This window comes from Arachis stenosperma, chromosome 5 (assembly GCF_014773155.1).
Source record: "Arachis stenosperma cultivar V10309 chromosome 5, arast.V10309.gnm1.PFL2, whole genome shotgun sequence".
Classification (NCBI taxonomy): domain Eukaryota; kingdom Viridiplantae; phylum Streptophyta; class Magnoliopsida; order Fabales; family Fabaceae; genus Arachis; species Arachis stenosperma.
In genome coordinates this window covers 115,629,399-115,700,972 of record NC_080381.1, presented here as the reverse complement: position 1 = coordinate 115,700,972, position 71,574 = coordinate 115,629,399, and the positions used below count along the sequence as shown (strand labels likewise).

The window sequence follows — 71,574 nt, the reverse complement described above, 5'->3', positions numbered from 1 at the left end:
ATGGTTTCATTTTTGGGGCAGCATCTTCTTCTTACCAGGTATTCTCTCTTCCCATAAATAATTGTATCATGTTGCCGTGAAATATGATTTAAGCTGTCTTTTTATGCAAATTTTCAGGTGGAAGGTGCAGCAGATGAAGGTGGCAGAGAACCAAGTATATGGGATACTTTCACTCATAAATATCCAGGTTTCTAAGTTTTAATGCCATTGCTAGTGTGCCTGAGTTCAGTCTTCTAAGTTCAGGTCTTTTTGGATACGGCAATACTAAGGGGACAAAAATGATTGTTTTGTTTAGAGGAGGGCCGGAAGCGAGCCAAATTGAGTCGAACAAGTTTAAACTCGGCTCACGAAAATTAAGATTGGCTTACGACTTGACTTATTAACAATCGAACCTATTTTTTAAGTTCAAACTCGCCTCACCGAAAGCTTACGAGCTGACTCAAATAATAGAAATATAATCTATAGTTTTATATCAATAAATTATAACTTATATATTTTAAAAAATATTTAAAAAGATCAATTTTATATATTATCTATCTATTAATAAGTTATAAATTTTTTATTTATGTCCTACATTAAAATTATATATAAAAAATAAATATAAAATTTTAAATAATTAAGATAATTAATATATATAATTATACATTACTATTTCATATGTATAGATATAATATTAAAAATCTAGATTAAATGCATATAAAATATGTACATTAATATATATAATCGAGTCACCTCATGAACTAATGAGTTGAGCTCATTCAAGTTTAAATTTGGCTCATTTTATTTATGAGCTCAATTCTAGGCTTCCGCTCACTAGCTTATGAGTTCAGTTTATCGAGCTATTAATACGAGTCGAGCTCGAATTAACTCATGAGTTGACTTGCCTCACTTCCAACTCTAATTTATAGTGAAGAGACTATAGTTTTTGTTTTGAAAAATAAATATTAGAAAAATTATTTTTCTTTTTTTTTGTTAAAATGTTATTTATACGAATAGTCCAAATTTAATATTTACAATAATATTTAAATTTTTAAATTATTTAAAATATGTAAAAATATTTATAATTAAATTTACTAAATTTAAAGTTTTAATAAACTTCTATTACGAACAATATATTTCTATATTTATTTATAACTTAATATATTTAGACAGGTTTGATAAGCTAGCTAGTTTGATACATTTGTAAACTTAAGTATGATTTATTAACAAATTTAAACTTTTAAAATAGGTTGTTGAATCTATTAACAAATTTGTAATCTATTTTAGATATACTACACATTTAAATATTATTGCCATTTAAGTTTAATCAAATAGACTCAACACCAACAAAAATCACTCATTAAAAGAGTGTGATTATACGTGCGAACTTTACGTTATCGTCATCGTCTTCTTCTTTTTTTTCGCGTTTCTCCTTCTCCTTCTTTTCCTCCTCCTTCTTCTTTACGTTTTTTCTTCTTTGCGTGTTTTCTCCTCATCGTCATTTTTTTATTGTTACTGTTGTTGCTGCATTTGTTTTTCTTTCCTCCCCCTTTCTTTGGAAATTTTGCAGCATTATGAGTTTCTTCTTTTTTTTGTTTAATTTTTCTTTTCGTTTTTTGGTTTTATTCCTCTCAAGAGAAGAGAGTGTAAGAAGAATAATTATAACAAAATGATATAAGAAGAAAATGAAGAAGTAGTAAAAGACGAGGAGAAAGAGTTTCGAATTTTGCAAAACAACGAGACGAAATGCACTTTAATTCACTCAAAAATGAACCGAAATTACATCCAGAATAAACTGAAAATTAAATTTCAAATGAATCAAACTTGCTTAACGATGACGATACACAAACAAATTCATTTTAAAACAAGTACAGACCAAGTGCACCTTATTTAAATTCAGAATAAACTGAAATTACTTAATGATTGTGTTCGAAAACAAGCACACAAACAAAATTGAATGATCAGAAATTCACTAAAAATAAACCAAAATTACATCCAGAATGAATTGAAAATTAAATTCTGGATGAACCGAAATTACTTAATGATGATGATATATAAACAAACTCATTTCAAAATAAGTACAGATCAAGTGTACCTTATTTAAATTCATAATGAACTGGAATTACTTAATGATTGCGTTCGAAAACGAGCACATAAATAAAATTGAATCATGAACAAAAATACATCCAAATTCATCAAGTGATTTTACAGCAGTATGTATTTCTTCTTTTTTGTTTGATTTTTTCATGTTTTTATTATTGTTAAGAGGATAAAACAAGAAGAATTATGAGAAGAAAAAACAAAAGGAGAAGATGAATAAGACAAAAAGAAGAAGAATATGATGAGAAATTTTTTATTCTTGTTTCTTCTTTTTTGTTTGATTATTTTTTTTCTTGGTTTTATTTCTCTCAAAAAAGGATGTGAAGAGGAAGAGTTTTGAATTATGTATAACAACGAGACCAAATACACCTTAATTTATTCAGAAATGAACCAAAATTACATTAAGAATAAACTGAAAATTAAATTTCAAATGAATCAAAATTACTTAATGATGACAATACATAAACAAATTTATTTCAAAACAAATTCAGACCAAATACACCTTATTTAAATCTAGAATGAACCGAAATTCCTTAATGATTGCGTTAAAAAACAAGTGCACAAACAAAATTGAATGATCATAAACTCACTCAGAAATGAACCAAAATTACATCCAGAATGAACCAAAAATTAAATTCCCAATGAACCGAAATTTCTTAATAATGGCGATACACAAACAAACTCGTTTCAAAACAAGCACGGACACAAGTCAATTTTGAACAAAAACACATTCAACTCAATTTCAGATTAGACAATGTCATCAATATTGGCAAAAATTGGATGATAACGATAATAATAACGACGATAACAATGACTATACATATTAGAAGAAGACAATGATGATGATGATGATGATGATGATGATGAAGAAAAGGCAGGAGGAGAAGAAATTCTAATAAAAGAAAGGAGAAAAAGGAGGAGGGGGATGAGGTGCTGTTGGTGATGATGGTAACAAAAAAGACAGAGAAGAAGAAGACCTAGCATCAAGGTGAAGAAGAATGTGTGTGCATGAATTTAAAAGAAGAAGGAGGTATGAAAAAGAAATGGGTGAATCTAAAAAACTTGGTTGGACTTGGTTGGTTAAATGACTTAGATGTAGCATTTTATTGAATCTATTTTTATCCGTAATTTTGCTGTTATGATTTGCTCGAGATCGAGACAACTTGGGAGGGAAGTAACTTATCTACCACTTGATAACAGTGGTGTCGGTTGAGTTCCATTTTCTACTTTAAAAGTTCAAAAGGAAAAATTGTTTTCTAAAAATTGTGGACAAATTTAATTAAAAAAGTGTTTTGTTTTTCCTTTATATGAAAATGTCCATTAAAATTGGGGTGTTATGAATTCCATTTTTCATATGGTAAGTTATAAATTACTACATTATGCTTTATTCATGACAGGTAAGATACAAGACGGAAGTAATGGAGATGTAGCTGCTGATGAATATCATCATTATAAGGTGCTGTAACACAAACATGATTACACTGTAATAACTTAACAGAGATATTAAGCCAGCATAATTGTGATTCTTCTGAAGAAAGTATTGATTATGCAGGAAGATGTTGAGGCCTTGAAGGATATGAACATGGATGCTTATAGATTCTCAATCTCTTGGTCCAGAATACTCCCAAGTAAGAAACATGACACTAGAGAAACTTCCAATTTTGCACTCTTTTAAAGCATTTCAATAAAATTTGTTATCAAAGCTAACTAAAAGTGATGCATTGGCTAATTTGAGTAATTTCAGAGGGAAGACTTAATGGAGGTGTTAACAAGGAAGGAGTAAATTATTATAATAACCTCATCAATGAACTGCTAGCCAAAGGTCATCATCATTAATCAAATATGTTGCAAAGCTAAGATATTAGTAATTAGTTTCTGTTTCTCTTATGAGTAATTTAAGCATAACGTCTTTCTTTCATTGTAACTCAATGCAGATATTCAACCCTTTGTGACAATTTTTCATTGGGACCTTCCTCAGGCTTTAGAAGATGAATATGGAGGCTTTTTAAGCCCTGAGATAGTGTAATTTACATCTCCTAATTCCTAATTAGTCAAAGTATTAGTCAACATGTCTTGAACATTAAGTGTGTTTGGTTTGTGTTTTCGTTTTCTGTTTTTAGGCTTGTTTCATCTCATGTTTTCTGTTTTTTCTTTACAAAATTTTGGAAACAAAAAATACCGAAAATGAAAACAGAAAGCGAAAATACAAACCAAACGCACCAGTCTCACTCTTTCCTATAGGAATGATTTCCAGGACTATGCTGAGGTTTGCTTTAAGCAGTTTGGTGATAGAGTGAAGCATTGGATTACGATGAATGAGCCGTGGTCCTTCAGCTATCGAGCCTATGCAACAGGAAAGTTTGCACCAGGAAGATGTTCAGCCTGGCAGAACCTTAGCTGCACCGGTGGAGATTCAGGCACTGAGCCCTATATGGTGACACACCATCTACTACTAGCTCATGCAGCTGCTGTTAACATCTACAAGACTAAGTATCAGGTTTTGTTACACATTTTTATAAGAAACTTTCAATTGACAAAATGAATGGATCTCTATGAACTAGTTTAGAGTAATATTGGAAGCAAAACCTTACTTTCCTTTGTGTACATAGGCATCTCAGAAGGGCTTAATAGGAATAGCACTGTTTTGTTTCTGGATGGTGCCATTACATGATACAGAATTGGATCATCATGCTGCACAGAGAGCCCTTGATTTCATGCTTGGATGGTATAAATTCTTAACGAGGAAAAAAAAAAAAGACTCATTTGTGAATTTTACTACAGGATCTTGCTACTGAGAAATTCTTATGTTTCTTGCTCTAATCTATTGGTTAAACGTCCGATGAACTTCATGGTTAAAAAAAATAAAGATGTAATATAAAATTAGGTGATGAAGAAAATGAAGACTAACATGACATATAGTTAGTTAATTAGAATAAAAGCAAGAACACAAGAATTTTTGTCATTTGAATTCACTGTCAATTATATGCTGCTGTAGCTTATTTTGTCATATGAATTCACTGTCACATGAGAGCTGATTCAAATAATGAAATTTCAGGTTTATGGAGCCAATAACAAAAGGAGACTACCCAAGTTCCATGCAGCTTCTGGTGGGAAATAGGTTGCCAAAGTTCTCTTCATATCAATCAGGGATTTTAAGAGGGTCCTTTGATTTTATTGGATTAAACTACTACACCTCCTTTTATGCTGCTGATGCACCAGAACTAAGTAAAGCGAAGCCTAGCTATCTTACAGATTCTCTAGTTACTCTTACAAGTAAGAACATGTTTGCGTGGATAGTACTAATGGGATATATTTTACTACATAATGAAGAATTATCATATCTTAGGTTAATGATACTACCCAAGAATGATTCTGTTGTTCTCTCTAGCACATACTACCCAAGATATTTTATTTTCTAGTTTATTGATGCAAGATGCTTTAATGTGACAGATGAGTGTGATGGAATACCTATTGGTCCAAAGGTAATGTATGGATTTGCAGCAGCATATCAATTCTTGAAATTCAGTTACCTTAGCCTCTATATTTGCAGGGTGCCTCAGACTGGTTGTCAGTTTATCCAAAAGGAATTCGCGACCTTTTGTTCTATTTCAAATCAAATTACGACAATCCGTTGATCTACATCACTGAAAATGGTACTATACATACAAAATAAAAGATTCTTTATTGGTTCACATTTAGTTTTAACACAGTATTTGTTTCCTTATGTTTATGGAAAACAATGTGTTAATTATGTAGGCATAGATGAACTCAATGATCCAACACTTACACTTGAGGAAGCCCTTGCAGACGAAACAAGAATTGATTACTATTATAGTCACCTACAATATATTCAAACTGCAATCAAGTATGTGCTATCATATCAGATAAACTATTTTTGCTGACTAAATTGTCAACATGTTTAGTGTATTCCTAATTTTGTTGGTTTTGCATATTTCAGGGAAGGTGTAAATGTAAAAGGATATTTTGCATGGTCATTTATTGACGACTTTGAATGGGATGCTGGCTACACTGTGAGGTTTGGAATCTACTTTACTGATTTCAAAAATGGCCTGAAAAGACATCCAAAACAATCAGCTCTTTGGTTTAAGAATTTACTACAACGTGAAGTACCTACATATGGTGATTCGCGCTAAGAACTTGAACAATTCATTTATAATGTGTCTTAGATAAATATCAACTCGATTATGCTACGTGTATACCAAAGTCAAGCACAGTATGAAATATATGTTGGAATATAAATACACAAAAAAATAAATTAAACCACACATGTATTTATATACAAATACATTGGTAGTTGATTTTAATGGTTGATTTGGTGTATGAATAGCATTTTTTATATCCACTATGATTATTGTGAGTAATGATTATCATGCCAATATTGTAAGCAGGGTTAATACCAAATGTTGTGTTGCTTCTTTTGGTTGTGTTTTGATTTCTATGTATTTCTAAGAAAGAAACCTGTTGAAAAAAGAACTAGAGAATCTTGTTATGCATTTGTCCATATCACCATTTAGAAAATTTCACACTCAGAAGTCAGAACACAATTCACAGATCACAAATCACGATTCACAACCCAACTATAACTAAGGCCTTTTTCTGACCCTCATTTTCCTAGTCAACTTTTTCTATAGCTGACCCTTCTTCCACATCTTTTTTCCTTTTGTTGCACAATGCATATTCCTGAGAAGCACATACACAACATCATCATTTGTTTCAAGTTCAATTTTGCCTTACTGCGCTGAAATTTCCAGGAACTGAGCCAGCATTTAGTAATGACTTCCGATCCATATAGCAGCAGCAAGGTTTTTCCTTCTGCTTCTTCAAAGTAATATAATACTAGGAACTTTGTTAACTCTGAATTGGAGATCTAGGCATCTAGCATTGTCTTGTTTAAAATTAATATATGATCTATGTATTTATGTGTAAGATTTGGTCAATATATCAATAAATATTACATTGATGTGTATGAACATAATTTAACAATTATCAATAGTTAATATAGAATTCAATAATTTCTCCAGAAATTTTGTAATTTCATTGAACAATTGAGAATGATACATCTGAATAGTACATTGTTCCACCGAGATTGGTATAGACTATATGGATACTCGGCCTATGCAGGTTATGCCTCCTTAAAAAACCCCTATGGACCAAACCCCTGGAGCTTAGGAAAAAATCCAATAGAGGAAAAAGAGTACATCAACCATGCATAATTTAAGGAATAATAAAAAAGAGCTCAACAACTTTTATAACCTCATAAAACTAAACTCTAGAATAAAGAACACCCTTGGAGTCGGCAAGAAGAAGGACAGTGAGTTCCGGCGGAGGGTTGATCATAAGAGAAAACGTAGAATTTGAACAAGAACCCATCTTTGCCAAAAAATCAGCACACGAATTTCCTTCCCTCATGATATGATAGATAGTGACGTCCCACTCAAGAAGCATGAACTGATGAATTTCTTCAACAATGTGTGCGAATTCTGGAAAGTCTTCGGCATTCTCATGAATAATCTTGAGAGCCACCATGCAATCACTTTCACATTCCACCTTTCTGTAACCAGATTGCCATGCCAACCACAAACCATGCCGGATGGCTATTAGTTCCGCTTCGACACTGCCAGCAAAGCCAATATAGCTGAGAAATCCGGCGATACAGTTGCCATCTTGATCTCTAAGCAAGCCTCCACATCCTGCTCTTCCTGGATTTCCTCTTGAACTTCCATCCACATTGAGTTTGATGGCCCCTTCGGATGGTGGAACCCAACGAACCAGCATGTTTTGCCTACAAACACAGTACAACGTCAAATTAAACATTAACTAAAAAGAAAATTTCAAAAATAATTCACTGATAATTTTATAAAAGAACATAGTTTTCCAACATACTCAATACTTAAATTTAAAATCACAGATTAAGAGGATAAATATATCGAATATTCAAAGATGGTATTATAATTTTGGAATGAAGGACAACCTTATTGTGTGTAAATTGAGGTGATAGAACTTGATCAAGAATGTGAACCAGAGAGAAGAAGAGAAAGGTTGAATTAGTGAATAACAGTGAGTTTTTCTGATGGCCTGGGAGAGTATGTAGTACTGTATGAGTAATGGTTGAATAGGTTTTGTTTGAATCGAAGCGCAAGGAAGGAAAGAGCAAGGGCCGAGAAGATACAAGGTCTTCAAATTGTGGAACTGTATTGTATTGACAGAACAAAATCACTCTTTTAACAGTCTATTCGTGGAAGTCAATTATCCAAAAAGTCTCCCCTAACATCCTCTCATCGTTTTCAGATACAAGGAAGTTGGGCTAGCTATTATACCGGGTTTTCACTCTGTGGGGCGATTCATCTTTCACCTATTTTGCTTGGAACTTATTCAATTCGGAGTGTATTCTCTCTTCTGTAAATAGCCGTTCTTGTAAATAAAGTTACAAAACAAATATATTAATACGTATTGTATAAAGCAACAAAGTAATTTTACAGATTTAAATTAAATATTTTGAAAAGAAGTTATTATTATTATTATTATTATTATTATTATTATTATGCTATAGTTAAAATCTAGGGGAGCCAATTATTCAAAAAATATGAGCCTCCCTTCGTTTCATTATTTCTGTGATACAATATGGTAAATAGCTATGAAAAGACTAGTTACGAAAAAAAGTGACAAAGAATAAAATTTAATATATAATTGCCAAATTCTGCATTAATCTTAAGGTGAGTAGGTGACATTACAAGAAAAAAGTTATTTAATTCTTAAGATTCCACTAAAATAATGTAAATTTCATTTTAAAGTCCCATCAAAATTATCAAACATTACAAGGAATAAAATTCAATATACAATTATTAGTAATATATTAAAAGAGAACTATTTTAGTCCTAATTACTAATATATTATACAGACTACCCTGCATCTAAAATAAATTAAATAATAGAAATACATAATATGTATTTGGAAACTAAAGTCTTACTTTTCTAACTTATTTATAGTTGTTTGTTATATTTGTGAAGATAAATTTATTAGTTTTTTTAATTAATAACAAAAAACACGGGAGAGTATATTTTAAATGAGTCCAACTATTTTATTCGCATTAAATATCATTTTTATTAATTATTAGATTAAAACTTGTGCAATACGTGAAGAACTAAATTAATTACACTATATAATATAAATTAAAAAAATGTTATAATATTTAGGAACTATTTGATTGCTTGATACTTTTTAGAAAATAGTGTTTTATGGTGTAATTTTGAGGGATTTTTAAATTTTTTTAGTTGCCTATGCTTAAAGATAATTGAAAAAAATAGTTTGAGAAAATTGAGAATCAAAACATGATACATTAAAATTTAAATCGAATAAACAGATGTTATTATGCAAAGCTGAACGTAATTATAGATGTTTTGTACAATTCGTTTGAGTCTGATAGATTACGAGATAAAATAACAATATTAAGAATGTCAGTACTTACTAAACATGTTTAAGTAGATAAAACATATTTGTAACTAGAAACTATTATTATTATTATAGTTTTAATGTAGATATTAATTATATTTAAGTATTATTTTTTAATTTAATTAAATAATGATAGGTATTAAATTTAATTGATTAGGACTATTAAGGTTTTATATATTTATTATGTAGATATTTATTACTTTTATATTACAAAAATGATAAATTATCATCTATGCAAATTATTTACATGACACAATTATAACAAATAATATAACATAAACTCATTTTATAATAAGTTTTTATCAATATTTATATAAAATAAATAAATAGATAAATAGATAGATAGATTTATTTTTATTAAAAGAAAATCAAATGATACAATAAAAAAATGTATTGATAGATTTTAATAATATAAATTATATTAATACATAAATACAAAACATTTTAATACAAACATATTTTAATATATTTTTATAAAAATATTAAAAAAAAAATAGAAAATAAAAACATAAATCCAACGCTACAAAATCTAACAATTGGATTGAGTGGTCCCTTAAGAACTGGATAAAAAGACAAATTTGACAAAGACTTACCAAATTGTCACATAAGGCCTTATCCTATTGATAATGAGGTCTACTTTGTAGGAAGTGCACTTTGAGTTCGAACTAACAAGAGGGTGGTAGTGATTATTGGTTAATTAGAACTCCTCTCCTCCCAGCCTCTACTAAAGATGGTAATGGGTCTTTTTAGGGATAGGGATTCTTCTCCCTTTCTTTGTTTTCCATCCCTATTTAATAAAGAAAGAAACAAAAAGGTATTAGTAAAAAATCACCCAAATATTTTTGGGTGAATCTAAAATTTCTACGAATTAATATATATGAATGTTTTTTTTGCTAAGTATTAGAATGTTTCTTTTTCATACTAAATAGATGTTTTTTTATATATTTTTCGAATTCTTTTGTATTACAAATATAAATGTCTCTATTTTTTTAAGAATTTCATAATTTTATTTTTAAATTTTATATATATTTAATTAGTTTTGCTAAAATATAACTGGATATTTCTTTTATTAAATATTAGGATATTTTTTTCATATTAAATGAATATTTTTTTATATTTTTGTAATTATTCAAAAACTCCTTTTGACTAAGATCAAGTGTGTAGTTTGCAATCTCTTTAATCATCAATTACAAACGTAAAACGTGGCTGTTATCCCTTTAATGAATGTGATAAAGGCAATGTTTAATATTGTTGCTGGTGTAGTGGTGTACGCCTAGTATAACTTTTGTGTGCCAGCTGACACTTGGAGAACCTGGGATCGCTCACCTTCTTGCACTCCTCCTCCATTTCAATTTTGATGAGATCGACTCCAAGCCAGGAATCCTCTGCTGGACTTGGTCGATCCAGGCCTTGTCCTCCTCTAAGAATACGGTGCGCCCACCATAGTTGAAGGACGTCCACATGAGGTTGTCGTGGCCCAGGCCGAACAAGTTCAACTCTAACTGCAACTGTGACTCCGGTAACACATTTGGTTCATAAAAGGGAAACGATTCTTGTCGACGGTGGCGAATACGACGAGTCAGATGTCGGTGATAGAAGAGGAGTGAGTTGCGGTGGGGAGACGGAAAGGGCCTGAGGGTGAGAGAGAGAAGTGTATGTGTGTGATTGTTGGAGGTGGGTAGATTAATGTAAGAGAAAAGAGAAAGATTTTTATAGGTTTTAATTAGGTTTACTTAATTAATTTTAAATTTTTTAAATTTTGAATTTAAAAGATTTAAAATTAATATGATTTTGTTTAGTTTTTGGCTGGTAACCTTTTGGTTCTATATATTTTTTCTAAAATGTCTCTTATTTCTTTAACTGATACTTTTAAATTTTCATAAATAATTAGAGATTATTAAATTTTATATAATTTAATTAAATATATTAAATTAAATATAATTCAAACATAAATTTAATATATAATATATATAAAATTTTTAATATATAAATTAAAATAAAATAAATTAAAATTACTTACCCAACATATAAAAATATTTAAGTAAATTTTTTTTATAAAAATTTTATAAATTTCTATAAAATAAGTATCTTAATTTCCGTCTTTCGTCTCTATTTATTGATAGAGGCAGATCCGTCCCTGTAAAAGTTTTACGATCACAGATAATTTTTTCGGATTTTCAGATTTTTTTACCATTCCCAGGCTCTTTCCCTACTAATTTAGTAATGTGTGTGGCTGTGTAATTAAAAAAAAAAAAGAAAGTAAAAACTCAGGTGAAATTATCTTTACCTGAAGTTGATACTTGAGAACTGTTAAATAATTTGACTGATTTGACTAAATTTTCATCAAATAGTTCTCAAATATAACTTCACCTGAATTTTCATAAAAAAAAAATTGAAAATGACACGTCACCAAATTAGACCCTTATCTCAATCAACATTAAAATATCTGACACTGTAACAAAAGTAGTTGAGTAGTCAGTCATTTTGAGTTTTTGACAAGCGGATTGGAATTAGAGCACGTGCGTCTCACTCACTTTTATATAATAACGGCCTCAAGCTACGTGTGTCAAAACAGACCAATCAGTCACTATGGCATTCTTCTGCGTTCATCATTTCCTATGTGTTACACTGCTTCTTACTTCAACGGCCATTCAAGCTGCAGCCATATTCAACGCCGATATTACTACTCAGTTTGAATATCTCAACCGTTCAGCTTTCCCACACGGTTTCATTTTTGGGACGGCATCTTCTTCTTACCAGGTATTCTATACCGGATCATGAATTTTTCATATGAACTATGAATTAAGCTGTTTTTTATGCACATTTTCAGGTGGAAGGTGCAGCAAATGAAGGTGGCAGAGAACCAAGTATATGGGATACTTTCACTCATAAATATCCAGGTTTTTTAAGTTATAAGTTATTTCTTTGTGCCATAGCTTTCTTGATTTTAGGACTTTTGGGATCTTATTAACGGTAATTTGACTAATCTGACCCGAAAATCTGTAACTTTTGTTCTATTAGAATATGCTCCAAATTATGAACCACTTGGGAGGGAGGTAACTTGTTTACCACTAAATAACAGTGGTGTCGGTTATGAGTTCCATTTTCTGCTTTAAAAGTTCAAAACTTGGAAACTTGTTTTTCAAAAATTGCGGACAAATTTAATTAATATAGTGTTCTTTTTTTATTTTTCATTTATATAAAAAGGTCAATTAAAATTGGCGTGTTATGAATTCCATTTTTCTTTTGCTAAGTTATAAATTACTAAATTATGTTTAATACATGATAGGTAAGATATATGACGGAAGTAACGGAGATGTAGCCGTTGATGAATATCATCATTATAAGGTGCTGTAACACACAAACATTATTAGAGTGTAATAATTGAAGAACAGAGATATTAAACAAGCATAATTGTGATTCTTCTGAAGAAAGTATTAATTATGCAGGAAGATGTTGAGGCCATGAAGGATATGAACATGGATGCTTATAGATTCTCAATCTCTTGGTCCAGAATACTACCAAGTAAGAAACATGACCCTAAAATAACTTCCAATTTTGCAAGCTGTTAGATCATTTCAATAGAATTTGTTATCAAATCTTACTAAAAGTGAGATCATCCATTGGCTAATTTCAGAGGGAAGACTTAGTGGAGGTGTGAACAAGGAAGGAATAAATTATTATAATAACCTCATCAATGAGCTGCTAGCCAAAGGTAACCATCATCAATCAGATATGTTGCAAAGCTAGATATTTAATTTCTAGTGTAATATATTTTTGTTTCTCTGATTTAGGGGCTAATTTAATGTCTTCTTTGTTGGTAACTCGATGCAGATATTCAACCTTTTGTCACAATTTTTCATTGGGACCTTCCTCAGGCCTTAGAAGATGAATATGGTGGCTTTTTAAGCCCTAAGATAGTGTAATTTACATCCCTTAATTCCTAATAGACAAAGTATTAGTCAACATTTATTGACATTAATCTCCCTCTTTACTGTAGGAATGATTTTCAGGACTATGCTGAGGTTTGCTTTAAGGAGTTTGGTGATAGAGTGAAGCACTGGATTACATTCAATGAGCCATGGTCCTACAGCAATCATGGCTACGCAAAAGGAAGTTATGCGCCAGGAAGATGTTCGGCCTGGCAGAACCTTAGCTGCACCGGTGGAGATTCAGGCACTGAACCCTATATTGTGACACACCATCAGTTACTAGCTCATGCAGTTGCTGTAAACGTCTACAAGACTAAGTATCAGGTTTTGTTATATATTTTTATATGAAAATTTCAATATATAAAATGAATGGATCAACCTGAACTAATTAAGAGTAATATTAGGATCAAAACCTTATTTTCCTTTGTGTACATAGGCATCTCAGAAGGGCTTGATAGGCATAGCGCTGAATTGTTACTGGATGGTGCCATTACATGATACAGAATTGGATAAACTTGCTGCACAGAGAGCCCTTGATTTCATGCTTGGATGGTATAAATTCTTTATGAACATAAACTCATCGGTGAAATTTAACTAGAGGATCTAGCCACTGACACATTCTTATCTGCAATGAGAATAAGTCGTCGTTCTTTCTCTAATCTGTTGGTTCCACACTTCCATGTCACATGGACTTATATTGGTCCAAAATAAAAGAATATAAAGATGACCTACAAAATTAGGTGGAGAGAATAAAGACTAATATGACATACAATTAGTGAATCACAGTAATGCAACAGCACAGGAATTTTCGTCATTTAAATTCACTTTCAATTATATACTGGTGTAGCCTATTTTGTCATATGAAATCAGTGTCACATGAAAACTGATTCAAAGAATGAAATTGCAGGTTTATGGAGCCAATGACAAAAGGAGACTACCCAAGCTCCATGCGGTATCTGGTGGGAAGTAGGTTGCCAAAGTTCTCTTCATATCAATCATGGCTTTTAAGAGGGTCCTTTGATTTTATTGGATTAAACTACTACACCTCGTACTATGCTGCTGATGCACCAGAACTAAGTAAAGCGAAGCCTAGCTTTCTCACGGATTCTCTAGTTGCTCTTACAAGTAAGAACATGTTTGTAGATATTAAACATGGGATAGGTTTTAATAGACGATGAAGAGATTATAATAACTTAGAGTAATGATACTAAAATTCAATATGCTATTGCTCTCTCTAGCAGATTTATTAATTCTAATCCGTTTGATTTTAAGGAAAAATAAAACTTCCCACTTGTTGAATCCAAGATATTTTATTATACTAGTTAATTGATGCAATATGCATTTTATTGCAACAGATGAGTATAATGGAATACCTATTGGTCCAAAGGTAATATATGGATTTGCAACAGCATATCAATTCTTCAAATTCAGTTAGCTTAGCTTTCTGGCTTAATGAAGAAAAGAAAACATCTACACTTGCAGGGTGCTTCAGATTGGTTGTCTGTTTATCCAGAAGGAATTCGCAACCTTTTGTTCTATTTCAAATCAAATTATAATAACCCTTTGATCTACATCACTGAAAATGGTAATATACGTGAATTGAATACATCGAGCCTTTATCAGTACACATTTAGTTCTAATATAGTATTTGTTTCCTTATGTTTCTGGGAAATAATGTATTTATTTTATATAGGCATAGATGAACTCAATGATCCAACACTAGCACTTGAGGAAGCCCTTGCAGACAAAACAAGAATTGATTACTATTCTATTCATCTACAATATATTCAAACTGCAATCAAGTAAGTGCTGTCATATCAAGTTTTGATCTGGAACTGGAAGTGCCATCAGATCAAATGAACTAGTTTTTACTAACTAAATTGTCAACATGTTTGGTGTATTCCTAATTTTGTTGGTTTTAAATATTTCAGGGGTGGCGTGAATGTAAAAGGATATTTTGCATGGTCATTGATTGACAACTTTGAATGGGATCATGGCTACACTGTGAGGTTTGGAATCTACTTTGTAGATTACGAAAATGGTCTGAAAAGACTTCCAAAAAAGTCAGCTATTTGGTTTAAGAATTTACTACAACGTGAAGTACCTACATATAGTGATTTGCGCTAGGAATTTGAACAATTCGTTTATAATGTGTGTCTTACATAAGTATCAAGTATGTTTACTGTGAGAAATATGGTTCAATGGTTATCATGCTTATTCTCTTCGCTAAATATCTAGTGTTAGAGTACAATTAGGAACAATTAGATCAATTAATATTATTTAGTATATCTGAATATTTATTATAAGATATTACGTCTTTATTATTTCATTTCTCTTAGCACCTATAAATACCCTTCTATATTGTATCATTCTATACAATTTGAATACACACAAACCTTTTCTCTACTGCTCTCTCTTATCTTTTCTATCATTTAGAAACACTAATGTAACCAGGGTTTGTAATGCCAAATGTTATACTGCTTCTTCTTCTTCTTCTTCTTGAGTTTTGATTTTTCACAAAAACAACATCATTTGGTTCAAGTTCAATTACCTTCTCTCCTGCTATTCGAGCTGCGCTGAAATTTCCTTGAACTGAGCTAGCATTCAGTAATGAACTCTGATCCATATAGCAGCATCAAGGTTTTCCCTTTGCTTTCTCAAAGTAACCTGTTCTGTCAAAAGATTCAAGCCATCCATAATGCTCAATCTTTGGCTTTAAACCACAAACTACCTAGTACCAACCTAACTACAAGTAGTTAAAACTGACAGTAGTATCACCACATTCGGGGTAATCACTGATTCGAACTTGCGAGAAGAAACCTCCAAATTAAGGAAAGCACGGCGTCCTTCACTTCACAATGGGAGGCATACCCTGATATCATTGTTGTCCATGAAAGCAGGTCCCTACTCAAGATGTCATCAATTATCCTTTCAGACTAAGTCTATTTTGGGTACATATCCATCACAGCTTTATTTATTGTGATCACCATAATTAAATCTGCAGCATAAGGATGACTTTTCCCATCAGCATAGATTAGTCCAAGAAAACAGATCTCTGATTCCCATTTCTGCAGTGCATGTCAATCAGAGAATTGCTCATTGACTGGTTGAAGATCTTTGTTTGTTCTGATTTTCCAACATCCTTCTAACTTTAAAGAAACTTGCTTGCCAAAAGTTGTTGGATGTTGTGTTTGTGTAGTTCATCAAAAAGTGGATGATGATTCCTCTTGTTTATATGGAAAATTTTACACTGGACTGGGTATAAGATATCAGTAAAACATTCAAGTTTTTTTCCCCTCATATTTATACATATTAATTTTCAATAATTCTTCCCTCTTTTATGTCCTATCTGTTTCTAAATCCAACGAGTGAATTGTTCACTTTCCTTACATTCACTTTTTCAGTATAACTCTTAGAAATTGATAATTAAAACAAATAATGAAAAAAACAGAATAGCATTGAAGAAAAAATCATTTTCTTTCACTTGTAGAAGGTTGGTAAATTCAGAAACACAAGCCACAAGGACTTCTTATATGCCATGTGAACCAAGAAAAGAAAAATTTTCTAAGACAGACTACACAATGCAGTTTTTCTGGCTTATTATATGTTTCATCACACTAAAGGGTTAATTGCCAAACTTTGAGAAATTATTCATATACTCATTCTCTCCCAAAAGATGAATATATCTATCACTCCTCAATTTACAAAATGCTAAAAGCTGGATTCTTCTCCTGGGCATAAGTAAAAACCTTCTGGAACCTAACATAGTATGTTTCAATGTTGTCACCAATGGCCATAACTTTGGTTCCATCAGCATCCACAAAGGTCCCCACAGGAGCACAGATAACACCAGGCTGTGAAGGACAGAACTTGAAGCTGTAAATCTCATATGCATGGTCCCCTGCAAGCCTCTCAATCTTGAACTTACTAACAAGTGACTGAGAATCGCCACCGGTGCTCAAGAACCAGAAACCAGAACCTTCCTTTAAAAGTCTCCATATTGTAGGCTCATTGCAAGTGGTCTTCACGGCAAAATCGATTGTTAGATCGGTTTCTGTAGGGATATAGTCGAGTCCCGGCGCCCTGAAGGTCACTGGTGAGCCTATGAATGAAGGGTCACGGATAACATCTAGAGGGCATGTCTTGTTCCTTGTGTGGCCTAGTGTTAAGCCACCATTATCTTCCCAAAGTGGCCATACATAGTAACCTACTCCTGGCTGCAATGGCTCTCCTTGCTTGTCTACAACTGGTTCTGGCTCTGCTGCTAGCAAAGTTTGTGTGTTTATTAAGAGGAAGATGCATAGTGAAAGGAACTGAATCATTGCAACCTTCATTGTTTTCTTGAACTGATGAGGGTTATGATGTTTTATGTCTCTATGACGTTTTCCGATTTATAGTGCTGAATCAAGGATACTTCAAGCAACATTTTTGTGCACGTGTTTATTCGAGGATTATGGTGGTTGTAGCACGAGTTTATTAGTTTAAAGTTAAACATAATTTATTGTTTTTATTTGATATTGATGAAGGTAGGTGATAATAGTCTAATAGAAGAACACTGTATTACTTGTTTCTTGTTTATATAAAAAAATTGCCATGAGCTGCACGCTTTGTTATTTTTTAAAACAAAAAATTAAAGGGGTCGTGGAACGCATGTTATTGTATGTTTCATTTTATTCAGAAACCATATTAAAGAGAAATGGTGAAGTTCTCTGTAGTCTGTACATATATTGCTTTAAATATGTTTTTTATTTCCGATAAATATGAATTATATTGATTTTACAATTTTTGTTTTGGTTTTCGCGTCAAAATGGGCTAAACCCATCGGGCCAGTCCATTTATCTATTTAAATGGGCGGATTTTGTTTCTAAAATTAAGTCCATTTAAATTTCGGGTTAAACGGGCTAAATCCGATTAACTCGAAAAAAATGACGGGTTAAACAGGTTAGACCACAGGCTAAATGGGTGATTCGTTTAAATTTTTTTTACATTTTTAAAAAAAGTACTTTTAGCCCATATTTCTTTTCGATCCGATTCGAAGTCCGACCCATCAACTAAAAAATTTTTATTTTTTAAAGGTTTATAACTTAAAAATAATATTTTTTGTCAAAATATTTTTTAAAAAATAAAATAAAAGGATAAACGGACTACCCGTTTAATCCATCAGGCTGACCATAAACAATTTAGACTGAAAAATTATGGTCCGCGAATAAAACAGACTTAAATGATTCAACCCATTTAACCTACAAATTTAACGAATTAGACCTAAATGGGCTGGATTAATCCGTTTGACAGGCTAAGTTTCAGTTCCATACTTTTTCTTTTCATTATCATCAAATTTTAGTTGCGTATCGTTTAGAGATAAAGACAAAGACCAAAAACGAATAAAATTTTGTTTAGGCATTTCGGGCTAAACAAAGGCGAGGTGCATCCATATCCAAATAATTGGGCTTAATCCAATTATCTAAATAATTGTTTTTGCATTTTTCGTTCTTAATTAATGTAAAATTTTACTACTTACACGCAAAAATTCAACATTTTTCGGAGGTTAAATAAGATAAAGGAAGAAAAACAACTTTAAGAAATAAGAACTAAGAATTATAATATTGATTCAACTTCTAAATTCGTTTACGTTAAACATTTGAATTTTTTGAGTAAATATCCTTTTTGGCCCCTATCTATTTTGAAAATTAACTACATGCCCCCTAACCTTTATAAATTATCAAATCGGTCCTTATCCATGAACTCTGTGATACCAATTAGCCTTTGAGTTGGTTTTTCCGTTCAAAGTTGACGGAAAACGCTGAGGTGTAACGTGCAGCCAGTGACGTGGCGTTGGATCACCAAACGTGGATTGCTCTGTAGGCATGTGGATAAATAAGCCCCTACATACTTAGCAAAGCGACGTCATTTTGTTTGGCATCATTTTGCACGTTTGGGGTAAAATCCCATTCTCCCCCTTGTGCACAACTCAACCACCATACATCACCCTCGTTCTCTCCCCAAAATTACGAAGAAACCCTAAGAGACCGAACGTTTCCCTCCAAGCAAGTTGACAGAGACTTCCAACAGGGAGGTGTTGACGGTGCTGCAGACGGAGGAACTGACGGCGTTACTAAGGTTAGTGTCGCTATCTGATCTTGAAGCTTCGTTAGGTTGTGTTGCTCCATTTTTTTTTACTGAACTTGGTAACTGGTTATTAATGATTTGGATTAGTGATCACCCCATGCATGTTCTAAAATGTTAAAATGAGGTGTGATGGAAGTAGTTAATTAATTTCTAATTATTGCACATTGTTGTTCTAATAGATGTCATATGAAGTAGTCCCTGTTTTTCATCATGGGAGTTAGTTTGAATGGGATGAAGATGGTGCATTGTTATACCGCGACGGAAGTGTTGAGACATTTCTTCCGTTAGACATCGATTATGTTAATTTCAAGGATTTGGAGGAAATGTTCAAGGGTTTAGGGTATACAAGTTACAAACAGATGTATTGGTATGATGGCAGTGCCCTTGATTTAGAGTCTGGGTTGCATGTTCTCAAAGGGGATAAGGAAATTAATGAAATGTGTGATAAGAAGATGGAGAATGTGGAGTCGGATTCGCTGGTTATTTACTTTGAGCATGATATTAGTCAACCAGTATATGGGCCTGATGTTGTTGAGGTAGATTCACCTTCTTCTGATGACGGATATGAAACAACTGAAGACGAACCCTACAAGCCCCCTCCAACTGGATTAGAATCTGATAGTAGTAGTAGTGATGAGGAAGTAAATGTACAGAGAAAGAGTGTGAGAAAGAAGCAGCCTAGTGTGAGGATGAAAGAGGCAATGGATGCTGGACAAAAGGGTGCTAGGAAGAAGAGTCGTGTTAGACAACAGGCACCTAAAAAGAAGAAGAATGTGCCACCTGGTAGTTTTGGTGATAAGGACATGTCTCCTAGGACTAAGAAGAAGAAGGCAAAGAGGTATGTTGGAAGAAAAAGAAAACATGTTCTATCCCAACAAGAAGCAGACACTGAGCCAAACAGTGGGCCTAGTGGAGATCAAGGTAATGGGCCAGGTGATGTTGACCCAAATGATGAGGCAAGGGATAAGCCCAATTCAGATCCAGTGGCTGAGGAATTGGACTCAGACTTGGATAAGCCATATGAATATGAGTCTGAGGCATTTAACTCCCCAATTTCTGACTCATATGAGGAGCATAAGGCAAGATATCATGACTTCAATGAGGATGCAGAGTATGGTGAAGTTCAGTTTCAGGTTGGACAACACTTTGAGACCATGGCAATGTTCAAGCAAGCACTTAAGGACTACTTTGTATATGAGGGAAAAGAGCTTATGTATTTGAAGAATGAGCCAAAGAGGATTAGAGTAAGGTGTGCTGAGGAGGGTTATCCATGGCTGGTGTTTTGCTCTCATAATAGTCAGAGTCTAAGTTTTCAAATCAAGACGTTCATTGGAGAGCATAACTGTGGTAGGAATTTGAGCAATAACATGGCTGATAGAGCTTGGGTGACAAGTAAGTTGGTAAAAAGGTTGGTAACTCAACCTCTAATGACTCCGAAAGTGGCACTAGAGCACATGAAGCAGGACTATAATGTCCATATAAACTATAGGATGATATACAGAGCCTTGAAAGCTGCTAGAGAGCAAACAATTGGAAAGGAGCGAGAACAATATGGAAAGCTACATGACTACTTAAATGAAATCCACAGAAGCAATCCTGGATCCACTGGTATGATTGATGTAATTCCTCAACCGGAGGGTCGTCCACTCTTCAATAGGTTGTACATTTCATGGATGCTTGCAAGAAAGGATTCAAGGCGGGCTGTCGCCCTCTGATCGGCTTGGATGGATGCTTCTTAAAAGGGTACTTTGGTCGTCATCTGTTGTCAGCTGTTTGTTATAGCATTTGCTGTAGTTGAAGCTGAGAACACTGATTCCTGAAAATGGTTTCTTTCAATCCTGCACGATGATCTTGGTTCTGTGGCTGCCAATGGGTGGAACTTCATGTCTGACCAGCAGAAGGTTACATTACAAAATTTGTGTTTCCTTTTTATTATATGGTTTTAATTCTGTGTTTACTTGTTAATTCAACTGTTGGCTGAATTGTTATTGCAGGGTTTGGCTAAGGCATTGCACGAGGTAATGCCACAAGCCCATCATATGAATTGTGTCTTACATATATGGAAAAACTTCATCAAGCACTTTAAGGACAAGCACACAAAAGGACTAGTTTGGAAGGCTGCTAAGAGCACAACAATGAGAGAATTCAAAGACTCAATGGAACTTGTGAAGAAGGTGAACAAGGCTGCTTGGGAGTATCTACGGAAGTTTGATCCTGGTGCATGGACGAAGGCTTACTTTAGCCATGGCCCGAAGTGTGAATAGAGAGAAACCGATTTTAACTATGTGCGAGGAGCTTCGAAGTTACATTATGTGAAAGATGGCAGGGCACAAGCACAGAATAAGCAAATGCAAGGGTAAATTGGCTCCAGTTCAACAACTAAGGCTGGATGAGTACATCATTCCTGAGAGCAATAAGTGGACAGCAGAGTGGGCTGGGGATGAGGCAAGGGTATTGTTTAAAGTCCAGAGGTTACAGACCAGAGTGACTGTTAATTTGCAAAGACAAACATGTGCTTGCAACGTTTGGCAACTAACAGGTTTATTCATCAACTCATTTCTTGGAAATGCTTTAAGTAAATATTGAAATAGATATAAATCATTCATGTATTTATCCTACCAGGGCTGCCATGCAAGCATGCGGTGGCTGCTATCTCAAGGTTAAGGAAACAAGGGCTGAGGCCAGAGGATTTTGCACATAAATGGCTCACAATGGAAGCTGTTTGGGCTACTTATGGGGACTCTATTAAACTTGTGAATTCTGAGGAGTTTTGGGAAGAAACAAACAGGCTACGTCCAGAGGCACCAATCATTAGGAGACCCCCTGGGAGACCAACCAAAAAAAGGGCTGTTGATGTGGTGGCTGAGTCACAAATGCAGCAGCAAGGTCACAAGGTGAGGAAGTCATTCCAAGTCACGTGCAGTAAATGTGGGCAAAAGGGACACTACCACATGACTTGCAAAGGCCCTCCTTCAAATCCGAATTGGCAACCAAAATGAAAGAAGGCAAAGCAACAACAAACTGAAAAATAATCATCATAGCCACCTCCAGATCAGCAGGAAGCACAGGTTAAAGTAGTTCTACATATTTTTCTTCTCCATTGTAGTAGTTGTAATTTTCTCTATTCAATTGAGCAGTATAGTAGCTGAGATATTATTTTTTGATTTCCACAGGCCGAGGAAGGAGTTGGAAGCAATATTCCCCAAAATGTTACTGCAACCTCTATTGATCCAGTGGTAGTTTTTTGTCTGAGACCCTAAATTTAAAATTTTTTTTCTATCATGGCTGTGCTAACTTTGCTTCTTATGTGTCTTTCACAGGGTAAAGCAAAAAGGCAAAAGAAAAAAGTCCCAAAGACCTCTAACACTCATTCAGTCCAACAAGAGATAAGGGTTGACACTCAATCTTCACACTCTGCACAACCACCAGTAGAGGTAATGTTATTTTACATATTCATGCCCTGTAACTATAAAATTAATTGGCCCAAGAGTATATACAATCATATGAATTGTTTTCATGTGGTTTAGAGTGTGGACTACAACACTGAGCCCTCAAATCCTGCTATCCCAACTACACTTAACCACAGGCCAAATTTCAGACCCAAGCAAGCTATAACTAGACCTCTAGCACCTACAGTGCACCACCCTCAACAGCAGGGCACAGCCCCAACAGTTCAGCCAGTGCACCACTCTCAACAGCAGGCCACAGCCCCAACAGTTCAGCCACCTCTACAGCAAGCAACAACCCCAATCTCACATCCATCAACTCAGCAACAACTGCCAACTGAAGGAGCAACTGACTCAGGGACTGCCACAACTCCCCTCATGTTTATCCCCACTCCAGGCCTAACTGCACCCCACAACTTCAAGCCAACATATGGGTTTAGGCCACCAAGACTTTAGAAATGACATAATCGTAGTTATAGTTATGAATATTTTGGTGTAAAGTTTTTTGGATTTCAAGCTTTAAGGAGTATTACACTTTAGACTACTGGAACATGTTTTTTGTTTTGTGAATTCAGACTTGTGCTGATGATTTTGGCTAAATATGTAAATGTCTTTGTGCTTAACAGTATGAATATAAATATTATGCTTTTAGTTTATACAGCATTGTGCAGATTATCTTGGGTTCAGCCTTTACATTATTACAAAGCAAAATTCACATTCAATTCATTTAGAATCTACAATTACAGAGAAAATTAACCCAAATTTAACCTTGTCCATGCATCACTTAAAGCAACACAATATACCCTAAAACACTACAAACACAATTGCTGTTAACACAATTAACATTGCCAGCATAACAAACACAACATGGCTATTACTACATTTTTTTTATTTTCCTTCATATTCATCTTCAATCTTGAATTCCAGTTGCTCCAACCTTTTCTCCATCATCATCATTCTTCCGTGAACATCATTGTCATCTTCATGCCCAAAACGTTTAGCAATTACTTCGTCCAGCCAAACAAAAAAATTGCAGTGATGTTGCTCCATCTGCAATCGCCATTATAGTGAATACAACTTGTTAAACAACGTAGGAAGTTGATTACATAAACTGAAGATGGGTGCACACTTACGCCATAGTAGGAACAACCCAGGAAGATTCTGTCGGGGTTCTTGGCTGTCCCAGACTGTTGCATGACTGCATAGGTGCCACACTTGCATTTAGGGTGCTGGAACTTGGCCTTCTTACCCTCACTTGCATTGCTACTCGAACCCACCATATTCTTCCTCCAGACACGGCGAGTGTTAGAGGTTGAAGATTGCTCTGGATCACTCATGCTTCAAGCACTAGAATTAGGGTTCAGAAATGGGGAGACTGAGATTTCACCTTCAACGAGCAAAAGGACTTCTTTTTAAAACGACGTCGCTTTGCTGAGTGTGCAGGGGCTTATTTGTCCACATGGTTACAGAGCAATCCACGTTTGGTGATCCAACGCCACGTCACTGGCTGCACGTTACACCTCAGTGTTTTCTGTCGACTTTTAATGGAGAAACCAACTCAAGAGCTAATTGGTATCATGGAGTTCATGGATAAGGGCCGATTTGATAATTTATAAAGGTTAGGGGGCGTGTAGTCAATTTTCAAAATGGATAGAAGCCGGAAAGGGTATTTACTCGAATTTTTTATTTGGTATTACTGTTAACAAGGGGGCTTAAAGCCCAAAGCAAGACCGAAAGTAAAAATATAATACTTAAAATTTCAGTTGGCACCATTTACCAAAAAAAAAAGAGTGACCCACCGGACTCCTGACAATTATTTTGAAAGGATAATGAGGTTTCAAGAACAAAAAATATTCAATCCAGTTCTTGATATTTTTTTTTTGAAATTGATTAGCCCCTGTGCAAAAAAAATAACATTGATTTTTTTTGCACAGAAATTAATCAGTCTCATAAAAGTAAATTTTAGGAGTCGAGTTGGTATTTTTTTTTCCAAAGACCTCGTTGTCTTTTGAGGTAATTGTCAGGGTTATTTTCGGTTTTTCTCAAAAAAAGAAAAATTTCAGTTGACACCCTTGAGCTTTATGAAATATTGAAATATACATTGTAGTCTGTAGAGTGTAGACCTTTATTTATAAAATATGTAAATCGACCACTAAATTCTTAAAATTTTCTGATCGTTCCCTTCTTCTTCTTCCTCTTCTTCTCCTCGGCAGTGACAGAATCCACAACTAATAATAATGCTAATGCCGAGATTACTGATAAGAAGAAGAATAATAATTCCGATCACCGGAGCTGGAATTCCAGGTGCCGATTTTGGATGTGATAGAAGCACCAGATAAGTTCAAAGTTTGATACAATATTAGTTTTTCAATATCCGTGTTGTGTGTTCCTTCGATTATTTTAGCTTAAAGTTCATAGATGCATAAATCATAGTTTACAAAATTAATCCTAGGCAACAAACATAACCGTTGTTAGTGCTAAACAAATCCATGATTTAGTGACCATTTCATCAATTATCATGATTATTATCCTATCCATGGTTGGCAAGTTAAGAATATAGAAATGATATAAAAAATTGTGAAGAAAAATAGAATGTTCAAATACTTCCAGCTGAACATACAACAGAAATCAAAGCTAGCTAAGAAAATTAATTATTGCATGCACTGCTCCACATTGCTATACATAGGACATGAGCATTATAGAAAATAATAGAACACTGAAAATTGAACAATAACCAGTAACTATAGAATCTGTATCTGACAGCCAACTGCTTTATTTTTCTTATTCTAATGGTATGAGTAAATTTTAAAACATGATATTATCTTCTGCAAAGTTCAGAATTCTAGAGACTAGAAGATCATGTTGACCTCTATATTTTATTGTTTTATGTTCTGTTCATAGTCATGCATCTTTTGCCTATGGTTTACCCTGTGGACTTCCTAACTGTTGTATGATCAATTACATACCCTTCTTGATTGGACCAAACATGGAAACCACAACTCTTTAAGGTTGCTCCTATCTTCTCCTTTGATGATGTTTCAAAGATTGAAAATGAAATCTGAAAGTGATTCCATTGACGCATACTTTTAAGGTGCCACATAAAATGATCAACTTTCAACCGAGCCAACCACACATGACTTGAGTCCAGTGGCAGAAAATGGCTTGCAAACATATTTATCTTTGTATCATTGACAATAATATCAAATTCACCTGTAAACATGCCAGTTGTAGTAACACCTTTATCCAACTCAAAAACTGCGCCAAAAAACACCTCCAAGGGCTTACCATATAAACTTGAAGACACCTCAAGATAAATGGAATGATTAGTACTCTGGTATTGGAACCAATCTGGGATCTTGTTCCCTGGAAGTACAAATTCACAAGAAATATATTCTGGAAGCATCATATCCTGAAGCCCAAAAAAAAAAAAAATTTATGTCTGAAATATTTTGCAGGAATAACACACAAACATACAAAGAGAGTGTGGGCATTGTGAAACAACCTTACTACAGAAGAGATTTGTTATATGCTCCAGGACTTGTTTATTTATCAGTTTATGGCAGTTAACAAAGCTAATTTGATAAAACCTTGGAAAATCCTCTGCAATAAAATTTGATATGCTGGATAATGTTGGAAAGGTTGTCAAAGATCTACAATTACTCAAGTCTATATATCTTGTATTTGGGGGTAGCTTTGGAATCTTTTGAAGCTTAGAGCAGCCACTTAGATCAAGAGTAGTAAGTTTTTGCAACTTCTGAAGGCTACTAGGGAGATGCTCAAGACTCTGGCAAGACTCTAAGAATAAGAACTTCAGCCCACTTAGATATTCAATTGACTCAGGTAGTTCTTTTATTGCTGTTCTTTGGAGAAGGATTTCTTCAAGATGCTCCATTTTCCCCACAATCTCTGGAAACTTTTTTAGTTTTGAGCAGCCAGTGAGGAGGAGAGTATGGAGTGATTTTAGCATGAAACGACTTGGAAAGGTCTTGAGATTGGAGCAAAATAGAAGGTTTAAAGTAACAAGCTTATCAAGAGTTCCCACAGACTCATGCACCTTAATTAAGCTTCTACAGTTGTCTAGGCTTAGGCTTTCTAGGTTTGGAACCATTGAGAAGTCTGGAATTTCTTTGAGGTGTTCACAGCTGCTAAAAGACACAAGTTTCAAGTCTCTGAATATCTGCAGAAAACATAAATCATTTTCACAGAAAAAAAAAATAGCTATATTGTTAAATCACAACAGCTTCTGAATATTCAAAATATAATGAAAGATCAATTCCATACCTTAACTCCCTTCCACAACTGCTTGATGCGGCTATGACTCATATTTAGACAGACAAGCCTCCTTGGATAGAAATTTGGTGGTAGAGTTGAAGAAGGGTATCTTGGCCAATTAATCAATCTTAGCGTATCAGGTAGATACTGGATATCATCTGTAACATGCATATTGTTGATAATAAGAATTCTTAGCTCATCAGGTAGATACTGGATATCATCTGTAACATGCACATTGTTGATAATAAGAATTCTGAGTCTATTCATCCTTGACAAGGCCTTGGCCTCTATGTACTCTGTCTCTGATTCTGGTATATCTAGCCTTATGCCTTCAATGTTGTTACTTCCCTGTGGCAGGTGTTGTCAACAGTCAATAAGCATCAAGACTAGTTAGGCACTATAATGAAAAACTGATATCATCATAAATTTTCAAAAAATGAATATTACCTTATTGTGTTTTAATACATGAAGAACATCCTCATGAAACCATAATCTGCTCCGTTTACTAGGATCATTGGGGGATTCAAGACGCACAATTTCTTTAGCCATTTCCTGTAGCAAATCATGCACCCAAATCTTATTAACTTCTACAGTAATTAGAGACTTCTCCATTAGAACTCCGAAACCATTATCTGAATGTAGGTCACAGCCATCTAATATCATTTTCACATATTGTCTGTCCTCTCCCTTAAAGAAGCATGCAATATCAAGAAAAATGGCCTTTTCATTCTCTTCCAATCCATCAAAGCTGATTTTAAGTATTTCAAAAATCTGTTTATTTGGAGCTTTTTTCAGTTTAGCTAATGCACTTATCCACTCGGCCTTTCCCCTACCACAAAAGTGAGATCCCAAAACTGTTAGTGCCAATGGCAGTCCCTTGGCATAGTTTAATATGTGGGATGAAAGCTTCTCATAATTTGTTGGAGGACATGGATTTTTGAATGCAAACCAACTAAAAAGTTCAAGAGCATGACCATGATTTAATTCGTTGACCTTGTAGATTGTTTCCACATTGTGAGCAACTAGCAAATGCTCATCTCTAGTTGTTATGATGATTCTACTTCCAGAACCAAACCAACTATATTCTCCAATCAATGATTCCAGTTGCTCCAACGAATCAGCATCATCAACAACTATGAGAACTTTTTTGCTGCAAAGCCTATTCTTTATCATATTAATGCCTCTGTCTTTGTTTCCTACTTTACAATATCTGTGGTTCAAAATCTCAGAAAGAAGAGCTTCTTGTAGTTGAACTAACCCAGATCTTTGACTTGAAATTTCTCTAACATTTGCAATGAAGGCACTACCCTCAAACTGGTTAGCAATATGGTTATAAACAGCCTTAGCAAGTGTTGTTTTCCCTATACCTCCAATTCCATAAATTCCTATAGCCTGTACATCATCTGATCCAGTATCTAAAAGTGTTTTAATATCTTCAATAGGTGAATCCAATCCAACAGGATGCTTAGCAACATTGAAAGGTGTGCGGTTCAACTTACTCAATATCTCCTCAACAATTCTCTGGACAAATTTTGATTCTTGCCTGCCACTCAGAAAGTGAAAGAAGTCTTACTATCTAATCTGAGTTTGTGACAATTTACTAGATACTTGAATACTTGATAATAAACCCTATAACAAGTAACTAATATGAATAAAAGTTCCTAGTTATGCATCAGTTTACTATTCCTTCCGGAATCAACACAGGCAAACAGAAAAGTCTTCTCTATGGTTCATTTGTTGGTATTACTGTCCCCAATCCTTGTTCAAATGCATTTGCACGTAGCTAAATGACTATTCTCATTTTTTTTAAGGAAAAAATGGGTCATCTCGTCACTATATATATTAGGTGAAATTAGGGGATCAAGAATGATCTTTGAAAAAATGGGTCATCTCATTCCCTTCAGATGACCCTTTTTTTTTCTTGATCTCCTAATTTCACCTAATATATATACTGACGAGTAAATCCTAGATAACACAAAAATATAGATTATAGAAAATAAATAAACAAAGAGAAAGGAAGACCAGAGGAATGAACCTCTTGGATTCTTTTATTGGCTACATACCCGTCACCCATGTGCCACCCAGACAAAGTAGAAGCCTCACATAGTGCTGCCCTCCACCTTTTTACTTTGTTGACATCATCCCTGAACTTGTCTTCATGTTTGGCCAAATCTTCTGCAAAACTTCCCTTCTGTTCTCTTACTTGAGATGGATTCACACCATAAAAGACCGGCAAAACCAGCTGACCCTTAGTGTCCTTGCACTCAATGATCTTAAGGAGTTCATCCAAGCAAGAAGTGGAAGATGCATAGTTTTCAGATAATACAACGACTGAGATCCTTGAGGCTTCAATAGCCCTAAGAAGTGAAGGTGTTATCTGCTCTCCCTTTATGAGATCCTTGTAGTCTATGAAAGTATTGACACCCTTTTGGCAAAGAGCATGATAAAGATGGCTTGTGAAACTCCTACGTGTATCATCCCCTCTAAAACTCAAGAATACATCATACTTCCATTTGTAGGATTTAGAGCTCAAATCCATTTCCTCAGTTTTTGAAACCAACTTGAATTGGATTTCAGCACAGCACAAATCCCTCTAACAGGGTTTTAGATTGGTTCAACGTTCAGTGTTTGTGATTCAAACTAAAACTGTGCTTCACACTATTTATTTACATAAAATGGGGCTTTGAAATATTCAAATTCCACTGAGAAATTATAAACTATTTGCGAAACAATGAATCAAAACATAAACATGCACCCAGTTACACAGATCCCTTGTGTTTCACTGGAAAACAGTGGGCAAAACACCAAAGGGATTAACCATATTTTTAGTCCCACTTGTTTGAGCCAATAGATGTATTCCTGAAATGCAAACAATTAGAGAAACTTCAAAGCAATTCGAGATATTTCGCGTGCTCAATTTTCTATTGACAAAAACTTTCACAACACTGATGAAATCCACCTAGCTAAACTAAATGACTACCATCTCCATTCAAAATAGAAATACAACAAATCACGCAAACTTCACGATAGGTGAGTGTCACAATTTACAAATTAAGGAAATATCATATGTGGTATCCTTTAACCTCAGGGGAGTGGTTAGTGTAATTTACCCTCTGTTTTTCGCTTAAGGTTTGAATATTGGCCATAACACAATAGATTATCATAGTCATAGGCTACAATTTCTCAGTCTGGCAATATGATTCGGAGGAGGAATATCCCGCCGCGCTGATAAGAAGCACAATTATAATTCCGACTGCTGGTGTAGGAAGTGGTACATGCACTAGTTAAGTTTAAAATTTGATAAAATATTAACTTGTCTGTTTTCTATTTATTCGATTATTTTAGTATTAATAATAGTTTAGAAAATCCTAGGCTACAAAAATAGCCCTTGTTACTGCTAACTGAACCATAATTTAGTGACTATTTTACAAAAATAATCTGGCTATTATGCTATCCTTGATTAGCTAGTTAAAAATGACTGAAATGATATATAAACAATAGGTAGAAAATATAATGTTCAAATACATCAGCAGAACACACAAAAGGAAAACTCCAAAGCAAAGCTAACTGAAAAACCCAAAGTAAAGAGAACTTCTCCTTATTATTATACATATGAACATTAAACAATGTCCCGAGGATGATCAAAGATATTAATAGTAGTGAACAGTGAAACCAACCAGTAACCATAGGATATCATTATTTCCTAATCTAGTGGTTAAAAACATGATGATATATCTTTTGCAAATCCCAGAGTTCTAGAGATAAGATCATGTTGATATATATTTTAATTGCTTTATAATAATGTGTTATTCATAGTTCATACTCATACATTTGTAGCCTATAGTTTACCACTTGATGTAAACTCTGTTAAAAACGGTAAATAATTAGTTAATAAATTACATTTTAATTAAAAAAGTTAAAAATGCAAAAGTAGTATCAAAATATGATAGAGCTCTTCAAAATAAAAATTTTGATACCAATTTTAAAAATTTGACTCAAAATCGGATTGAAAAGACTGAACCGGTTGAACCAGGTCCGTGAGTCCAACCGGACCCAAACACTTAAAGAAGACAGCAGCTCCTTCTTTCCCCATTTGCATGCAATGCAGCAAAATAGATTTGGAGAGGAAGAAGAGCCCCCAAACCCTTAACCTCCTTTAATCCACCATAACTCTTCCGTCCGGGCTCCGATTGCCGCACCGTTCGCGGCCACGCGTCCAGCGCGTCGAGCTCTACATTTCTATCAGATCAATTTCACCGGTTCAATTTAGCTTGTGGAGCTTACTGGGTTTGAGTTGCTACGCGTGTGGGAGCGATGAGAGTTAAGTTCATATATATATGCATTGGAAGTAAAAAGTGAGTATTTGGAGGTTTATTGGTGATTGAGGCTTGGTTTGTGGCTGTTTCTTTGAGCTTGGAGGGCTGTGTTCTTGCTTGTGAGGCTACCTTGGGTTGAATAAAGTGATCGGCCAAGGTATGGCTTAAGTTTCGCAAGTTTAATATTTACAGTGCTGTGAAAACTTATGTTAGAGGAACCATAGGATAAGTTAAATTGTTTGTTGTATTTAATGATTAGCCTTGTAATGTTATTGGAATAGATTTGTTGGTGGATATATATTGAAATTATGAGGTGTTGAAGTTATTAATGATGTGCTCTTATATTTATTTATGATGGATTAGGATTGGTATTTATTAATAAAGATGTAGAATTGTATTGTGGTGGAATTGCATATGCTGTAACTAATTATGTAATGATCGGAATTGCATGAGACTAAGTTTGGGCTAAACTTAAAAATATAAAGAATTAAACTGAAAAATTTGGAACTTTTTTATTAAATATCTTTTTCTTTATTATTATATATATATTACTATTTATTAGAGGTCGTAATACCTTATTATCTTAATCTTATGACTTAAACATAATACTAAGTATGGTAGGATATTACATTTTACCCTATAAATTTCCTAACTGTTATGATCAATGAGAGACCCCTTCTTGATTGCACAACACATGGAAACCACAACTCTTCAAGGTTGCATTAACTTTCACATTTGATGATTCTTCAAAGATGCAAAATGAGATTTTAAAGTGATTCCAATAACGCATACTGTCAAGGTGCCAGGTCAAATGAGAGAAACTTGAGTCCACTGCTTGAAAACCTCTTTACATCACAAGTAAACTATGATTATTGATGATAACCTCATATGTAATTGAAAACATGTCAGTAGTAGTAGCACCTTTTTTCCAACTCAAAAATTGGACATAGAATTCCACGCTCCCAAACGTTTGACCATTAAATACTCGTAATAAAATATATTTTTTAAGTTTTTTAATAATTATTAAATAATTTTATTTAATTTTAACTACAATTTAATTTTTTATATATTATTTAGTTATTAAATTTATTTTTTATTTTATAAATTATTATTTTATTATTCATCTATATTAATAATTAATCAATAAGTAATAATTCAAATGACATAGTTTTTTCATACTCACTTAAAAAGTTACGAATTTAAATCTCTCTATCTTTGATAAAAAAAATTATATTAACAATTAGAAACAAAAACAACAATGAAATACATCTTTCATTAATCGTGACTTTTATAAATATTTTGGCAATACAAATCAACGAGTTTTTTTTCCTTGATTCATTACCTCCAACACAATCAATGGAATATCGCATGTTTTTTCAAAATTCAATTCATTGGTAGTGTTACCCTATCGATTAAATTTCAGAAAGCAATAAAGGTATTTTCTTATTCAATCGATTGACATGGTAACACAATCGATTGAATTATGCTGTAGAATGAGTTTTCTCAAAATTCAATAACTATGTCATGTTCATCGCATGGCTCTTCTCCTCGAGCAATTGATTAACCGTTTTCAAAAATGTTTTTATTTAAAAGAAAGAATCACGAGTGGTTCAAAATTATGTTAGTTTTAAAAATCATCAACATAAAAATAAACTTGTTTTATCGAAATCCAAAAAAAGCATCTCAATCGGCAACTAAGCAAATCCACAAATTCGAATACAGTTCTATAAAAAGAGCCAGATTGTAATTCACATAAAAACATATCAAATCATATAGATCATGGATGAAATCTTAAAATCGAAAACCATAGAAAACAGCACGAAGAGGAAGGTTAAAGCAAATATTCACAAAAACGAGGAAAAGGAGGATCAACTAAAAGATAAAAAGAGCAAAACCGAAACCATTGCACCAACGTGTTTAAAATAACCTACCAAAGGATAAGTCGAGATTGTGTATAAAAAAAGGATAGGAGTAGCAAGAAGCGACAGAGGACGCATGATCACAATAATCAGAAGACAACAATGACATAGAGGAGAAGGATGACATTCCTATAAGCCGCTGATAGTGCCACAATTTGTACAAATAGGCGCACTTATATTTATACAATTGTGATCCTACCATAGGACACTTGCACCATATTACACAGATTAAACCTAAACTCTGATACCACTTTGTCACGACCCAAAATTAACCATGACCGGCACTAAGAAAAATAGTCCCTTAGCAAACCTAACCGATTTAAATATAAGTTGAATAAGAAAGTTACAAATATTTTACAAGTTCTAAAATAGTTAGTTATATATTTTTAACAAAAAAAATTACGAATGGTTGGATCCTGCCTGTGACATATGGAGCATATACATCTAGGAATTCGACAAAGAATAGGTACTCATTGCAAATCGTTACCCTTTAGTAGAAAATCTCACATAGTCAAGTATTTGTTCCTGAAAAAAATCTATCTATTTTTAATATATAAAAGTAGTTACATAAGTTTAGCCACGTTACTTTTAAGCCATTTCTCTTCTCCTACTAACGCCATATCAGCAGATCGCTTACTTGGCAAAATTTTAGAATCAACCACTCAAATCTTGCCAAATCAGCTATTATTTTCAAATTAGATATATATATATATATATATATATATATATATATATATATATATATATATACAAAAAAAAACTAAAAAAACACAATAAAAACCAACAGCTTAACACAATAAATAATTTTTTTCAAATCAATCCTTATTTCTAAAACAACAAAAACGCAAATTAACATTTGCCCAAAAAAAACTGTGAAAACCAAAGAGTCTATTACCTTTCTCATACTTTTCGAAACCCTCTTCTTCTCAACATCTCTCCATACCAAAATCCTATTTCCTGCATCCTCTTCCGATCTCATGAGCCATTGGATTTTTCCCAAAACAAATTGTCCATCACGATGTCCATCTCCGGCAGAGCCGCATTACATAAATTGCAGAAATCAGACCAAATTCCAGTCCTCCTGTTGTGGTTTCTTTGCCGGAGCTCGATTCCAGATCTTAGGACAACATCACCATTCAGCGCCCCCAACGTAGGAAATTCATCTCAGGTATTTTTCTATAGATTTTTCAATTTATCCTTTACTCTTCTCATTCTGTTGTTCAATAACATTTTCAATAGTCCTATTTATTTGTAATTAATAGTAACATTTTAATTGTGAAATCATTGCAAGTAGTACATATTTATGTATTCCTTTCTTTTAACGGGTTCTATCCAATAGTCACAACCAAAATTAATGTCTATTTACAATTATTGCTCCTTATATACTGTCCATTGTAATATTTGAGCATCAAATTATAAATTGTTATTCTACATGTGGAGTACTGCTTCCACAATTTGCATTTATGTGTTCTTCTTTTTCAAATTGTTATTCCACATGTACAGTATTACTTCTACAATTTAGTTTAAATGGATTATCATTCTTTGACCATGTCTTATTCTCTTTGTTGTAGAAGGATTTACAGAGTGGAAGACTTAATATCCAAAATAGCTAGATTAAAGAGGCGGAGAGGAATCCTTTTAAAAAAAAGGAAGACAAGAGGATATGTTCCTCCAACATATGATTATGCAGCTTGGTTTGTTTAACATAATTTTGATTGCACTTTCTTTATTTTATTGTAAATTGATTTATAAGGTGATTTTGATGCCTATTTTAAAAACGTAAAAACAGTTATTTAAAACACTTAGATCTATCCAACTTAGACAAGCAAGGATGAGGAGAAAGCAATATCTTAAGTTGAGGAGGAGTGCCAATTTAGTTTCTACTTCAGGTTAGTACAAAAGAGTCTTATAATATATTATATTCTGTTTTTTGTATTGATTTTTGGTACTCATGGATAGAAAAAATATTCTGCTGTAATTGTTTACGAATCATTCTATAGGATTTAAATGAAATATTTTATATTATATTTAAAATTCTATCAAGGTGTGAAAAGGGGATAATTTAAAAAAATTACTCCAATAATAATCTTGCAACCCTTGAAGAGAAAGCAATGCCTTAAGTTAAGGAGTATTGTCAATTCAGCTTTCACTTTAGGTGAGTACAAATTATTTTGTAACATATTTTGTTCTCATTGTTGCAACTCATAGCTAATTAATAGAGAAAAATCTGTATAGTTTATTGTACTTGTTTGCTGTCATTATGTAGGATGAAAATGAAATCTTTTGCATTATATTTAAAATCATAGAAATCTGTGAAAAAAGGGATAATTTAAAAAAAAAAACATATCAATAGTAATTTTGCAATCCGTAAAAAAATATGGATATCTTTCCAGTTTTATTGTGTAATATTGTTAAATCCATTAGTTAAATCCAATTGTTGAGAAATAAATTGAGAACCCTATTTGTATTTTTAATATTTTTTCATTGTATATTTTTTGCTTAAAACTACATTTCATCGAAATTTTTTGTTTACAGGTGGACAATTATCATGTATTCATAGCTCACCTTCAAGGCCTATTGTGGCTTTATTGTATATCTTCCACTCTGCAGATATTTACTAAGGCTTCATTGTATATCTTTCACTCCGCAGATAATACAAATAATGAGATGAAAAGATACGTTGTGTTTCGAGAGGCAAGACGCAAAAGAAGGCAATTATTAAATCAAAAGAGATCTGTTCGATCTACTCAAAATTCAAATATACCTACTTTCAGTAATAGTTTCTCCCTTTTTTTTTCCAAAAGTCAATTTTAAATTTCATTACTCATAATTAATTCTTTTCCTTTTTTAACACTGTAGCACGCAATCCAGAAATTCAACCAACTACTTCCTCAACGAGAGTTGTTTCTAATCGAGCAAATCAACGCCCAAGTAAGTGGCAAAGTTTTTTTTATTTTCCCTTAACATTATAGCTCAAAATTAAGGCAACTAAATATTTGAGTGAACTCTTTTATTACAAATAATGTTTTAATAAATTGATTCCTTAGGTATTAATTTAATTTGATTGCAAATATATCATTTAAATTATGTTCTTTTATTTCAATTTTTACAGATTTGACTAATGAAGTATGGAATTTTAGAAGACTAACATGCGTTTGTGAGTATTATGGCGCAATACTTTGGTACGAAAAAAGGACCCACAAAACCAGAAATACAACTCATCCGAAATTCTTCATTTATTACTTGGAAGAAAGAGTCCAATTGCCATTGTTAAAATCCCCCTCCTCCTTTGCTACATAATTTACTGGATTACCATGAAAGCAACATTGCAAAAAATTTTAAGAAGCATATTCGCATCTATAATGTAGCCTTTGTTTTTACGTCTATGGATGAAAAAATTGATCATGAAATTAATAAACATGGTGTCACATATACTTTTCGCATTAATGGTCAAAATTACCATTTTCTTGGATCTTTGGTTCCTTTAGATATCGATAGGAGAAAAGGTAAATTTGCACAACTTTATATTCATGACATAGCCGATGAGATATCAAATAGATTAGGAGTGTTCAACAATGATGATGGAAGTAGCCCCCTTGAAGAGAAAGTTGTGAGAGATCTAATTCGTATGTTTGATGAACATAATGTCTTGGTTCAATCTTTTAGAATGGCTAGAGACAAACATAAAGAAGATGAAATTCATGATTTCAAACTTCGATTGATAAGTAAAAGGGCAATTGATGGGAGACAATATAACCTACCTTTTTCTTCAGAAGTTGCAGCACTTTTAGTTGATCAATACTCTAATGAGGAGGAATGCCACCGTGATATAGTTATTGAACATAAAAAAGTTGGTCTTCAAAGAATAACTGAAATACATCCAAGATTTGTGGCTCTACAATATCCTTTGCTGTTTTTGTATGGAGAAGATGGCTTCAGGACAGGGATAAGTCATTTTAATAGACGAACAGGTAGAAGGTACAAACAACAAACAATCACTGAGACAATACTATGCTTTTCGTCTTCAGCAAAGAATTGGAGAATCCCAAACTTTGTTGCGAGGTGGATGTTTATTACAACAATTCATGGTTGATGCTTATGCTTGTATTGAACAAGGGAGACTTCATTGGATTAGAAATAAAGAGATGAATTGTATAATGAATTAAGAGATGCAATCAATCAAGGAGATGTAATGGCAGATAATGTTGACAAAATGACAATACTACTTTCAAGTTATACAGGCAGATCTCGATATCGAGTAAAAAACTATCAGGTAAATAATTAACTTATGTCACAATTATTTTTGAGAAGTTTTAAAGCAACTTAAAAATTAAATAATTATTCTTTGTGTAATACTTTCAAAATCAAATATCGATAGTGTATAATTATTATATTTTTCCTGTTTTAAAACTTTTGGTTGTTAATATTATGGTTAATTAAAAAAAATATTTCATTTATGTACTAGATGCAATGGCAATATGTCGCTATGTTGGATATTGAGAACACATCATACTTCCACTTGTAGGATTCTGAACTCAAAGCATTTCCTCAGAAATAGCCTCTAAGAGATTTGTTATGTATACTGCGGAATGACACACACAGAGATCGATATAGTGTAAGCCTTTTTAAAGAGATTAAAGACAGACAGACCATACATTTTAAATGCACTTCACATGCCATATATATACAAAACGAAAGTTGGTATAAGATGTGAACTTCCACTATCCATTCCTAGTGTTCTAAGCCATTTGAACATTATCTCACATGTTAGTGCACTTCACATCAAATACTTGAAGTCAACTTAAAGTTATACGTTTCAAATTATTGAACTTGCACCTTCCTAGCTTTAGCAAGTAAGCTTAATTATGTATTAGCTAAAGATACTATGTATATTGTATATAGTATGGATAATGCAAATTAAGCTTAATTATGTATATTGTATATACATATTGTAACTATATACATGTATATGGCTGTATATAGTTACAATATTTTGACACAAAAGTGTGCCAAGATTCCATCAAATCTCTGTCTCTCTCTGTCTCTCTCTCATCTTTGATCACTCATCCCCAATGTTTGCTTTGGTAGCTTACTAGCTTTTGCCGATTCTTGCTCTGGTCTCTTTGAGCTTTCGGTATTTTTCCTTCCCCAAAAGTTTGTCTTTTCTTACTAAGGGCAGTGTCCTAACTCCTAAGCCACTTAATATGGTGATACTATATTAGTAACTTTGATTTGCTCCTGTAGCTCTTTCTTTCTTTGTTGCAAATAAGCCAATTGGCGGTGCAACTCATTGATGGATAAAAATTTGCTGAACTGGTTATCTAAGAGTTAGTGGATATTATTACAGGTAGTATATTATTGTTTTGTAGGAAGTAGTTGCTATAATTAAGTCTGTTGAGTTTAGTAAACAGATAATAACATTTTGGTAATGACAAACATAGTGTTATTTGGGTTGATAATCTAAGTGTGTTTTTGATATGTTGGTTAGTGTTGCAAGCCCATATTCATTATGGAGCCCAAACATAGAAGACAAGCAGCCCAAATACAAAAGCAAAGTGATTTCAAGGCAGCTGAATAGAAATTGAATCATTGATCCAGCCCATTGCCTTCAGAAAGAGAAGAAGCAAACAAATAACGGTGGAATTTTAGTGTCTTCATAGTTCATACACAGAGAAGAAAGAAGAACCTACTTTTTCATTCTAACACTAAAGAGGAAGAACAGGAAAAGCGAATATGGAAATTAAGTCAAATCAATAGCGCTTTAAATCAACTCAAAGGGCTAATCTATTTCAGAAGAAAAAAGTAACAAATTTTTTATTAATAGGCAAGTAAATTATTTGTGGAATTCATCTTCGTTCTACGTTACCATTTTGGACAATATGAAAAAAGTAGTGACTATTTTTTTCTGCTGTGAATCAATTGTTAAAATTGTTTTTTTGGAGTTAAAGCATAAGATTAAGAGTTTGGATTTGGCAAATCAAATTGAAAAATCTAAAACTTATGAAGCTATTGCTGCTCATCATTACTGCATTGCTTATTTCTGAATTCAAATCCCTTATTTTTGGGGATGATGGAAGAAAAAAAGTGAAGACCTCAGCTAGTTCAAGAATCAAGAAAACAAATCCTAGCTGAAGAAATAAAGCTCATATAAAAAGGAAATCAACTTCATTTCTATTTAAGGAGAGAGAACTTAAAAAAAGAGAGAAGAGTAAAACCTCACAAATCGAGTTTGAAGTCTTGAAAGTATTGCACTTACACTAAAGAAATTCCTCTGCCAAGATGAAGAACAACGTTTGAGAGTTCAAAAATTGGTTTCAGCATATAGAGTTTGAGTTGTGGATCATCATCTCCTCCATGGTTTATATTTGAGTATTCTATTTGTATATTATAACTTTCTTTGTCTCTATTCAGTGATAAAAGGCATAACAAAAAAGCATTAAGAAAAAGTCCTTAAGAGAAAAGGAAAAGAGAGAAACTTAGAAAGATAAGCCAAGATTTATTTCAAATCTCCTTTGATTGTATTTCTGTTTTGTTTCTAATGTCTGAGTTGTATCCCTTACTAAGTTGGCTAAGCATTTTGTGTGTTGAGAATTTAAGAAGTTGCCTAACCAAGTCAAGTTTAGGTAGAAGCTTGATTTATCCCTGTTAGAGTATAATTAGAATCAATTAGATCAATTAGCATTATTTAGCATATCTGAAGATTTATTATAGATTATATTGTCTTTATTATTTCGATTCTCTTAGTACCTATAAATACCCTTTTATATTGTATCATTTTCACATAACTTGAATACACACAAATCTTTTCTCTATTGCTCTCTCTCTTAACCTTTCTAACATAGTATCAGAGCCATGATATCCTCTTTGAGGAGGATAGGTTGATTTTCTTCTGGTGAAGTCACCGTACTTTTTATACTTTTTTCTGTGCCATTTTTTTCTTCTCTTTTGTCAGTGCTTTGATGCTTTTCTTACCTCACCGATTAATTCATTCACTACTTACTTATTCTCATGAAAAAACCATATATTTTTCATCCGATAGTTTGCCATCTTTTTGCACTTTGTCACTTTTCACCCGTTTTTCGGCAGTTTGCCATCTTTTCACCAATTTTTTGGTAGTTGGCCACTCTTGCGGTAGTTTCGTCTGCTTTTCCTTCTGCCAGTTCCATCTGCGCTCCTTTCTGGCAGTTTCGTATGCGCTTTTTCTGTGGCAGTTTTGTCTGCGTTTCCTTGTGGCAGTTCTGTCTGTGTTTCCTTGTGGCAGTTCCGTCTGCGTTTTCTTATCGCAGTTTCGTCTGTGTTTCCTTGTGGCAGTTTCGTCTACGCTTCCTTGTAGCAGTTCTATCTGTGCTTCCTTCTAGCAGTTTCATCTGCGCTTCTTTCTGCCAGTTCCGTCTGTACTTCCTTCTGGCAGTTTCATCTATACTTTCCGTCACCAATGTTCTATCACTTTATGTATTTTTTATTTCACTGTTTTAGATAAGTTTGAGTTTGAGGGGGATGTTAGAATATAATTAGGATTAATTAGATCAATTAGCATTATTTAGCATATTTGAATATTTATTATTTAATATTATATTTTTATTATTTCGATTCTCTTAGCACCTATAAATATCATTCTATATTGTATCATTCCACATAACTTGAATACACACAAACATTTTCTCTACTGCTCTCTCTCTCTCTCTACCTTTCTAACAGTCCCAGATAGGATTAGGTTGAATCCTAGAAAATTGATGTATGTAATATTTGATATGATAGTGAAAATTCTACTGCTATTGTGGTGGAGACTGGATGTAGGTTGTATTGCACAAGGCAACTGAACTAGGATATTTGATTGTGTCATCTTCTTCCTTGCATTGATTCTGTATTTCACGATTTATGAGACAAAATGAAATTGTCTCCTGCATAATCTATCTCGTAGAGAGAACAGAAGTTAAGTTACTTTTTTTGGTTTGAGGAAAAATTAATCAAATTTAAAAAAGACCATAGATTCAACTTCCATTCTCTAAGCCAATAAGAACCTTTAAATTCTAAATCCATACTACTTGATTTATATAACTTAAGGAATGAAAAGAGCAGAAGCAACCTAGACTGAAGTTAATTTCAGTAGTATCAGAAGTCTCTATTATATTTGTTACTTCAAATACATTATGGACGTTATAAAATAAGTTAAAAAATTAACTAAAAAAAGGTGTTTGTTTTAACTAAGGACTCCTCTTTATTCTTACATGGTTAATAATTATTAGAATGAGACTCGCGCGATGCGTAGGGCGATAAATTAATGATAGTATATAATAAATATTAAAAAGTATTATATTTTGTAAAATTAAATTAAATATGTGTAAATTAAAGTTAAATTTAAAAGGTGTTTTATTTAAAATAATTTGTAGTACAAAAGATTTGGAAGTTGGAGTTGTACAAAGTGATATTTTTATTTGAAAATTGTGTATTTGTTTTAATTGATGAACTTAGTCTTCTTATGTGGTGATCGTCCTCATCGTTTTTGGTTGGTTGTTGTTAGAGCTGTCGCTTTCTTCTATCTGTCGTAGGTTATTGTGAATGCATGTTCTTTATAAATTGTTGAGTTGTATGTATTTTCTATTGTGTTTGTTCTATCTTTGCGTGTAAGTTTTTCTTCTGAAGATGTGTCTTGAATTTGTATGGTTTTCTTTCTACTTAATCTCTTGATGGGTATGTGATCTTCGTCTGATGATATTAGTGTTGGCGAAGTTGATTCCTATAATCAATGAATAATTTAAATTAGAAATAAAAATGATGTCTTGAATAAGTGATTTTATTTGGAGTATTAAATATTTTATTTGTTGTAATGGGTGTTGAGATTCAATTTTTTTGTTGGAACAAATATCTTGGTAACAATGTATTGTTGAGAACCTTTTTTGAGATTAAAATCATTTACTTTGACTTTAAATATAAGTGTGAAGTTGCACAAATTTTTCAATTGGGGTGGTACTTCAATGTCATTACTTTTCTAGAGTGTCATTAGATTTGAAACAGTTGTACTCAACAATTTTTGCTTCGCCGTCAAATAGTACAAAAGTTGATGTAGCACTTTGATCTGAAACCTCTAATTGAATTCTGAACCCAACATAAGTATTGAGTTAGTAACTTATAATTTAATAGATGGGATTATGAAAAGTATATAGAGTTACTTTATTATTGGATATTGTGGTATTTGATTACATGTGTCACAAATGTAGTTGTCTCATTTTTTATATGCTTTCTTCTGACACTTTTCACATTCAACATAGTTCCATTCAAATTTGTCATCAATTTCGTTTATAGTTGCTAAAATTATGAAGATTTTTTTCTATTTTAATATTCAATTTATGTTATCATTAGGTATATGATATTTGAGTAAGTATGAATGTATGATGCATGTTGTGAGTTTTTAATAGATCTTGAATAGTTATTCGATTTTTAATCATTCTACTCTGAAGATTTGTGTTACCATTGTCTTGGCTTGGTATCTTCATTACTTCTTCATGTTGATCAGTCCTGTTTAGATTTTTTTTATATTTTTTAAATTAAATAATTAAATAAATAAATTAATTTTTGAGAGACTTACTAGTCATAAAATATCTATAAGTCAGTTGTACGAATTCTTCAATTTGTAAATTAATTTAGATTTTTGTACTCAAAGTTCTGTTAACGAAATAATCACCTAAAATATTATAATATAATAGGTTATATAAAATAAAATTGTGTTGTATTTGTCTCATTTAATGTATTATATAAAATATAATTCTTTGAACTAAGAAAAACAATAGATTTAACTTTTTTGAAAAAGATCGTACATCTATATTCACTAACAATGTTGATGTGAGTCAACAATTTTTTACATCTTTATGTATTATAATTTCTTTGTTTATCTGACTTGAGAGATTTTTTTTACAGCGTGGCTTTTAACACAATGTTCCTAAAATTATTAGTATTTTGTTAATAACTATATATGTAAATGAAAAATGAATTGCTTGTATCAATTCTATTCTTCGTATTTTTGTGGGTTTTTTTAATATCTACTTGTTCTTCTTCTCCTAGTGGATGCAGTTTTTTAATAACATCTACAATAAAAAGAACAAAAATGTGTATATTTTTTTTTGAATAAGTTATTTTTAATAAGAATAATTGAAATAGTATAAAGTAAAATTATCTGTTAATATTTTTCTTTGACCAATTCTGCCAGACAATGTCTCAAGTGATGCAAATTTAAAATAGTGTTAGGGAATATTCAAAATTGGCTCTTTTAATTTTTTTTTACAACAGTTGTGAGTAAAAAGTTTGCTTTTATTGTACTATTAATTGATCTATACAAATTATTTGCATCTTTTATTTTCAAAATTTTTTATAGTATAAATTTTTTCTTCTTATAGCAAATATTTGAATTTGTTCATTGTATTTTTCTTTACAATTACATGAAGAAGTGTTCCCTACAATGTTAGTAAATCATAGTTAATAATTAGTTAAAAAATTGATTACATTTAATTTTTTTAAATTATTAGAAAAGGAACAATGAATAGCATATTGAAAGAAGTATAATTTTAATGATATTAAAATATAATTATATATAAAGTATTATAAAATAATATAAAAAATATAAAAAATAAAAATAATTAAAGGTGTTTTTAGATTCAATTTAAAAATACAATAAATATGTGTGTTTTGTACCTTTTCATCTAATATAATAATTTCTAAGCAAAAAGGATCCTCTTCATTTGTGGGTATTAATATTTCTCATAGACGAACCATGCGAACTTTAATAAACCAATTGTCTGTTTGTTTGGTGATATTGTCTAACGAATGATGCTCCATTGAGTAAGTTTGAGATGTTGTGTCGTTCAGAAATAAATTTCTTATGCTAAATTTGATGTTCTTTGAATGAATAGTGATAAGAGACTTCTATAAGTAGTTTAAATAGTATGAAATTTGAATATTTGTAACGTAAAATTTATTATGATTAATAATATTATTATAACATTTGTAATATAGATGTTTATTACATTTAATGAGTTATTTATAGAAATTAATAAATTTATTATTGGAGTTATAAATTTATTGTATTGTTTAACAGTAAAATATAATAAATATAGGGATATGATGTCTTTGTAGGTTACGAATTTAGTTAGACACTATTAATTTCTAATTATTGTCATTGACAATTTTAGAATTTAGAAATTAATTTCTATTATTTGAAAATAATAGTTGATTTGGCAAAAATTAAGTAATTGATTCTAAAAGTTTGCCAAATAAGCGATGTGGCTGACATAACATTAGTAGGAGAAGAAATATATCTTAAAAGTAATGTGAGTAAACTTATCCATCCACTTTTATATATTAAAAATAGATTCTTAAAACTTTATTTATTTCGTGCAACACACTGATTTTATTACTCTAGTTAATTATTAAATCCTAGACTACAAAGTGCTAGCAACTACTAATACTAAGATTTATCAGCCAGGCAATGCACTTCCCCACTCTTCTATACTTCTGTTGTCGATATAAATAAGGTGAATCGAAGAAATAAAGTTTAGTTTTTTGAGAAGATATCTGTGTGAGGATAAGATTGGAGGTATTCAATGCTGATTAGATTTCGATTTTATAGGTAATTAAGTGAGCTAAATCGAATAGAAGTTTCGATTCGAAGAATTGAGTAAGGCCTTTGAAAAAGTTGATCGAACGGTTGAATTGAAGCGGGAAGGTTAGTGGCTTTTATTACGCAAGGAAAACATGGGGAATATCTAAAATCACGCATCGGAAACAGTTATCAAGAGTGATTGTATTTCAAATTTGTAATTTCTCATTTAATTGTAATTAATTGTAATTTATTTAATCGTTATGTAAGATAGCCTATAAATATTGTGAACTGTTAGGGAATAAGGGTTGGAACTTTTACTCAGAAAAAATACTCTAAGCATTCTCATATCCCAGCGAATCCCTGAGTTTGCAATCGAGTTACACTTTTTGTAGGGTTCCTTCTACTTTCTTCTTTCAATTTAGTTTTTCTGTAAATTTAACTTTTCACTTAATTTTATTCACGAAGTGTTCTTTATGTTCTTTATTCAATTTATCTTTCTACGTTTTTATTCCTTCTGCTACAGTTCTTTAATTTGATTGAAGACATTGTTATTGCTTTTTCTCTTAATCTTCATCCAAACCTGTCTGTTTATTATTTATTTAATTTTCAAAACTTTCATTTTCAAACTGCATTTTGTCAATTTATAAATTTATTTTATCTTATTAACAAAACTTGTCTAATCGAAGACGTTTTGATGCACTTCTAAAAAACTGGTACTCGCACAGAGGAGTAGGTTTCGCTCCCAGACCACTAGATATCGAACCACCATCGATTTGCTAAAAATCGACAAAACAAATTGGCATGTCCAGTGTGACAGTTTTAAATCGAAGTGTGTCGAAACAAATATTTTTCCAGTAATTTCTTAGTGTATGCGATTGCGAAGTGGGAAGATTATTCACATGGCTGATGAAGTATCAAATATCAATGGTAGTTCATCCACCGGTAATAGCATACCAGTATCCATGCCACAAACCGATGTGTCTTCACATTCGGAGAGTACAATTGGAACTGAAAGTATAACTGTAACGACTATTCAAACTGAAAATATTGGACGTAATATGTAAGACCCCAAATTTTTATAAATTAAATAATTGACTATTTATAAATTATTGTATTATATTGAGATGTAGTTTTTAAGAAAATTATTTTGATTAGACAAAATTTATTATTATTATTATTATTATTATTATTATTATTATTATTATTATTATTATTGGAAGGTACCTAACGTAGCCTTCAAAGGAACCAAAGAAAAGAAATGGAAGTTGATTTACTATGCATATGTATATATATAATAATAACACATGCTTTCTTTTATTTATTAACCTTGACACCTAGTCAATATTTATTTTAATCATCGAATGTCATTATATATTCTTCCCATTATCTCATTCTCTTGGTCAAGCTTCCAAGTGTACAAAAGAAGAAGTAAACGTGGCTTTTATATATATATATATATATATATATATATATATATATATATATAAGATTAATGACACCTAAATGCCTTAGCTACCACAAATTTCCATCCATTCCCATTAGCTTTAATCACTCCCATTTTTTTCATTCATGCTTTACCGAATGGAACTTGAGAGAAAAAAAAAAAGGGAAAAGCCGTAAGGGAGAGAGATTGAGAAACCATAGAACATTCGAGCTTCTGGTTTTAATTTCTTGAGATCCGTAAATTCAATAAAAAATCTAATCCGATAAAAGTGTTCGTATCCTTCTTCTTTACGTATTGGCGTCATTTTTGACCGGTGGAAGTCGACGGTGACGTAACTCTCTTATCCCTTGAGTTCGGCTAACTGGAGTTCTAGGAAGCATAGACGATTTCTGACGCTTTCTCCTTCAGCAGTTCGATCAGAAAGTTTCTCCGGAGCTTCTGTTGTTTTGATTTCGTACGGAAGTAGGGGATTTTATTTTGAAATTAACTGTTTTTAAGCTATGAATGCCATGGAAGTCTAGTGGGTATTTGTAAATAATTTATGATTGTTTGAAGTGACTGAATTTGATGAACATGTATTTGATTTCCTGATTGAAAAGAGGTTGAAAAGGGTTCAGTTAGGACCCGAAAAAGGGTGGCTAATCCCGAGTTTTAGGGGAAGTGCTGCCAAAATTTTATAAATCTGAGGTTTTATTTGAAAAGTTATTTTAAAAGATTTGGTTTTGGAAAATTAAATTATTTAAAATATATTTAGTTAAGAAAAGATTTACTCTATTTTAAAGTTTGATTTATTAAGGAAAATATAATGTTTTAAACCCAATCTTTTAAGGAGAGATTTTGTTTTAAGTAAAGATTTGAGCTCGGTTTATTAAGAAAAGGAATCTCTGCCACAGGAGAGTAGAGAACAAAGATTTAAAGAATATATTAATTAATGAAGTGTCTGCCACAGGAGAGCAAATGTGACATTGTTTGGGCCTTAGTGCCAAATGTAAAGTGGGGACGCCCACACACTGAGAACTGTTTTCCAGATGTACGCTTATTGATTTGGAAAGTCACACTGATGCGGCCTAGCCGTACGACTTATAAGCACACTGATGCATCTGGAAAGCCATATCTGGGACTTGTGCCCGGGTAATGTCGGGAGCGGGTAGGCAACCGACACATGAGCTCATGGCCTGCGTTAGGGATAGACATGCATCATGTTGTTTGCACATTCGCATTTGATTGCGCTTGCTTGTCTTATTACTTTGTGATTGTATTGTTTGTCTTGTTGTGACTTGCTTGTACATTGAATTGAATCTCTTGCTTGCACTACTTGTTTGTGAGTGTATTAAAGTGATTACGAGTTGACATTTGACTGAGGATTAATATGTGGCTGAGAGACAGAAAGTGTGACTAATTTTATATTTAAGTTTTGTTTTGAGTTAAGAGATTTTAAAAGGAGGTGATTAATTATCTAAAGTAGAACCAAGAGTATTTTCAAAGGGTTTGATAAAAATATTTTTTTTTATTGAATAAAGTTAATTATTTGCATTTTATTCCATTACTTTTACGGCATTCCTATTTCCTACTAACAACGTGTGGTTTGTTCTCACCCCGAATCTTCCACCCTTTCAGAGACACAGGGTCGGAGATTCAGTAAGAAGCTGCAGACGATTAGTAGATTTACTTGTGATTCCTGTTGTTTTTATAGAGTTCCCTCGCCCTTGTTGCTTTAAGTTTTATTTTATCCAGAGGGATAAGTATTGTATTTGAGCTCTATATTGAATTCATTTGTATAGCATTTATTATTATTAATAATTGTGTGATTTTAATTACTACAAATAATTTTTCTGGTATTTTCTTATAAACTGAAATCCGATATCGACCTAAAGGCTCAATATTAAATAGTAAATAAGGAGAACGGGTTAGTAACGCCTTACTTTTGGTACGATCATGACGTGCTAAAAGTTAGGGTGTTACACAATACTCGTCCGTGTGGTCCTGTACCACCATATCAACCTCCATTAACCACTGGGTGACCCCCTTATGGTCTTCCTGCTGGTTATACCCCACCCTATTCTCGTGAGTAGGGTGGCAAAGCGGGCCGGCCCGCCCCAACCCGCCCCGCCAAGGCTTACCCCGCCAAGGCCCGCCCCATAAACGGGGCGGACCGGCCCTCCCCGCCAACTAAAATGGGTTCAAAATGCTAGCCCGTCCCGCTTTATGGCGGATTGGCGGGTTGGCGGGCTAGTCCGCTTGACTCTTTTTTTTTTGAAAAATGAAGTTTATTAATATTAAGCAAAAAATAATAATTAAAAAATTAAATAGAAATAAAAAGTAGTCAAATTATAATATAATTTTTTACTATTTTTTTATTTTTAACTCCAATAAAATTGTTCAAAATAATATTTGTCAATAGAATCATCTTTATTTTAAAAAATAAGTCACATAATTTGAGCATATATACGAAATTGTAAAATAAAATAAATAAAGTTAATAACTAAAAGAAGAATAAAAACAAAAAATAAAAAAAGGTGTTTAAAAATTCTATAATTATTAATTTTATAATAGTAATCACTCTTTTATTTAATAAAAAATTAAAAATAAAAATCTTCGACCCGGCGGACCGGCCCGCCCCGCCCCGCCAAAACCCGCCAATTTGGCAGTGCGGGTTTGGCGGGTTTTTTTAAGGTGGCGGGCTCCAAATCCTATCCCGACCCGCCTTTTTTAGCGGGTTTAGCGGATCGGCCCGATGGGCTCGACCCGTTTTGCCACCCTACTCGTGAGTATCATGTGAGCTCCACTTCGAATGCTACCAATTCAATGGCAGTATATCGACAGCAAGTGGAGGAAAGTCATCATGACTTGGTCAATTTATTGACCCAACAAATGACTACAATTCTGAATTCCATGTTGGCTGATCATGAATCGAGATTCGAGCGTCTGGCCAGACAAGTTGAAAGGATTGCTCGAATCGTCGATTATGATGAAGGAGAGAGGCATAATGCTCGAGGAAATAATGAGGGGATGGAAAATATTTTTCAAAATGAAAATCATATTCCGAATCGAGAAAATCCTCGCATAGTTCTTCGACATGAAAATGCTGATGATGTTTCAAATGGATTATGTGGTGATCGCTATCAAGTTACTAGAATTATAGAGGAGGTTTTGAATCAAGTTGGATTGAATGTTGGTTTTATGAATCAACCACATTTTGTATCTGTGTTTCCCCAAGTAGTTCAAATGGCTGAAATGCCAAGAGGGGTGAAAAATCCAAAAATAACCACAAAATTTGCTGGAGAAGTTGGAGAGTCAACTACTGAGCATGTTGCTCGTTATTTGGTCGAGATTGAAAATCTAGCTAATGATGAAAATTTGAAAATGAAATTCTTTCCTTCGTCATTGACAAAGAATGCATTTACTTGGTTTTCGAATCTTAGACCAAATTCGATTATAACATGGAATCAGTTAGAAACTGCTTTTCACGCTCAGTTTTATCGAGGGAAAATGAACGTAGCAGTTACTGACTTAGTGGCTTTGAAACGTGAAGATGGTGAGACCATCGATGACTATTTAATACGTTTCAAAAATGCTAGAAGTCGATGCTATGTTACATTACCTGAAAGTGAGATAGTGAAAATAGCAACCATGGGGTTAGGATTTTATATGCGCAGGAAATTGCTTAATGTGCACATTCCTGATTTGGCTCATTTGGCTGAAAAGGTTCGACAGACTGAGCTTATGAAAAAGGTGAAAGAGAAACATAAGAATGAACAGAGATCGAAGAGTAAACCATTTACTCGAAAAGATAAGGTTGCCTATGTAACCATGAAATCCTCAGAGGAGGAAATCGATTTCGAAACAGAAGTCGATTTAGCTGAACTTAAGAAAGGTCCTCCATATATTTGTTCCTTATTGTAAAAACTTCCCGGTAGTGAAAAGTCGAATGATTTAAAACTTAAAAGTGGAAAGAAATATAGTTTTGATATCTCAAAATCTGATCAGATTTTTGATGTGTTGCTTAAAGATAAACAATTAATTTTACTTGAGGGTAGAACTTTTCTTTCTATAAAAGATTTAAAAGGAAAGCCTTACTGCAAATTTCATCAAGCAACAAGTCATTCGACTAACAGTTGTGTCCGTTTCAGGGACTTGATTAAAGAGGCAATCATGGAAGGACGTTTGAAATTTGATGATGGCAAGAAGGATATGAAGGTTGATGTAGATCCCTTCGAAACTGATGCCAGTTATGTGGAACCCTGCTTTGGAGTGAATATGGTGGGGATGTCTTATGACTTCGATGTGGCTCTTGACGATTTCGAGTCACAAGTGAGATCTGTATACCCTAGAACAGGAGACGGTTTGTTGGACTTCTTGATTCAGCAAAAGATCAAAGTCTGGGACGTATCTATATGTCTACGGTGTAATGCTATTTTTGATGCTGAAGTAGCAGCAAACTTCGAAAAAGAGAGAATGAAGAAAGAATTGGCCCATAGGGGGAACAAGCACGTCAAAGACAGCCAATTCAACGTGTGGAGGGCTCAAGTTCCAAAATTCCTCAACATGATGTGACTACACCTTTAAGCCGATCTCAGGCTATATGTGTTCAATGGATTAGAAACTGTCAGGAATTCCAAAGGTGTGATCACTTGTATCGACGCAATCCTCAATGGGGGCATCGAGCACCATCTCGAAATCAATATGCTTTCTATAGAGGGCGAGCCAGGGGATATTCTAGAGGAAGAGGAGGAAGAAGGAGTTTCAATCAAAGTAAAAAACCCCAAAATGAGACAGGTAAGGAAATAAGCAAGGGGGCAACTCCCTCTGTACATTCTCGTATCGTCTTTCCTTCTGATGGAGAGAATTATCCCAAAGAGATTCCATCACCAGCAAAGATAGAGAAAGGGAAGGTAGTTGCTCAGTCCTCTAGGATCGACAAACACAAAGATGTTGACGTCGATGAGGAATATTTCGATGAAGGAGATGATGATATGGTAGGAACAATCTCAATAATTCCTATTGAATACCTTGGAGAATGCGAAAGTAATCCGGATGAAGATTACAATCAAGATGATGAAGAGGCTTTTTCTTTCATTCGCATAGAAGATGAGCCAGGTTTCTTTCCTCGCCCTACTAAGAGACAAATGTCTCATTTGCGTCCCCTTCATATTGTTGCTGTTGTGAATAGGTTTAAAATAAACAAAGTGTTGATTGAGGGGTCCCTACAAAGGATGTTAGGAAAAGTAGGGAAACATTTTGATGAGCTGGTTCCTACAAACATTGCTGTGATTGATTTTAGTGGAAACTCTACGCCAGCAAAAGGGCTGGTTACCTTGACTGTGAAAGTGGGGTCTTCGGAGAGGCATTCTGTGTTCGTGGTAGTGCCATCGAAGGCTAGTTATAACACCTTATTAGGGAGAGATTGGATACATGGAGTAGGTGTTGTACCATCTACAGTGCATCAGAGCGTGCTTCTGTGGACTAAAGAAGGCAAACTTGAAATTGTCAAAGCAGATTCGAGTCTTTACGTCGAACAGATGCATGTCGATTTTAGGATATATAATCATAAATTGAAGCCTTTAAATGTTGATCGATCTCTGAATTCTTACAATTGTGAAGGGTGTTATTTGACTTCGGAAGGACTTTCAGTGAAGTTGCGCTATCCAGATATGCCCTTCGAGCCGACAGGTTGGGATTATCTTTCTTGAAGACCTCGAAGGCTGAACTATGGACCAGGTTGAGGAAGTTTCCAACTACCTGGTAACTTTGCATAATTATTTAAATAATTTTCAAGTTTTAGAAAATAAAGATGATTCTTCTGATAAAGTTGAATCGGATAGGATTAGTAAATTTACTTCTTGTAGTATGTTTGATTCGACACTTCGAGTTGAATTTAATTATGATTTTCCTATTACTTGTAATGAAACTTATAATATGAGTCGGACTGTCGATTTAATAGCAGAGGCTCATTGTGTAGAAAATAAAAGTCGTGATGATTTAATCAAAGATCAAGTTTCTACTCTTTCTCATGATGCTATTGATTTTACTTTTGATTGTATTTATGATTTGGAGCCTTTAGGATTTGAAAAATATTCAATCGAAGATGATTATTATAATGGGTTTGAATCTCAAGATCCCTTAGAAGAAATTAATTTGGGGACTCATGATGACGTTCGAATTACATATATTTGTAAAGATCTTGTTAATCCTTTTCGAACTGAGCTTATCAATTTGTTACATGAGTTTAAAGATTGTTTTGCATGGGATTACCATGAGATGCCTGGTCTCGATCGTTCATTAGTGGAACATCGATTAGCATTGAAACCCAATGCTCGATCGGTAAAACAAACCCCAAGACGTTTTGCTCCTGAAATCAATGTGAAAATTAAAGAAGAAATAGAACACTTGATCAAAGCAAAATTTATTCGAACTGCTCGATATGTGGAGTGGGTATCGAATATTGTTCCAGTGATGAAGAAAAATGGGAAATTAAGGGTATGTATTGATTTTCGCGATTTAAATAATGCTACTCCAAAGGATGAATATTTTATGCCAATCGTCGATATGTTAATCAATTCTGTAACAGGAAATAAAATTCTTAGTTTTATGGACGGTTATTCTGGATATAACCAGATTTTCATTGCGGAAGATGATGTGGCTAAAACTGCCTTCCGATGTCCTGGAGCATTAGGTACATATGAGTGGGTGGTTATGCCTTTTGGTTTGAAAAATGCTGGAGCTATGTATTAGCGAGCAATGAATGCTATTTTCCATGAGTTTATTGGAAAAATTATGGAAGTATATATCGATGATGTAATGGTTAAGTCGATTTTCGTAAGTCAACATATAGATCATTTAAGAAAGGCATTTCTAACTATGAGAAAGAAAGGATTAAAAATGAATCCTTTGAAATGTGCTTTTGGGGTATCAGCTGGAAACTTCATAGGTTTTGTTGTTCATAAAAAGAGGATAGCTATCGATAAAAATAAAGCAGATGCAATATTAGCTTTGTCTGCCCCCAAATCGAAAAAAGAAGTACAATCGTTTTTGGGTAAAATAAATTATCTTCGGAGGTTCATTTCGAATCTTTCGGATCGAACTAGGGTGTTTGCACCTTTAGTAAAGTTAAAAAATGGTTCAAAATTTGAATGGACCACAGAACATCAATTGGCATTTGATTCGATTAAAACCTATTTGGCTAAAGCCCCAATTATGGCGAATGTTCGTCCGTGTGAACCGTTGAAATTGTATATTGCAGCATCTGAAAATACTATAGGGTGTATGTTAGCCCAAGATGATGAAAACGGGCATGAACGGGCTGTTTATTACCTTAGTCGGGTCTTAACTGATATCGAGATAAGGTATTCCCCGATCGAAAAATTATGTTTGTCATTATATTATGCTTGTATGAAGTTAAAGTGTTATATGGTGGCTAAATCGATGAAAGTTATAGCACAAACTGATGTTTTTAAATATATGCTTAGTTTCTCTATGTTAAGGGGACGTTTGGGGAAATGGATGTTAGCATTAACAGAATTTGATTTGTAGTATGTCCCAGCAAAGGCTGTTAAGGGACAGTTCATTGCAGATTTTCTTGTGAACAATTCGAAAGATCTGAATGACCAGGGAGCAAATATAGTTGATATAGAGGTTAATTATTGAAAATTGTATTTCGATGGATCTAAGCATAAAGAGGGTGTAGGGGTTGGAATCCTCATTATCTCACCAGAGGGTATTCCGTCAGAATTTTTGTTTGAATTAAAGTATCCTTGCTCTAATAATGTTGCTGAATATGAAGCTTTAATTTTAGGTCTCGAAATTTTAATCGACAAAGGAGCTTTAGAAGTTCAAATTCTAGGGGATTCATAGTTGGTTTTAAAGCAGTTGTCAAAGGAGTTTAAATGTAATAATTAGACGTTACAAAAATATTTAGTAATTGCTTGGGAGTTGTTAACGTCTTTTCAGAAGGTTTCTTTGGTACATATCCCTAGAATTCATAATAAAATTGCCAATGAGTTGGCTCAAATTGCTTCGAGGTATCGGATTGGTCCAGAGACCATTAAGAAATTATCTAGTATCCATCAAATTTTAGTACTAGCAAATGAAAGAGAAGTGTTGTGTATGGATGAATGGGAGGACTCCGATTGGAGAAAGACTATTGCCCAGTATTTAAAAGATTCCAATACCACAGTCGATAGAAGAATAATATTACGAGCAATGAACTTTGTTTTATTGGCCAATGAATTATATAAAAAGGGAATCGATGGAAGTTTAATGAGATGTTTGAGTCAAGAAGATCAGAATATTGCTTTGGGTGAAGTTCATAATGGAATCTGTGGTGCTCATCAAGCAGGAAAGAAAATGAGATGGGTGTTATATCGTAATCATGTATACTAGCCATCTATGATAAAAGATTGTATTGATTATGCAAGGGCATGTCAAGAATGTCAGAAATATGGTTCGATACAACAGATTCCAGCAACTGAATTACATTCAATAATAAAGCCATGGCCATTTAGAGGTTGGGCTTTGGATTTAATTGGTTTGATTCACCCTCCTTCATCGAAACAACACAAATTTATTTTGGTGGTTATTGATTATTTCACAAAATGGGTTAAGGCTATTCTGTTAGTAGAGGTTGGTCAAAGTGAGATAATTGACTTTATTGAGGAAAATATTATCCACCAATTTCGAATTCTTCAAACGTTAAGCACTGATCAAGGAACTATGTTTACTGGCCATCGAATTAAAAATTTTACGGCTTCAAGAAACATTAGTATGGTTATCTCGACTCCTTATTATGCACAGGCTAATGGGCAAGTAGAAGCGGCGAATAAGATATTGATAGGCTTGATTAAAAAGCATATTGGGAGTAAGCCTCGAACATGGCATGAGACTTTAAGCTAAGTATTGTGGGCCTATCGAAACTCACCGAGAGATTCAACAGGAATTTCACCTTATAAGTTAGTATATGGCCATGATACAGTATTACCATTGGAAATTAATTTGAATACTTTAAGAGTATCGAAAGAAAATGATTTGCTAGTTGATGATTATTGGAGTGCAATGTTTGATGAGTTGAATGAGTTAGATTCAGAGCAAATATTGACACTTGGGAATATAATTCGACAGAAAGAAAGTGTTGCTCGAAGTTATAATCGTCGAATTAAAGAAAAATCTTTCAAGATAGGCGAATTGGTGTTGAAAGTTATTTTACCGATGGAGAAAAAATCGAAATTTCTGGGTAAATGGTCCCATAGTTGGGAAGGCCCTTTTCAAATAATAGGGATATAGTCTGGAAACGCCTATCAAATTAAAGATATCGAGTCAGGAAAGGTGATTAATTTGATCAATGGGAAGTACTTGAAACTTTTCTATTGTTGGCAAACTTAAAAGTTCAACATATGTTAAAGACCAGGAAAGAAGGAAATTGTTACAAAATAAAGTTAGAAGTAAAAAGGTATCCAAGGTGCCAATAGTTTTGCCAAATCAGAGGGCAGCTTTGTTCTTTTGTTTTTCAGGATTGTAAGCACTTCAATCTGCCTGAGTTTATCAGTTTGAATTCTCTCAAGTTGTTTTTCATATTCTCCCCCATTCAATGTCAATTGAAACAAGTTTTTGGAAAAGAAGATGTTGCTCTTGTTGGGCTCTTGGCTAAAGTGGCTTGATTTTGGCGGATAGTAGCAAGTTATTCTTGGATCTGAGTCAATTCTGCCTCAAGTCTTGCTTCTTCTTGATCATGGAAAGCTTGAACAGAAATAGCATGGGAGATCTTGAGATCAAACTCTTCACGAGAAACTTGAATTGGTTGAGCAACTGCAAGGCAACTTTCTATTTTAGAGTTAGCAGTAGCCTCTTCAATTTCAGTTTCTTGGAGTTGGAATTGAGATGCAACACTTTCATTGAGAAGTTGTTGAAATCCTTGGATTGAGCAGAATGTGGCGTGTCAGTTGGTAATACAAAGGAGAAATTCAAGCAATCTTCCAAAAGTTTGTTGAGAGTGGGATCATTAACTCATGTAGTAGGTGAATGATCCAAAAGTTTGAGGAGTGATCAAAGTTGTTCCCGAGTGTTGGGATCTAATTCGATTGGAGGCTTCGATGTAACAGGCTTTGAGATTGTTGGTATAGGCACCAGCACCTTGTTTACTTGGATAATTTTATTTAAAATGGAAGTCAAGTCTTCTAAAGTAGCACTAGTTGGAGTGGTAGGAACATTCGATGTCCCTGGTTTCAGTCCTTGAGGGGTCTGGAGAGTAGGATCAGGTTGTAACTCTGGAGGGGTTTCCAAAACTTTGGATCGAGAAGAGTTCGAATTGGTGGTGTCAGTAGCTTTAGAAGCGGAGTCAGAATCTGGGACTGCTTGGTTCTCTTCAGTAAAAGCAGCTTGATCATTTGGTGAAGTTGCTTCGAGTCTGATGGTTTCTTCTGGAGAGTATTGCAAAGGATTTGTTGTTGAATCAATCACTTGTGTTGTGTGAGAAATAGGTGGAAAAGCGGCTGGGATTGTCTGAGTGAGTCATGTGAATTGAATGGAGTCATGTGATGTAGATTGTTCTTGGCCTTGTGGTTGTGGTAGAATTAATGGGTCGAGAATCCCAGCAGTTGCTGTTGAATGAGCAACATTGACAGGCTAGTATAAAAGGTACACAGTTACAAATTTAAAATTTATTTTAAATCAAAATAAGATGTGTGTAAAGATAATAGTATTACCTGAGAGAGCCTGGATCTTAATACTAGCCGAGAGCCAGGATCAGAATCGGCTGCTTCTTCCGATGGAGAAAAGATAGAAATAGCATCTTTATTAACTGGCTCACTTTCGTCAGCGCTTTCACTCGATGTCAGTAATACTAACTGATAAGAGATTCAAAATTTAATCTCGATAAAGATGTATAGCTTATAGGATTTTTTGAGTTAAAGATAGGAATTATAAAATTATCTTTCGGGAAGTTCTGGTAGGAGTTCTTCTACTTTTAGATGGTGGTAGTCGAGCAGCTTCGGCTTTCCTTTTTTGAGTTCTTTTTGGGGAACCTTCAGCAGCAGGGACAGTACGAATTACAGTTTGCTGAATTTCTTCCAAGGTACGAGTGTACCTAGAATAGTAAGCAGCCCACCATTCGAAACAGGATTTGGTGATATAGAAACTGCGATCATACACCACGAAATTGAAGCGGTCCTTACGTTGTTGATTCTTTAAGAGGCAAGAATCAAAATCCTCTTGAGTGGTTAAAGTGGAGTGGTAGAAAGGTTCATCATTTCGAGGTTGTGGTGTTGGAATGGCTTGAGAAAATCTAAATTGTCTGGCTGTCATATTTGGAGCATACAGGGTAATTTTGAATCTCTCCTTTTTGTGTAAAGATAACCCTGTTGGTATTACTTGTAAAGCTAGCATATTTGCTCAACTTCAATTTGTAAGTTCGTTTGCTTCATCGGTGTCAGGGAAGAGTAAGCGGTCCAACCAAGCAGGACTATGGTTACGACGCAAAAAAGGGGTGAAATTGAGTTGGTCATTTTCAAAATCTTTACAAGTATGGAAGAGAGAGAAGACAGCCCATAATTTATCTTCATCTGATTCAGTATCCGAAAAATTGGGTTTGAATGCAGACAATCGAAAGCCATCAATATATTGTTTATCGGTATTGCTATTGTTAGATTTGGTCATGAAGTTTTCAAAAACGGCATTAAGCCATAATTGAAGAAGCCATAAGGGACCCCCTGAGTTGATGATCTTATTGTCTCGAAGGTCAAGACAAATTGACCAAATTCTTCGAAAATATGTCCTAGAAGAAGCTTGGCCAAATTGAGAGATTTTCCTTCATGGAGAAGAGTAGCTAAAGGAAGAAAAAATTTTGACATTTGGACACTTCGAGAACAGAATAAGACAGCATTTAGCCAATAAAATAGGAAAGCAACATGCTCATTGTCAGTGATTTTCGCACCTTCTACCCCCATGTTGTGGGTGATAAACTCGCTGTAAGAACTGGTTAAAACCACATTGTAGTGACGCTTTGATTGCATGTCAGGAGTACAATCTGGAAAGTTAATTGGAAGCCCAGTAATAGCAGCTACGTCCAAAAGGGACATTCTGATCATTCCACATGGAAGGTGGAAGTTGTTGGTTGTTCTATTCCAAAAACAAGTCACGGCCCCAATCATCCAAGGGTATGTGGTAAGTGAGAAGTGGGAGAGTCTTAGTAGTTCATGAATCCCTAAAGCTTTTCAGTCGGCACTTTTAGTAGGCTCAAGACGTCGATACCAGGCTGTGAAATCATATCCCCGAGGGTTGATCTTTGGATTGTTCCTGAAAGGTTTTTGATTGATGAAATGGAAAATGTTAAAGGCTTGATTTATCAGTAAGTCTTATCCTTCAGCGCTCGGAAAGAAAGAGAGTTTTTTATTTGCTTTCTCTATAGTTTCAATTGGTCCAAGAAAGCAATGCTTATCAGTACCGATTGTAAAGGGAATTAGGATTATGTTTTCATTAGGTTGCAAGTGGGGATCGTCAATGACTTCGTCATGGACTTGATTGAAAATGTGAAGAGCTGGCGGTGGTGGCGGTATTATCTCATGACCCTTACCCTTGTCTTGGGTGGTAGTTTGGGAAGAAGAGCCAGCCATTATCAGAAAGATGAAAGGGAAAATAGAGTTGGAGATTTTGTAAATGTTTTCGGTGTAAGAAAAGAATGATGAGGTTCAAGAGAGTTGGACAAAGGAAAATGAGAAATTTAAAGCGCTACTGTAGTCGTTACTGTTGAAGTGAATTGAGGTAACTTCATGAGGAAGATGAAGTGGTAGAGAGAAGGCGTAAGTCTCGAGAGACGTGTCGAGTGAGTCAGTAGTAATGGTATTTAAATGATAATTATTCATAATTTGAAAATGAACGTTTTTTGGATTAAGTGCTTTATTTATCGATAATATTATCGAAAAGCAACCACATTAATCCAAGGGGGCGATTTGTTGATGGAAAAATATTTTCGATATAAATGAGGTGAATCGAAGAAATAAAGTTTAGTCTCTCGAGAAGATATGTGTGTGAGGATAAGGTTGGAGGTATTCAGTGCTAATTGGATTTCGATTTTATGGGTAATCGAGTGAGCTAAATCGAATAGAAGTTTTGATTCCAAGAATTAAGTAAGGCGTTCGAAAAAGCTGATCGAACGGTTGAATTGAAGCGGGAAGGTTAGTGGCTTTTATTACGCAAGAAAAACATGGGGAATATCTACAATCACACAGCGGAAACAGTTACTAAGAGTGATTGTATTTCAAATTTGTAATTTCTCATTTAATTGTAATTAATTGTAATTTATTTAACCGTTATGTAAGATAGCCTATAAATATTGTGAACTGTTAGGGAATAAGGGTTGGAACTTTTACTCAGAAAAAATACTTTAAGCATTCAAACATCCCAACGAATCCTTGAGTTTGCAATCAAGTTACACTTTCTGTAAGGTTCCTTCCACTTTCTTCTTTCAATTTAGTTTTTCTGTAAATTTAACTTTTCACTTAATTTTATTCACGAAATCTTCTTTATGTTCTTTATTCAATTTATCTTTCTACGTTTTTATTCCTTTTGCTACAGTTCTTTAATTTGATTGAAGGCATTGTTATTGCTTTTTCTCTTAATCTTCATCTAAATTTGTCTGTTTATTATTTATTTAATTTTCAAAACTTTAATTTCCAAACCGTATTTTGTCAATTTATAAATTTATTTTTATCTTATTATCAAAACTTGTTTAATCGAAGACTGGTACTCACACAGAATAGGTTTCACTCCCAGACCACTAGATATCGAACCACCATAGATTTGCTAAAAATCGACAAAACAACTTCCCTAATCAGCACACATATCAAGGACATGAATATTGAACGGTGAACACTAAGTCACTAACCATTACATCTGACAACCCAATTGCATCACCCTACTCTATGGGTATTAGTAAATATAATCAACTAATTAGATCTTCTGCAAATTTGAGTATTCCTGAGACTTAGATTCTTATTTTGTTTCCATTGTGTTAATCTTCTATTCGTAACATACATAAATCTGTCATGTGGTATGTGTAGCGTATGGTTCATCCTATGGAATTCCTTATTGCTGTAGGATCAACCAGATACCCTTCTTGATTGCAGCATATATGGAAACCACAGTTCTTCAAGACTGCTCTTACTTTCGCCTTTGATGATACTTCAGATATCCGAAATGAAATCCGTAAGTGATTCCAATAACGAACATTGTTGAGGTGCCACATCAAATGACTGCATTTCATCCTACTCAACCACAAATGACTTGAGTCCAGTGCTTCAAAAGCTCTTTTTTGCTCAAATACTTTTGTATCGTTGATGAAAATTTCATAAGCACATGCAAACATGCTGGTTGTGAAAGCGCCTTTCTCCAACTCAATAACTGCACTAAGAAACAACTTCGCTGGCTTACCATACAAAATTGAAGCCATCTCAAGATTAATTGATCCATTAGTACTCTGATGATGAAACCAATCCGGGATCTTGCTGCCGGGAAGCACAAAATCACCATTAACAAATACCAGATAAGTATCACTATCAGGTCCCTAAAGCGGAAACAAGAAACGATTATGCCATGATATTTTGTAGGAAGAATACACGCAAGATATAAATACAGTGAGCATTAAGCACCAACCTCATTGTAGAAGAGATTCGTTAAGTGGAACTGGACCTGTTCATTAATCAATTTATGGCAGTTAATGAAGCTCATTTGTTGAAAACTTGAGAGATCCTCAGCAATAACATTTGATGGGCTGGACAACATTGTAAAACTTTCCAAAGATCTACAATCACTTATGTCTAAATATTTTGTAATTGGTGGAAGTTTTGGAAGCTCCTGAAGCTTAGAGCAGTAACTAAGATTAAGAGTAGTAAGGTATTGCAATTTCTGAATGCTACTGGGGAGATGCTCAAGGTTCTGGCAAGAATCTAGGAATAAGGATTTTAGCCCAACTAGGTATTCAATTGATTGAGGTAGTTCTTTTATAGCTGTTCCTTGGAGAAGGATTTCTTCAAGATGTTCCATATTCTCAACAATCTCAGGAAACTTTCTTAGCTTTGAGCAGCCGGTAAGGAGAAGATTGCGAAGAGACTTTAACTTGAAACGACTTGGAAGGGTATTGAGATTGGAGCAGAACATAAGGTTTAAAGTAACAAGCTTATTAAGAGTTCCTACAGACTCATGTACCCTAATTAGACTTTTACAATTGTCTATGCTGAGACTTTCAAGGTTCGGGACCATTGACATGTCTGGAATTTCAGTGAGGTGTTCACAGCAGCTAAAAGACACAAGTTTCAAGTCTCTGAATATCTGAGGAAAACAAACATCATCAGTAAAGTGACAAAGGAAAAAAAATAGATGATTAGCTACATAGAAATGACACAATCTTGAAATGCTTCAAAGAACAATTGAAACGGTTAATTCTATACCTTTGCTCCCTTCCACAAATGTTTGATGTGGCTATGACTCATGTTTAAAGAAACCAATCTTCTTGGATGGAAATTTGGTGGTAGAGTTGAAGATGGGTATCCCGGCCAATCGATTAGTCGTAGCTCATCAGAGAGATACTGAATTTCATCAGTAACAAGTGCATTGTTGATCACAAGAATTCTAAGTCTTTTCATCTTTGCAAAAGCTTTACCATTTATTTTATCCGGTTCTGGTAAGTCAAGCTTTATGCCTTCAATGTTGTTAGTTCCCTGGTGGGAGACATAACATGACAACAAACAATGGACGTTAATGTAATGAAGTCTGCTATTTAACACAAATGTTAAAGAAGATAAATATACCGTGTTCTGGTTTAATACATAAAGTACATCTTCATGAAACCATAGCCTACTACGTTTTCCAGGCTCTTGGGGAGATTCTTGGCGTACAATTTCTTTACCCATTTCCTGTAGCAGATCATGCATCCAAAGCTTGTTCAGTTGCATAGTGATGAGAGACTTATCCATTAGAACTCCAAAGCCAGTATCCGAGTGCAGGTCACAAGCATCAAGTATCATTTTCACATATTCTTTGTCCTCTCCCTTGAAGAAACATGCAATATCCAGAAAAATGGTCTTTTCATCCTCTTCTAACCCATCAAAGCTGATTTTAAGTACTGCATAGATTTGTTTATTTGGAGTTTTTTTCAGTTTAGCTAGTGCACTTATCCACTCGGCTCTCCCTCTACCACACAGGTAGGCCCCCAAAACTGTTAGTGCCAACGGCAAGCCCTTGGCATAGTTTAATATTTGGGAGGACAACCCCTCATAATTTGATGGAGGACATGGTTTTTTGAAAGCAAACCAACTAAAGAGTTCAAGAGCATGTTCATGTCTTAATTCCTTCACCTTGTAGTTAGTTTCCACATTGTGAGAAATTAGCAAATGCTCATCTCTAGTTGTTATGACAATCCTACTTCCTGATCCAAACCAACTGCAGTCTCCAACCAATGATTCCAGCTGCTCCAATGAATCAGAATCATCAACAACTATGAGAACCTTTTTGCAACAGAGCCTGTTCTTTATCAGATTAATCCCTCTATCTGTATTGCCTACTTTGAAATCTCTGCGGCTTAAAATCTCCGAGAGAAGAGCTTCTTGTAGTTGTACTAAGCCATCCCTTTGGCTTGAAATTTCTCTAACATTTACAATGAAGGCACTACCCTCAAACAGATGAGAAATATGGTTATAAACAGCCTTAACAAGTGTTGTTTTTCCTATTCCACCAATTCCATGAATTCCTATAGCCCGAACACCACCTGATCCAACTTCTAAGAGTGATTTGATATCTTCAGTCAGAGAATCCAGCCCAACAGGATGCTTAGCAACATTGAAAGGTATGCGGTTCAGTTTATTCATGATCTCTTCAACAATTCTCTGCACAAACTTTGATTCCTGACTGCCATTTGTTAATGAAAGAAATTTCTTACTATCTACAAAATGATAACTCTAAAATGGAATCTATACTCATTTATGAACACATGCTGGAGTATTCTAATCAATAACTTAAGAGGATGTGTCTTGGTTCTCCTAATAAGCCAAATCATTCTTTTCTGTGATTAAAGATTTAAAAGCATATATGTTCATTAGGCATGCTGTCATTGTATGAGAATTTGTAAAATTTGATGGAAACTTGAGAATGAATCCTTTAGCAATTATTAACATATAAGGAGAATTAGCATCACTTCACTATTGTATGATTAACAAAGTCAAAGGAAACATCTTTGTGTGTCTGTTCGTTTTTCTAGTTCAAATGCATTTCCATGTAGTAAAATGTGATTATAAAAATTGATTCCTAATTTCACCCACTACATCTAGTGGCCAATAAGTTTTACTTAACTAAAAAATATAGATGATAGCAGGAGGGTTAAATTACTTTTGAACTCCCATAACTTCACTCAGTTTTCAATTAGCTCTTTATAGTTTAATGTGTAAACAATTGTTATACAATATTGAGACTTAATCACAAAATTTTTAAGCTGTTACCTAGTTGACAAAAGTTTGTACTTAGTGCACTTAAAATTTTTTTTTTTAACTATATGAAAGTAATTGAAGTTTAACGAAATTCTAAAGATCCTAGACTAATTATACATAAAAAAAGGAGTACCAAAGGAATGATCCTCTTGGCCTCTTTAGTAGGACACATACCCATCTCCTAGATGCCACCCATACAAAGTAGAAGCTTGATATAGAGCTGCTCTCCACCTTTTCACTTTGTTGATATCATCCCTGAACTTCTCTTCATGTTTTGCTAAATATTCTGCAAAACTTCCATGTTGACCTCTTAGTTGCAATGGATTCACATTATAAAAGACTGGCAAAACCAGCTGCCCCTTGGAATCCTTGCACTCAAGGATCTTAACGAGTTCATCCAAGCAAGAAATGGAAGATGCATAGTTTTCGGAGAATATGACGACTGATATCCTAGAGCCTTCAATAGCTCTGAGAATTGAATGTGAAATCTGCTCTCCCTTTTCAAGCCCCTTGTAGTCTATGAAGGTATTAACTCCCTTTTGGCATAGAGCATGGTAGAGATGGCTTGTGAAACTCCTACGTGTGTCAACCCCTCTGAAGCTCAAGAACACATCATACTTCCACTTGTAGGATTCAAAACTCAAAGCCATTTCATCAGTCTTAGGATTTAGAAATTTTCTTGTTTTCAACACCGCACAAATAGTCTCTTGAGAGATCTATTATATGAACTGCAGAGTGATACACAGGTGAATTGGTGCAGGCCTTTTTAAAGAGGTTCAAGACACTATACATGCCATATAAGATAGACAGAGATAGAAAGAAGGCTTTGGATTTGGGTTTTGGCTTTCCTACAACTGCATCTTGTAGTTTTCTTCATTCAAATAATTATTTTCCTACTTTGATGGGTTTTGGCTTGTTATGACTTGGATTTTCATGGGATATTGTAATCTTCAAAGCCATGTTTCGAAAATATCAAAGCATATTCATATATTTACAATGACATCCATTTGGCATTTATGTAGTGATAGTTCTATGCAATTTCACTCATTAGAAAAATAATCACAAAATGCATCTCATAATTATTTTTGAGAGGGCTACAAAATCCAAAGCCTAGAAAGAAAGGTTGGTATATGATGGGAACTTTCATTATCCATGCCAAGCAGCCTAAGCCATTAGAACATTAATTATCTCACATGTTAAATGCACTTCATTCCAAATATTTGAGCTGCACTAATTAAAATTACACCTGTTTCAGAATGTTGAACATAAACTGGTCTAGCAAGTAACTTTAATGCAAACTTAACTGTATGTATATTTTAGTATCTAGTTACAATATTTTGACCCAAAAATGTTCAAGATTCCATCAAATTTCTCTCTAATCTTTGACCACTCATCCTCAATGTTTGCTTTGGTAGCTTTTGCCGATTCTTGCTCTGATCTCAAACGTGGCCTTTGCTTCCTCAATTGATCTCTTTGGGCTTTCAACATTTTTCCTTCCTCAAAAGTTTCTCTTTTCTTACTAAGGGCAGTGTCCCTAGTCACTTCAGAGATGGAGATACTGTATTTAATGGCTTCCAATTGCTGTTCAAGCTCTTTCTTTCTTTGTTCTAAATAAACCAACTGGCTGCAAAGATCAATTTCTATGGATGAAAATTCACTGAACTGGTTCTTGTTAGCTATCAAACTATCTTCCAATGTATCTAATTTTGAAAGACCTGCAGTTGATGACTCAAGTTTCATACTTGCATCAATGTAATCACAACTCCACTGATCAAAATCTGTTGAAAGTTGTAGTAAAAGAGATTTTAAACACAAAGAGACATCAGCATCTGTAGACAAAGTGGAGAGACTTTCTAAGGCAGCTTTCATGGAGGAAAATGACCCCAAAGACAAAAGTTGATGAAATTGTTTGGAGAGGAATTCCTTGAGTGTTTCCAAAGCTTTCTCAGTTTCTTCACTAATTTCAGGATAAGCTAATTTGAAATCATCTCTGCCATTTCTTGAAGTTAAAGATGATAGAGCAAAGGTCTCAGCACGGAGGGTAGCATAAAATTCTTCCATATTGTCATTGAAGTCAAATTGACTTGTATTGTGTGCCATTGGAAACACATCAAGCTTATTGCTCTTGGTTTCATATTGCAGCTCTCGTTCCATTTTTCTGGTAACAATGGGAACCTGAGTAGTAGACTGGTCAATTTTACAATATACCAAAATGTGGATGCATTAAGAATGTTAAAGAAGAAATAAAGCAAGTTTTACCTCAGGTTCTTCCTTTGGCTCCTTTAGGACATTATCCATTTTCAATCCTACCTTCTTTTGAGATACCAAATCCTCCTTATTGACATTGTCAAAGGCATTTTCTTTCATTTCTTTGGGAGAATCTAGAGCCCTAACCATCATAGGTCCAACTTCTGTAACAAAAGAATTAGTAAGATGCTTACACAAGTAGTCTAATTTAAATGAAACTACAAAGAAATCAAAAATTTTAATCCTTCTTTTACAAGGCTTATGGTCATTAGTTTATTTTCTTTATCATTGATTCCTGTCCATGATTGCTGATGTTGTAATCTAAAATATGGTTTTCATAATCCTAGGATATATATATATTTCTATATACTTAAGAAGCTAATTATATGAATATTTAGGTTAGATGTTTTCTGATGCAAATTCCACCTATCATACAATTATTCTCAGTTAAGCACAAGTTCACACGTTCATACTTCATAGTGATATCTAGGAAATATTCATTGTCATTAGGTTATTTAACATCAAGATTTCAAGGTTTGCAGAATTCTGGGTACTTTTTTTTCACTCTTACCTTTGCTTTTTGATGTGTGGTAATCATGATGAGAGAGGAGTGGATTCTCATTCATACTATTCAACTGACATTCTAATAGCATTGGATCCCAAACCACATCATCATATTGCTTCAGTTGCAACAATGGCAACTCCTTGCTTTGATGCACTACATCAGCCGACATTATACCAGTAGCTTTTCCATTTTCCTTTGCCATGCATCCATCACCTTCAAGCGCTTCAGCATTTATTGAAGCTGGATGTCGTTTCCACTGTTTATCTGGTATTTCATAAAGCCTCAAATTTCTAGCCAATGAACAGCAATCACTTCCTGTGTTATCCAAGGAATCATTAACATTACCTTCCCTGATATCACTAGAATTTGAACTTGAGTGCAACATCAAATTTTGTGTCTTGACATCCTCATCATCCTTATACTCATGAACTCCACAATAGTACACAGTCACTTCTGCATCTTTGCTTGCATCTATGATTTCACAAGTAACTTCAACATAATTTTGTTCATGCAGTAAATAAGTATTGAAATCCATTACATCTTGATGATATAGCCATGTGAGATCACCAATCACCGAAAGGAACCTCTCTACTCTATTGGATGCTTTCTGTCCATTAATAGATAGCTGGACTTCACAGGAGAAAAAGCCAGTAATTTTATTTCCTAGTCCAAAAATAAAACACAGAGCAATTCTTGGGAATTTCTGGCCAATCCAAAATGAGATAGATCCTCCTTCACTCTGGTAGTTGAATGGCATTTTCATCTTTGGCCTTGGTGCTATAACCTCAAATTTGAATGCCTTAGAGAAACCCTGTAACAGATGAACCCTGACTTCAAATTTCTCCCAAATAAACAGAAAGAAATGGATTTAAAAGAGCTAGAGTTCTACCTGGCTTAATAAGAAGTCCAATGATTGTGATTCCAAACGGGTGCAACTAGTAGCATCTATGTGTTCTAAATTGGGAGGAATCCCAGAAATATGTTGAAGTTTCATGCAGTTAGCCATGTAAAGCTCCTGCAAGCTACAAAGTCTATTGAAGCATTTGGGAAGGGTTAGAAAATGGTTTCTAGAAATGTCTAAGGATGCGAGGTTGGAAAAGCAACTAAGGATATGTAGGTCTTCATCTGATAGATTGCAGTCACTTAGTTCAAGGTTTTCCAACAAAGGGAAGCCATACGACAAATGGATGCTAGGAGAGATCGGATCTAGACATGGTGGTGATGGTAGTAGCTCTATATTTGGCGAACCCTTGTCGGATTCTGCCAGCATAGTTGGGCAATTCTGTGTGCTGAAACTCCTAAGCTTCTTTGTAAATAGTTGAAGTTGTGGACAGCCAGAAATATCAAGTAACTGAAGATTTGGCAACATATCAATGTTTATAGGAAGTTCCTTTAGATTTGAGCAACATTTCAGCACTAAAACCTCAAGGCTACTGAAATTGATTATACAAGAAGGTAATTCTTGTATTGCAGTCTCTTCCACCTCAATAAATTTCAAATTTTCCATTTCTCCCAACAATTCTGGAAATTTCTCAAGTTGAGAACAACCATTAAGAACAATGCATCCTAAAGATGGCAACTTTAGGACACTTGGTAAGTTCTTCAGTTCAGTGCACCTTTCAACACCTAAATAAACAAGTTTATCAAGTGATCCAACAGATTCATGAATATCAACCAAACTTGTACAATCTTCGAGAATCAATTGCTCCAAATTTGGGATCCCAGAAACATCAGGTATTTTCGAAAGAGACTCACAGGAGCTGAAATTCAGAGAAGTCAGATATGCATACTTCTGCGAAACAGAAAAAGTTGTTACTGCTTAGGAAATATAAAAGAAACATATAAACAGGAATAGGAAAAGAACAAATATAAACAATCTTTGTACCTTGAATGACTTTTCCAGTGTATATAGATGACTGTGCCGCAGTTCCAGCATTACAATTTTCTCAGGAAGGAAATCAGATGGTAAAGATGGTGAAGGGTACTCCTTCCAGTCAAGCAGCCTTAGATTTCTTGGTAGATGTACATGGCCCCCAGAAAATTCAGCATTGCGAATTATTAGCATTCTAAGGTTTTTCAACTTCCTGAAGTCTTGATCACTTAGCCGCACCTCTTGCTTTTCTGGTAGGTCTAGCATTATACCTTGAATCTTTTCACTTCCCTTAACAAATTTCCATGTGAACAAAGAGTCAAGCGTGTAAGAATCTGGTTAAAAATCAACATGTATTTTATATTTTTAAATGACAGAAAGGTTTCTGTTTCATTGTCACATTATAAGGGGGGAAAAAAAAGGAACAAAACAGAAGTTAGCAGCCAGGGAGATATAAATCTTACCATCCCTTCAGTCAGTACTTGAAGCACATCCTCATAGTACCATAACCGGCTGCGATTTGCAGGATCTAGTGGTGATTCTTGCCTAACAATTTCCCTACCCATGTCTTGGACAAGATCATGCATAGACAATACAAATTTTTCATCCAATGTTATGAGGGACTTATCAACAAGTACTGCAATACCAATTGCTGGGTGCAGATCACAAGCACGCAATGCTTTTACTACATATTCCATTATCTGTCCTTTGAAGAAACAGGCTATATAGAGGAAAATTTCCTTTTCATTTTCATCCAACCCATCAAAGCTTATTCTAAGTATATTCTGAACTTTCCTATTAGGACTTCTCTTGTATTTATCCAACGCAGATTCCCATTGACGAATGCTTCGACCACACATATCAGAGCCTAATACTGTTAATGCTAGTGGAAGACCCTCTGCATAAGCTACTGCACGATTCGCAATGTGGAAATAACTTGCATCAGGCTCACTTCGTTTAAAGGCGTTCCAACTGAATAGTTGAAGAGCTTCATGGTGGTTTAATTTCTTCACCTCATAAGTCAAATCAACTTGATGAGCAGTTAACAAATGCTTATCTCTTGTAGTTATGATAATCCTACTTCCAGGACCAAACCAATCCAATCCTCCAGCTAATGCTTGTAGTTGATCCACATCATCCACATTATCGATTACAAGAAGAACTCTTTTTCTGCACAACCTGTCTTTTATGATATTGATTCCTATGTCAACATTTCCCAACTTTGTTGCTTTCTCTCCAAGTATCTCATAAAGAAGCCTTTCTTGTAGTTTGACTAAGCCAGACCTATGGCTTGTATTTTCTCTGACATTCGCAAGAAAACTCGCATATCGAAATTGATCACATAGTGTGTTATAAACAGCTTTGACAATAGTTGTTTTACCAATTCCACCAATCCCATAAATGCCAACCATTCTAACATCATCAGATCCAGGTTCTAACAGTGAGTACACTTCCGATACACGAGCTTGGAGTCCAACAGGGTGTCTAGCTACATTTAGTGGAATGCGATTCAACTTTTGGGATACTTCATCCACTATTGTTTGGATAAATTTATATTCATACCTGGAAGATAATGGAACATCTTATAAGCAAAATGAAATGAATAGTTCTGCAGGCAACAAATCATAAATTTATATTCAAGTGTACTAGTTATATTTCATATCTATGGTTTTTGTTAATAAAAAAAGAAAGTGCAGGGGAAAATACCCATTAGTGAAATGCCAGCCAGACAAGTTTGCTGCTTCAGACAAAGCAGACCTCCATTTTCGCACCCTCTCCATGTCATGTTTGAATCTTTCCTCATGCTTAACAAAAGCTTCTCCGTAGCTTCCTTTCTGGTGCCTCACATCTGCTGGACTCACATTGTAGAAAACTGCACAAACCATCTGTCCCTTTTCTTTCCTACACTCAAGGATCTTCACAAGTTCGTCGAGGCACCAACTGGAGGATGCATAGTTCTTGGAGAATATGATGATGGAGATCCTGGACTCTTCTATTGCCTTGAGAAGAGATGGTGATATCTCTTCTCCAACTCTTAGAGCTTCATTGTCTATGAAAGTGTTGATTCCCCTTTGATCAAGAGCGCTGTAGAGGTTGCCAGCAAAAGTTTTTCGGGTGTCTTCGCCTCGGAAGCTCAAGAAAACATGGTAAAACCATCCTTGGTGTGCCATCTTAGCTCACATATGAAACCTTTGGCTGCTTTGGAGATTGTTTCGGGACACAAAATACAGAGAGATTGAACAACCCAAGAAAATGTTTGGATGAAGTCCTTGTCTGGTCCCTTATAAACTGATTTTTGGTTCCATCGAAGTCAATGATGATAGTCAAATGTGAATGCGTTATTTTAAAGTCCATGGCAGTAGAATAGAATCCACAGTTTGCTACAGCTAGTATGAGCACATTATAGTTTCTTCCCACAAAGTTTGACTTTGCTATAACAATAATTTCTCAAAAGAATTATGTATTAAAATAACTCTGAATTGGAGGATCTAGGATGGTGTTGTTTAAAACTAATATACGATCTATGTATCTATATGTGTATGATTTGATCAATGTGTCAATAAATATTATATTAGTGCATATGAACAGAATTTAACAATTATCAATAATTAATATAGAATTCAATAATTTCTCCAGAAATTTTGTAATTTCATTGAAATTGAATATGTTACATCTGAATAATACATTGTTCCACCGAGATTGATAGACTATATGGATACTCGGCCTATGCAGGTTATGCCTCCTTAAAAAACCCCTATGGACCAAACCCCTGGAGCTTGGGAAAAAAATCCAATAGAGGAAAAAGAGTACATCAACCATGCATAATTTAAGG

The 71,574-nt window shown here is 33.9% G+C and overlaps 6 protein-coding genes across 8 annotated transcripts in view; 2 read left to right on the top strand and 4 right to left on the bottom strand.

Moving 5' to 3' along the window:
• LOC130981837 (beta-glucosidase 12-like) overlaps positions 1–6,483 on the top strand; it is a 6,616-nt gene extending 133 nt beyond the window's left edge. Inside the window, exons 1-13 of one of the 3 annotated variants that reach the window (XM_057905568.1) lie at positions 1–38; positions 118–187; positions 3,477–3,535; positions 3,632–3,707; positions 3,815–3,901; positions 4,014–4,101; positions 4,321–4,576; positions 4,689–4,804; positions 5,135–5,352; positions 5,530–5,561; positions 5,630–5,732; positions 5,836–5,944; positions 6,038–6,483. The exon at positions 1–38 is cut by the window's left edge and continues 133 nt beyond it. In XM_057905568.1, coding sequence (XP_057761551.1) covers positions 1–38; positions 118–187; positions 3,477–3,535; positions 3,632–3,707; positions 3,815–3,901; positions 4,014–4,101; positions 4,321–4,576; positions 4,689–4,804; positions 5,135–5,352; positions 5,530–5,561; positions 5,630–5,732; positions 5,836–5,944; positions 6,038–6,233 — 1,448 coding nt within the window. In that variant the 3' untranslated portion in view covers positions 6,234–6,483. Of the gene's footprint in view, positions 39–117; positions 188–3,031; positions 3,110–3,476; positions 3,536–3,631; positions 3,708–3,814; positions 3,902–4,013; positions 4,102–4,320; positions 4,577–4,688; positions 4,805–5,134; positions 5,353–5,529; positions 5,562–5,629; positions 5,733–5,835; positions 5,945–6,037 lie in introns of those variants that run through there. The other 2 variants (XM_057905569.1, XM_057905570.1) reach the window with 2 other exon arrangements.
• Positions 6,484–12,127: 5,644 nt separating this feature from the next.
• On the top strand, positions 12,128–15,882 carry LOC130979305 (cyanogenic beta-glucosidase-like). The gene is made up of 13 exons (XM_057902715.1): positions 12,128–12,309; positions 12,380–12,449; positions 12,839–12,897; positions 12,999–13,074; positions 13,187–13,264; positions 13,384–13,471; positions 13,550–13,805; positions 13,918–14,033; positions 14,389–14,606; positions 14,837–14,868; positions 14,964–15,066; positions 15,175–15,283; positions 15,413–15,882. The coding sequence occupies exons 1-13, from the start codon at positions 12,139–12,141 to the stop codon at positions 15,606–15,608; spliced, it is 1,572 nt and encodes a 523-aa protein (XP_057758698.1). The 5' UTR covers positions 12,128–12,138; the 3' UTR covers positions 15,609–15,882.
• Positions 15,883–16,939: 1,057 nt separating this feature from the next.
• Positions 16,940–17,863, bottom strand: LOC130979306 (kunitz-type elastase inhibitor BrEI-like). The gene has a single exon (XM_057902716.1). The coding sequence runs from the start codon at positions 17,813–17,815 to the stop codon at positions 17,183–17,185; it is 633 nt and encodes a 210-aa protein (XP_057758699.1). The 5' UTR covers positions 17,816–17,863; the 3' UTR covers positions 16,940–17,182.
• An 8,113-nt stretch (positions 17,864–25,976) lies between these two features.
• Positions 25,977–29,864, bottom strand: LOC130981162 (disease resistance protein RUN1-like). Its single transcript, XM_057904782.1, has 5 exons — positions 29,389–29,864; positions 27,773–28,868; positions 27,335–27,673; positions 27,108–27,230; positions 25,977–26,462 (listed from the first exon to the last, which is right to left on the bottom strand). Exons 1-5 carry the CDS (start codon positions 29,862–29,864, stop codon positions 25,977–25,979), a joined length of 2,520 nt encoding a protein of 839 aa, XP_057760765.1.
• A 30,584-nt stretch (positions 29,865–60,448) lies between these two features.
• LOC130982703 (disease resistance protein RUN1-like) lies at positions 60,449–64,834 on the bottom strand. The gene is made up of 5 exons (XM_057906774.1): positions 64,234–64,834; positions 62,389–63,484; positions 62,029–62,298; positions 61,235–61,909; positions 60,449–61,145 (listed from the first exon to the last, which is right to left on the bottom strand). The coding sequence occupies exons 1-5, from the start codon at positions 64,707–64,709 to the stop codon at positions 60,651–60,653; spliced, it is 3,012 nt and encodes a 1,003-aa protein (XP_057762757.1). The 5' UTR covers positions 64,710–64,834; the 3' UTR covers positions 60,449–60,650.
• Positions 64,835–65,290: 456 nt separating this feature from the next.
• Positions 65,291–71,034, bottom strand: LOC130981161 (disease resistance protein RUN1-like). The gene is made up of 7 exons (XM_057904781.1): positions 70,449–71,034; positions 69,206–70,304; positions 68,757–69,032; positions 67,761–68,663; positions 66,878–67,682; positions 66,319–66,470; positions 65,291–66,234 (listed from the first exon to the last, which is right to left on the bottom strand). Exons 1-7 carry the CDS (start codon positions 70,910–70,912, stop codon positions 65,383–65,385), a joined length of 4,551 nt encoding a protein of 1,516 aa, XP_057760764.1. The 5' UTR covers positions 70,913–71,034; the 3' UTR covers positions 65,291–65,382.
• Between the last annotated feature and the right edge of the window lie 540 nt (positions 71,035–71,574).

Bases quoted from the DNA above. Each gene is read 5' to 3' on its own strand.
- LOC130979305 (XM_057902715.1), top strand. From the start codon at position 12,139: ATGGCATTCTTCTGCGTTCATCATTTCCTATGTGTTACACTGCTTCTT. The intron at 13,472-13,549 runs GTAATTTACATC...TCTTTACTGTAG, and splicing joins TTTTTAAGCCCTAAGATAGT to GAATGATTTTCAGGACTATG. The intron at 13,806-13,917 runs GTTTTGTTATAT...TTGTGTACATAG, and splicing joins TCTACAAGACTAAGTATCAG to GCATCTCAGAAGGGCTTGAT.
- LOC130979306 (XM_057902716.1), bottom strand. From the start codon at position 17,815: ATGAAGGTTGCAATGATTCAGTTCCTTTCACTATGCATCTTCCTCTTA.
- LOC130981162 (XM_057904782.1), bottom strand. From the start codon at position 29,864: ATGGATTTGAGCTCTAAATCCTACAAATGGAAGTATGATGTATTCTTG. The intron at 28,869-29,388 runs GTATGTAGCCAA...TCTGAGTGGCAG, and splicing joins GGGTGGCACATGGGTGACGG to GCAAGAATCAAAATTTGTCC. The intron at 27,674-27,772 runs GTAATATTCATT...CACCTGCCACAG, and splicing joins ATGTATTAAAACACAATAAG to GGAAGTAACAACATTGAAGG.
- LOC130982703 (XM_057906774.1), bottom strand. From the start codon at position 64,709: ATGGCTTTGAGTTTTGAATCCTACAAGTGGAAGTATGATGTGTTCTTG. The intron at 63,485-64,233 runs GTATGTGTCCTA...AACAAATGGCAG, and splicing joins GGGTGGCATCTAGGAGATGG to TCAGGAATCAAAGTTTGTGC. The intron at 62,299-62,388 runs GTATATTTATCT...GTCTCCCACCAG, and splicing joins ATGTATTAAACCAGAACACG to GGAACTAACAACATTGAAGG.
- LOC130981161 (XM_057904781.1), bottom strand. From the start codon at position 70,912: ATGGCACACCAAGGATGGTTTTACCATGTTTTCTTGAGCTTCCGAGGC. The intron at 68,664-68,756 runs GTACAAAGATTG...TCTGTTTCGCAG, and splicing joins CACTGGAAAAGTCATTCAAG to AAGTATGCATATCTGACTTC. The intron at 66,471-66,877 runs GTAAGAGTGAAA...CTTTTGTTACAG, and splicing joins CCACACATCAAAAAGCAAAG to AAGTTGGACCTATGATGGTT.